General features: G+C 44.3%; 1 protein-coding gene and 1 pseudogene across 1 annotated transcript; one reads left to right on the top strand and one right to left on the bottom strand.

The window, feature by feature from the left end:
• Positions 1–20,905: 20,905 nt before the first annotated feature.
• Positions 20,906–21,494, bottom strand: LOC118631449 (annotated as a pseudogene).
• Positions 21,495–39,443: 17,949 nt separating this feature from the next.
• On the top strand, positions 39,444–55,352 carry GDF6 (growth differentiation factor 6). The gene is made up of 2 exons (XM_036264438.1): positions 39,444–39,867; positions 54,394–55,352. The coding sequence occupies exons 1-2, from the start codon at positions 39,444–39,446 to the stop codon at positions 55,350–55,352; spliced, it is 1,383 nt and encodes a 460-aa protein (XP_036120331.1).
• The last annotated feature ends 16,737 nt before the right edge of the window (positions 55,353–72,089 follow it).

Here is a 72,089-nt window from a genome sequence, read left to right as displayed (position 1 = left end):
ACTGAAAACTTTTGTAGTTCCTCTGCAAACCGATCTTGTTTAGGAATCTAGGACATAGACTTAAAGTTTAAAAGTAAAATTTGCAAAGCACAATGTGGTTGACCTGCATGTGTAGGGCACGGTCAGTACGCACTGTGGCCAGCATGTGCAACGGGGGAGACTTCATGTATCTTGTAACAGCAGTTCAGGGCTATTTTAGAGCAAACTGGTGAGTCTACTGTCAAAAATAAACCAAGAATTTACACAGGATCCTTTCCTCTTCTTGTCCATTCTAGGACCCAACCTCATCTCATCTGTCATGCCCAGAGCATCTCTGATGCTGGGGTTTCTGAGCCTTTTCTCCTATCGTTACATTTGGTCCCTTCAGCATCCACATCGATAATCCACTCAACACTCTGGCATCAATCCCTTGATTTCATAACTTTCAATGACCTTGTCCTGCAGCCCCTGTTAGCCACGGACTCCCATGGTCTTACCCAAAATCTTGTCATTATCAATAAGTGCACCACTTCCAGAATCTTGATTTCCAGCATCCAACATTCATTCCTTTGCTTAGCAGTCCCATATCAAAAACTCTTTATTCCCATCAGCACCTCCAAACCATTGGCCTTCCCACTTTTTCACTGCCCCTCACCATTGCCTCTTTCACCCCCCAAAAATCTTCATTCCTGTCTTAACCCAGCATGGAATCTGTAGTCCATTACTGTATCCTCCTCACATATGCCCTCAATGTCCTTACCTTTCTTTTGCTCCAAGATACTCACCTGTAAAATCCCCGGTGCTAATTAAACCCAGCTCCCTGCCTGCTCTGCTGTGCCTGCACATAAGCAGCCGACTCAGCGGGACACACACACACACACACACACACACACACACACACACACACCAGCATGCTGTCGTTTCCTCCTTTAAATGTGTGACTATAAACCTCAAGTAGGCCCCGGACCACCCGGTGATCTTACCGGCTTTCTCTCCTCAGTTTGCTCTTTCCTTCCCCAAGACAACGATTTCACATGTTCTCTTCTCTCCTAAAGCAACTATCCCACCCTCCCAGAGGCTCTCTGATCTCACATCACTGAGACAGAAAACAGAAGCAGTTAGAAGAGAATCACTTCATCCCTCCACCATTAGAACAACCTGTGCACGCGTCTGCCCACAGGCCCTGCCTGCCCTCCTGTTATAAAGGATACACTTGTCATTGCTTCTGTCTCCAACCTGAGGGGACCCCCTCCCCTGTCACTAGGTCCTACCACTGCTCACCGACCCGAGGGAAATGTTGCTGCCATTTCCTCCTAGCCCCTGTTCGTTGCTCCCTACTGCACGCCAGCATTCTGTGGGATCTTCCACGTTGTAAAAAAAGTCTTCCCTCTCCTGACCTCCTGCTCTGGATACTGCCCCATCTCTCTTTCTCCTCTTCAGCATTTTTTTTCCAAAGGAATGATTACACTCACTGCTTCTACTTCCTCATCTCCCACTCTTTTCTCAACCCTCTCTAATTGGGGTCTGCTACCATCATGCCTCTGAAATCCCGCTCAACAAGGGTGCGAATCACCTCCAAGCTGCCACGGAGGTCAATGCTCAATCTTCATCCTCTTCCTGTAGCATTTGTCCTGGTTGGTTATCCTTCCTTCTCAAAGCACTTGATTCACTTACCAGGGCACCCCCATCTTCCACTTGCTTCTTTCTTCCAATCTCTAAATGTTGCATCCCCCTAACCGCACTCTCCTATCTATCCACAACTCCCTCAGTGGTCTCAATAACCTGATCTAAAAAATAAAAACGGAACATTTATGCTGATGACAGCCCAAATTATAGCTCCGACGTTAACCTCTCTTTTGAACTGCGTATTAAAAATTCCAACTCCCTACTCTTCTCCATTTGAATGTCTCCAAGCCATCTCCAACTTACCATGTACACCACGCAGCCCTGCCCTCTGCTGCGCACCCCTCCCGCCACGTGTCCTCCCACCTCCTCAAGTAGTGCCACTGGTCACTTCGTGATAAAACAAAACACTAGGAATCATCCTTAACGTCTCCCTTTCCCTGGCACCTCTTATCTAAGTTACCAGCAAATTCTATCTGCTTTAAACTTTCTGTGTCTCAGTGTTCTCAGCTGCAAAACAAGAACATTACAATCTGCTTTATAGATGGGCCGTGGAGTTTAAGTGACATAAATGTGAGATATATATGCCTAGCATATAGCAACCACTTATAAACATCAGTCTCTCTTCTCTGTCCAATGTCGTGCCACAGTACTGCTGCCCATGCATCCAACCACATCCACTTGGCGTTTGAATCTTGTCACAGTCTGGCCCCTCCTTATCTCTCCACACTTCAGGATCAATAATTATATCTCTATGATTATTTATATTTTGCAAAGGTTTTTGACCTCTCTTATTGACTTCTGATTATTTTCATGTGGAATACGTATTATCATCTCAGGTTAGAAAACTGAGAGAGAAGCTATGTAAATTGCTAAAAATCATAAACCAGTTGATGTTAGAACTGGAAATTAAACAAAGAGCTTCCAGTAAGAGATGCCTGGCTTTTCCTACCAGGCCGTGCTGCTCCTCCAGCACAGAACATCATCAGCCCCAGGCCAGGATTCCCTTCTGATGTATCTGAAACCCACTCCATGCCTCTCCCCGCCATTTCTCCTATTAATCAGGTGCTCTCTCCTTTCTCTTCCTTCATAATTCTTTGGCGGAGTACTTCGGCGTACAATGGTCTCTCAGATGAATGTTTATTGTTTCACTAATTGACTCAGTCATTACTTCCTCTTTCATTCTCTCACTCATCAAGAATTGAGAGAGTACCAACTCCATGCAATGCTCTGCACTGAGGATGGATCGCAAAGATGAAAAGAACACAGACCTTAAGACTGAGGAGCTCAGTTTGGGACATGCATTCTCAGCAGGGCAATATCATACCTCAGCGGATGAAAATTGGTTCTTAAGGGCCAAAACATCTTTGTACAATGGTCTGTGGCTCTCTGAAGCTCAGTGCCATTGGGCAAAATCTTATTCCTTACTATTTATCTCTCATTGGAGTTTCTTTTGTATCACAGTACCACTGACATCGAGTTCCTGAAAAACACACAACATATGCAAAATTTTGTTTTTTTGTTACGTGCCCCTAGCGTGAACCGAACCCGGGACTCTCTGGTCCGCAGGCCAATGCTCCAAATGCTGAGCCAAACCGGCCAGGGCAACATATTCAAGATTAGTGCTACAGCCCAGATGGTGTGGCTCATTTGGATGAGTGTTGTCCCATGCACCAGGAGTCACCGGTTCGATTCCCAGTAGGGGCACATGCCTGGGTTTCTGGCTCCATCCCCAGTAGGGGGTGTGCAGGAAGCAGCCAAGATTCACCAATTAATGTTTCTATCCTCTCCTTTCCTCTCTCTGAAAATCAATAAAAACATATTTTTAAATAAGATGGTACAAAACTACGGTGACTAGATGGCTGTAACTGGAAGTCTTTCAGTTGACTGCATGATCTTGGAGTCCTGTCTCAGGACGTGGCTTCTGTGTACTTTTTGGCTAATATTAGCTACCTTGTGAATATTATTTGTGTTTGCTCCTCAGAGCTTTTGCCTTTGAGAATTAGATAAAAATAGTTAATTAATAAATAGTTAATAAAAGTATATTTATGGTTAAATTCTATGAAACTTATTCCACCAATAACTGTGTTGTGTTGAAAAAACACACAAATGTCTACAATATCAAATGAATAGCTAGCACTAAAGTATTTTGTCATACTGAATTAAAATAAACTTGGTTGCCAAAATTTATTTTTAAGAAATCAGTCCTCAATTATTTTACTTATGCTTGAAAAAAGTCTTGAATGATTTTTTTTAAATTTTGATCACACTGTTATTATATATTTAACTTTTTGATCTGCATATGTGATTTGATACATTACAATGTAAACGGCATTAAAAGTTATTCTAAAAGTGTAATGAGGTCAAATAGGGACTCAGTATTTGTTGAACGTGTAAGTGAATACATGAATAAATAATGGAGTCCAAGTTTGATTCTTGGTTTAAATGAAGCACCGCTTGAACTTTTTGTTTTTTCTTTCTTTAGGTACCTTTCTGCCTGATAGTGACAGTGAAGCACCCAAAGAGACAGACATCTCTTCCTCGCTTGTGCACACCCCTCCTTCCCTCTCTTGCTCTCGCACTTTGTACATTACAAACCGCTGATGTGGGCCAGGGCCCTGAGGTGACAAACCTTCAGAGGAGCCCCTCCCAAATCTTCCCCTCCCTCTGCCCTGCTCAGAATAAGTCTAATAAAATTTTCTGGGCATACAACCTTTGAAGGTGCTTTCTTTACCTGGTTGCAAAGGGAGAGACACCCATCCCTTGGTCACATACCACTGGGATGACTGTGGGCCTCTGGCCGGTTCCTGCCTACCAGGTCCTGTTGTCAGGTGTGAGTTACTGTGTACGTGAAGGTCTCGCCTGAGTGTGATGACAGTCTCCTCCAGGAAGGTCAAGCAAAACCTTTCTCCTGGAATGTATTACTCTAATCAGTTTCAGACATTGCCTTAGATATCCTCGAAGTTCACCAGGAACCATCCGAATGAGCACTCCCATGAGATTCAGGCCCAGGACACCAGAGCCCTTTGAAATTAAGCAGCCTACGAGTTTAGACGTTGCTATTACATATTTGTGGGGCTATCTAAAGTGCAATGTAATTTCTGTTGTGGGATGAGCTTGTGTTTGTCTATCATGTGAAATGGCAGGAAAGAAAACACACATCGATTTTGGCACATGTGTACTTTTTTATGGTCTCTAAAGAAATTCAAGAAATCAGAAACTCCATTTGCTATTGCCATATGGAATACAGTGCGAGAAAAATTTACCAGCCTGCAAACCTGCAGTTTCTGGTCTTAAATCTTATCAAGGAATTGTGTTTTCCTTCTTACAAATGGAAACCCCTGACCATTTAAATGGGGGGCTCACTTTTCCCTTGAATTGTAGTTCAATGCAGTGACCCCTTTCACCGGATTAGTTTATTTAAATTTCTCTAGCCCGGAATATTTTTTCTTGGCATCCAGATTTCTTTCAGGCAACTAAGTAGGTCAGGAGGAGAGATGTCAACCCGACTTAACTTTTGTGTGGATGACACGGAAAGTACAGCACACTAGTTCAAGGGCGAGCTTTGAAGTTAGGCGGACGTGGAAGGGAATCTTTTATGCTCTGCTTTACCAGTGATGTAGTTAGGACAAGTCATGGAGGAGGTGGTATTAAAGAGTGGTTAAGAAGAGAGCTCCTGGGTCTGACAGCTGCAGCTGAAGTCTTGGTTCTGCTACTTATTCTGTGACCTTGGGCAACTGACTTTACCTTTCTGAACCTCAGTTATTCTTCTGTAAACTAATGGTTACTTTGCTGGTTGGTTGTGAGGATTACGTGAAATAAAGTACATAAAGCTCTTAGCACGGTTTCTGGCACATGGTGAGAATGCAATACATGTAAGCTGCCATCATCCTCATCTTTATCCTCTGTAACACGAGTCACTGCGGTATTATTAAGATGACACAGTTAGTTACTGACGGAATAAAAAAAAAATTCGTTGTTGCCTCATTCCCAGCCAACTGATTTTTCTATTATGTCAAAATATGTAGCTTTGGGAGAAGATGGGGCAAGAAGTTAAATAAATAAGGGTGGAGATGATGATGATGATGCTAGTGATGACGGTGATCATTTGAACTACAGCTTTTTTAAAAACAGTGGTTCTCATCTTTGGTTACATATTAAAATCATCTGGGTAATTTCAGAAATATTGATGCCTGGATTTGACCCCAATGATTCTGATTTAAGTGGTTTGAGGTGCACCCTAGGGGATGGGAGTTTTAACTATATCCCCCTGGAAACTCTAATACTGTGTAGCAGGGTTGAGAACCGTTGGTTCAGAGGCACCTCTTGTGGCGTGCAAATCTTCAGTGAGAATGCTCAAGCCAAGACTGAGCTCCAGTGCTCCCATGGAGGGAGCCCACAGAGACGTTGTATTCCCTGGCTCCAAAGTTACCTGCTGGGTAAGACTGATAGGCTGTGAGCTCACTGCATCTTTCTGGGCATCGAGAGAGGAAACAGGCAGCTGGCTCCCTCCCCACTTGGGAACCACCAACCTTGTATTTTCTGTGGGTACCAATCCATCCTGCTGTCAAAGGCCAGCCCATCCACGTGTGGGCCTACACATATTTAAAAAGCACATTATCCTGGAGATAGTCATGGGAATCCCAAAATGGGTATGTATGCATGCATGTGTATGTATAAATGGGATCACTACAATCAATTTCAGATTCCCCTGTATTTATCTATATTCAACACACACAGATGAATATTGTACAGGAAGAGGACCATAGTCTTGAGAGAACCTGGAGGTTCTTCCAGACCACCAGGTGGTGCCATATTGCACATCTAGCTAATGGCCTTCTGTTTAAGAAGGTCAATCAAGTCCACTTCAGGATTCATGGTCATTATTTGTCAATATATGATTCCCTTTCTACCCAGAGGTGAGCAGAGGGGGTAGGGCCAGCCAGGCTTGAGCAGATCTCACAAAGCTGAGCTGATGTCTCAAAGTTGCCATGTGTCAAGCTGGAGAAAAGAGGCTCAGAATCATGTCCCTGAGGAGTAGGAAGTCAAAGCTGGGGAGCAAATCCAAGAAATGATGTCTGGAGCAGGAACGAAAGGTGTGGAATTCAAAAATGGTGTGACACCAGGGACAGAGGGTGAGCATTAGAACAGCTAGAGAAACAGAAGGGGTCTTAGAATAATTCTAGTGCACACGGGCCATTTGTAAGGGAAGCAGGGATCAGAGTAGAATGGACAATTATAATGATCTATGTATCTATTATAAATTATTTGCCTTTTGAAACCCTGGATACACCAGCTAGCTAAAGCTAGTGATATTTTCAAGCCACCAATATCCTTTCAAGCCTTTCTGGGATCTTGTCCATTGACACTTGGCCCTTCTAGAGTCTTTGCCAACCTTACTCTAGTTTCTACTTCTCAAGCCAAACCCATCTCCCTCCCTTCCAGGTGTACCGTCCTCTGATGAGCTACGCTCTCCCTTGCTGCATCAGGGCGCATGGCATGGGACTGCCATCTCCAGTCTGTGCCTTGGTCCCTCCGTCTTCTGTTAAATACCAAAAGTCAGTGACGTTTCCTGTTGAGAGGGACGGATAAACAAATGTATGCCAGAGTATGATTAAATTAGAAAAGTTTGCCCTGGCTGGTTTGGCTCAGCGGTTGGAGCGTTGGCCAACGCTCCGGAGAGACCCGGGTTCGGTTCCCGCTAAGGGCACGTACCTCGGTTGCAGTTTGTCCCCGGCCCTGGTTGGTCGTGTGGGTGGCAGCCGCTCGATGTGTCCCTTTCACATCGATGTTTCTCTCTCTCTCTCTCTCTCTCTCTCTCCCCCTCCCACTCTATCTGAACAAAATATCGAAAAATGTCCTCGGGTGAGGATAAAAAAAAAAAAAAGTTTAGTATGTTACTCTTCCCTTTAAGGATTTACATTTTTACAAGGAAGGATTTCATAGGGAAATGAATTTTTAAGTGGAATTGCAGTTGTCTGTCACTAGATCAGTGACAGATGATTAAAAATCCTTTCGTAAGAAAAGATATTTTTACATGGCTGGTGTGGCTGGTCGCTGGTTCGATTCCCAGTCAGGGCACATGCCCAGGTTGTGGGCCAAATTCCCAGTGGGGGGCATGCAGGAGGTGGCCAATTGATGTTCTCTCTCATCGATGTTTCTCTCTCTCTCTCCCTTCCTCTCTCTCTAAAATCAATAAAGAAATAAATATTTTCAAAAGGAAAGAAAAGAGATTTTTGAGAATTAAAAAATTATTGTGGCCACTCTCTATGCCTCTAAGACAAGAACTGTCCAAATCGAGTTCTGTTCCTCCTTTATGCAGGTCTACACAGAGTTCAGGGTGGGCGGAAGGAGTGAGGGATAGAGGAGAGGGCATATTACACAGAATCAGCAGCCTTGGTCTGAGCTCACACTCAGGCACCTACCACTGTGTGCTCCAGGCTGTCTACCTGACCTTGTGTCTTCATTTGAAAAATCAGTTCGGCCGGCATTTGTTGAACAACCACTGAGTTCACAGAGAGGCGCTAGCAAAGCTTAGGGATATCAGAACAGCATTTCCTAAAAAAGGAAAATGCCCCACCACAATGCTTTTCCAGATGTACAAGCAAAGGGTACTTGGAAGAGGAGTGGGAGAAATGTATTCACTCTGCAGGGGGGCGGTGGGCCGCTGTCACAGAGGCAAACTTTGTGCTGCTAGAACACAGCTGTTTAATGCCTAGCACTGGGCAGGGCTGCAGGGTGGTTCGGGGCTATGAGCTTTGGAGCTCTAGCGCTAGCTTGAACCCCAGCTCTGCCACTTACCAGCTGTGCAACAATGGGGACATTCTTTGAAAAAGGGGAATAATAATAGTATGGATCCCATGGGTGAGAAGTAAGATAGTACGAGTGAAAGGTCGGAGTTAGAACAGTGCCTGGTGCATAGAAAATGCCCGCCTTCATCTGTCATTGCTGAGTATATGCTAGCAAGGGGATTTCCAGGAAGAAAGTAGACCGGAGCAGAGCACCAAGCATAGCTTGCGGGAAGGCAGAGACAGGAAGAGAACGGTGTGCTGGGGACTAAAGGGTGTGACAGGAACGGAAACCTGGCGTGTGGGAGGGCAGGGGACACACCTGCAGAGGCGAGTGGGGACACGGATGGCCCGCAGGCGCTCTGAGCAGTGTGGTCCTTCTTCAGGGGACAGGGAAGCCGTTCACAGTGGTGAAAAGTTGGGAGGACTGTAGGACAACAAAGTCTCGGCAGCTTCCTGGAGGTTGAGAGGAAGGGAGATAGTAACTGCAACAGGAAGGTGGGAAGAGCAAATGAAATAATGCGTGTGGGGAAAAGCTCATTTTAATCTGTAAAGTGCAAAGTGAGTAAGAGTGGTTTGGAGGGATCCAGGCAGGGCTGGGAGCTCTCTCTGGTCTGGGAGAGCCTTGGGCACTAGCTGTTGCTTCCCTGGGAGGAAGTGGAGAGGGTGTGTAAGGCCCCCACCTCCCCCTGCCTGTGCCTGAGGCTCTGCAGGCCATAGGGGGGCAGACAAAAGTCATCCTGAAGGACTCCTCTCAACTCAGCTCACCTACCGGCCCTCCCACGATGCTTTTGGACAGGCAACATCTCACAGTATTTGAAAGTAGACTAAGGATAATAGCTTTAGAGGTTGGCTGAATTTGAATCTGTTTCTCCTAACTACTAGCTCTATGACCCAGGCATGTTAACTTAACTCCAACCTCCTCTGGCCTTAGTTTTTACATCCATAAAATGGGATTAACAATAATACCTACCACATAATATGACTCGGAGGATTAAATGAGTTACTATGTAGAAAGCACTAGAACGGTACCTGTCACACAGTTAGTGCTAAATAAGAAATGTGTTAACTTAAATAAGTAAAATGATAATAATTGTACCTACTTCAAAATTTATTGTGAAGGTTAAGTTAACCTAAGCAACACCCTGAAACCCAGGAGAAAAATGAGGGGGCAAGGTAAAGGGAAAAATGGGAAGAATATTTTCCCTGTTTCAATGAATCTACCTGAACATGGGCCTTGCCTGTTGCCTTTCTATTTGAAGTTTACCTTGGGTATGCTTAGTTGTTAATTATGTTTTATATTTATACATTCTCGCCTATACAACCAAAAATTTCTATCTCTGAAGAGATATTAGCCTCACTCTTTATCTGTCTGAAGGTGGTTGAGTTCACTTTGGCTCTGAGATTCTTTTTCTAAAAGTAATGTCACCAAGATGCTGCTGCTGACAAGACAGATTTCCATCAATGTTTCACACAAAGCCTTCTCACCTTTCACGCCTGACATTCATCTCCATTGCTTTGCAAGATAACTAACTGTAATTCTGTTTTTCGCTTCCCGGGGCTGCTTCTGGACTTGTAGAGAGAAGAGCCAGACATAGGGCTAGAACCTCAAGAGGGAAGAGGGGGTGAATATTTTGCAAAAGCGCAGAGAAGAAACCAGCAAATGGAAAACTGGCAAAATAGGACATCCCTGCCAAGGACATTTGTGCCCTTAGCCCTCTTCCATGCAGAACAGTGCAGCGCCCACAGCTGGGATCCCAGCTCTGTCTCTCGAGCTACAGGATCTGGGGCTACTTAACCTCTCTAACTCTTCCTCGTCTATAAAATGAGTACAACAACAACAACGTGTCATGGGTGTTTATAAGGATTCACGAGATAAAGACCTATAGAAGCCTGCCCATTCCTTTACTTTTCTAAATATTTCAGATGCTACACTATCAGAAAAAATGATTACTATTGTTCTTTTCAAAGAGGGGCTTAAGCTGAGCTAAATGAGGTGCTCTGACCTGGGCTTTCACCACAGACATCTATCTTAAGAATCATTTGCTGTTTGAATAACAGAGAGATGGCACATTACAGTCCCAGGGGCCACTGTGAGAAACCCCAGCATGAGAAATTCCTTTGATAATTCAACTCTTGGAAAAATGTTCACTTCCTTGGAGGGAGGTAGTGTGCATTTTTGTCTTCAAGAGGTGAGTAACAGACCGGGATTCCCCTTTCGCTGCAGCTGCCAGGAAGCTCGGGGCCAAATATTTAACTCCTACACAGCAGTTATAGAAGCTTTAATGGTCTTGTGTTTGCATTTTTCTTTTCTCTTAGTCTGTTCTTCATACTCTCTATTCTATATTCACCTTCACTATGATTAAGCTCTAGGAAAAGAAAACGTTTCACTAAGGAAAGGGCAGTCCAGTGGAGACTGGACAGACAGAACCACAGCATAATCATATCACAGGGACAACCCGGAGAGGAGTCTGCTGCCGGGGTCCCTGGACACAGGCCTCTGGCTGCAGGTGCAGTCCTGAGTTGGGGCCTCCGCTCTGAGTGGAGCAGTCCCGGGCAGACCCTCACAGCCAGAGCAGCGGAGCAAAGTGAGTGTCTGGCCTCCCAGGCATCCGTGGGAGAGACAGCCCTGACTCCCACTCAGACTCCAGTGATAAGGAATTCCTCAAACCCCGGAAAAGGTTCCGATATTAGACAACCCTCCACCCCCCAAGAAACTGTTCATTCGTTTATTTTTATTTGGGTGGTTTTTCTTATATACCTCAAAGCCTGTGTGGAATGAAGTGGGAAGTCGGTAAATACATATAACAGATGTGAATTGCTCCATGTCACACGGTGAAAAAAACCTTTCATTTCCTTATTTTTCTAAATAAAAACCTGCTCTGGGCTCCATTCTCCAACGATGACGAGACAGTCACTGTAAGCTAGTTATTATGGCTCCTTCCTCATTCTTTGGACTATCAATTTTCAGAAAAATTGGAGGGGGGCAGGATTCATTCTCTGGTGAGCGTTTCCCTATGGTTGCCATGGAGATGCCTCTTTTTCCAGCCACCTGGGCCCCCCCCTGTGGTGAGCAATCCCCCTAGCAGCACATACTCCCTCTGGGCCAAGCTCTGGTGTGCTGCATTCTAAGGAGAAAGTGGAAATACTTCAGCTACGTTAGGATGGGTAGCATCAGGTCCTGGTGGGAGGACGCAGGCTGCGCAGTGGGTTCTCCAGGCGCAGACAAGTGGGGGCCGGAATGCAGCGGGGCACCCCCACCTCGCTCTTCTCTCCGCAGCCATCCGCACCCCAGACCCAGTGCTGGCGTATTTAACCACCTGCCACCCAGGAGAGTGGGGCTCAATACAAATTCCCCTCCGCTTAGTCTCGGTTGGATCAGGAGGGAAATGCTGGGTGTAAGATGATGGGGCACTGTTCTCCCCAGTGGGTGGAGGACAGTGACGTTCTGTATTTTTAACATAAACGGAGACTGGTTTGACCAGACTCCTCACAGCCAGAAAACATTCCGGGATGATTTTGGTCTAGAGGCCGAGTTTCCACCCAAGCAGAAACAGGACGCTCAAGGCGTGTGGAGGCTGCCCCTCTCCTGGCGGCATTAGAAGGGCTCACTCTGCCGTCTGAACACCAGAGGGCGCCGTTAGCCTGGTTTCTGGACTCCCGCCGAGGCTCTGATCAAAAAGAACCTGACAGCGGGGACCGGGAAATAAAACCCAATATTTTAGATCCATTTTAGATCCAGTGGCTGGCTTTTTGCTGTAAATTAAGGTCACCCACAGTAAATAAAGAGTAGGCACTCCTTGTTTCTTTCTGCCCAATTTCAAGGTGAGTATGAATAAGTCTGGTTCGAACGTTTTCCAAGAAACCTAATTCCAGGCACAGGGGCAAATAATAGTGATCGCGGGCAGGAGAAGCACAGAAACTACGATGAAGGATGAGGGAGTCTTTTAAATAATTTCAGTGAGAAGCCTATCCGGGCTCTGCCCCTTCACACATCTCAAAACCAAGGGGCGGATCCTCTTCCTCACTCTCTTGGGCCACAGTTCCAGAGCCTCCTTTGCAAATAGCCCACCATAAGGACAAGTAACATCCAGCAGGGTCCTTGCGTTAAGAATTTCCCATCTTTTTGAACCTTACCTGATCCAGAGCAGGCTCATGGAGAAGACACTGGGTTAAGCAAATGAAAGCTGCAAAGGAGATCTCAGGGGGTGTAATCAAAGTTTTTGGCCCAAAGCTTTTTAGTTGTGTGCAAATAGATTGAACTTATAAATGCATCTCACAGGGCCACAGAAGCTGGTCTCAATAGGGCATTAACTTGGAAACACTGGTAGCAGTTATGGTTTTGAAAATAATAAATACACATTTTTAAAAAATTGTAATTCAGACTGTTTATTAATTTACCATCCAATTAATAACGTATTAAACACTGGCTTTGCCACTGTGTCCCGTAGGAAGATTAAATACTTGTAGCCCTTTGTGTTGAGGCTGTTCATCGTCTTGTGGGAGACGAACACGTGTGAAAGGGAATCACTCTACAGAGAGTGAGGACTGGACGTAGACAGTGCTCCTGGAACACAGGACGGGAACAACTCAGTATGGAGTTAAACCTGCCTTTCTCCTTCAATAGTGCTGTACCTAATCATGCGTTCGTTCATTCCACACACATTTACTGCATGGCTCTGGTACCAGGCACTGGGAGGCAGGGAGCACATTCCAAGAGTAGGAAAGTGCAAAGAATGTGTTATGAGGTCAGAATAGCCTGGGGCAATTGGGGCTCCAGAATTCTCAAAACTAACCAGCCAAGGCTCACTTGTAAGACAAGTCCCACCCTGAGGAGAAACTTCTGGGAGACTCTTCCTGCCCCATGGAGCTGACACTCCCTATTTTCCTTTTTCTCTTCTTGACAGTATGCATGGAACCAAATGGGCTTTATGTCTCCAGCAGAGCACAAAAATATTTTCTTTTTTAAAAAATTAATTTATTTTTGTTACAGATGTTTCTCCTTGTTTCCCCTTTGACACCCTCCTGCCCATCCCTCCCACCCTGTCCCCAGCTTTGTTGTCCATGTCCATCAGTTATGCGAACATGCATATAAGTTCTGTGGTTCATCTCTTCCCTGCACCCCCACCCCCTCTTCTGAAGGTTGTCAGTCTGTACCCTACTTCCACGTCTCTGGGTCTACCCTGTTCCTCAGACTGTTATACCCATTATATTCCACAAATAATTGAGATCATGTGATATTTGTCTTTCTCTGCTTGTCTTGTCTTGCTTAGGATAATACTCTCCAGGTCCCTCCATGTCGTCTCAAAGTATAAGAGATCTTTCTTACAGCTGCATAGTATTCCATTGTGTATATGTACTACAGCCTTTTTATCCATTCGTCTACTGATGGACATTTGGGCTGTTTCCAGATCTAGCTACTGGAAATAGTGCTGCTATAAATATGGGAGTACATATATTCTTTCTGATTGGTGTTTCAGGCTTCTTAGGGTATATTCCTAGAAGTGGGATCACTGGGTCAAATGGCAGTTCAATTTTTAATTTTATGAGGTAACACCATAGTGTTTTCCATAGTGGCTGCACCAGTCTGCATTCCCACCAGCAGTGTACTAGAGTCCCCTTTTCTCCACACCCTCGCCAGCACTTGTTGTTTGATGATTTTTTGATGGAGGCCATTCTGATAGGTGTGAGGTGATACCTCATTGTTGTTTTAATTTGCATCTCTCTGATGATTAGTGATGTTGAGCATTTCTTCATATGTCTCTTGGCCATTTGTATGTCCTGTTTGGAGAGGTGTCTATTTAGTTCCTCTGCCCAATTTTTAATTGGATTCTTTGTATTCCTTTTATTGAGTTGTATGAGCACTCTATATATTTTGGAAATTGACCCATTATCTGATGTATCATTGGCAATGATGCTCTCCCATACAGTGGGTTGCCTTTCCATTTTGGTGGTTGTTTCTTTTGTTGTGCAGAAACTTTTGAGTTTGAAATAGTCCCATGTGTTGTTGTTGTTTTTGTTTGTTTCTGTTGCCTTACATAATGTATCAGTGAGCCCTGGCCGGTTTGGCTCAGCGGTTAGAGCGTCGGCCTGCGGTCCTGAGAGACCCGGGTTCGGTTCCCGCTAGGGGCGCGTACCTCGGTTGCAGTTTGTCCCCGGCCCTGGTCGGTTGTGCGGGTGGCAGCCACTCGATGTGTCCCTTTCACATCGATGTTTCTCTCTCTCTCTCTCTCTGTTCCTCTCTCTCCCTCCCACTCTACCTGAGCAAAAAATGGAAAAATGTCCTCGGGTGAGGATAAACAAAACAAAACAAAAAACATAATGTATCAGTGAAAATTCTGCTGCATATGATGTCAAAATTTTGTTGCCTAGCCTAAATTTTCTTCTAGGATTTTTATGGATTCCCGAGTCACATTTAAGTCTTTTATCCATTTTTAGTTTATTCTTGTGTATGGCGTAAGTTGATGGTCTAGTTTTATTTTTTTGCATGTAGCTGTCCAATTTTCCCAACACTATGTATTAAAGAGGCTGTCTTTACTCTATTGTATGCTCTTGCCACCTTTGTCAAATATTAATTGAGCATAATGTCTTGGTTCAATTTCCGGGTTCTCTGTTCTGTTCCACTGGTCTATATGCCTGTTATTGTGCCAGTACCAGTCTGTTTCGATTACAGTAGCTTTGTAGTATAACCTGATATCTGGTATTGTGATCCCACTTACTTTGTCCTTCTTTTTCAAGATTGCTGTGGCTATTTGGGATCTTTTTTAGTTTCATATGAACTTTTGAAGTATTTGTTCTAGTTCTGTGAAATATGTCGTTGGTATTTTGATGGGGATTGCATTGAATCTATAGATTGCTTTGGGTAATATGGACATTTTAATAATGTTAATTCTTCCAATCCATGAACAGGGTATGTGCTTCCACTTTTTTTATATCTTCCTCTATTTCTTTTTTCAATGTCCTGACGTTTTCTATAAACAGGTTCTTTACTGCTTTGGTTAAGTTTATTCTTAAGTATCTTAATTTTTTTTAGCCACAATGGTAAATGGAATTGCTTTTTTAGTTTCTCCTTCTGTGAGTTCATCTTTGGTGTATAATGCCATCGATTTCTTGATGTTAACTTTGTATCCTGCTACTTTGCCAAATTCATTTAGTAAGTCTAGTAGATTTTTAATGGAGTCCTTAGGGTTTTCTATGTATAATATCATGTCATCTGTGAATAATGACAGTTTAAGTTTTTCCTTTCCAATTTGAATCCCTTTTATTTTTCCTTCATGTCTGATTGCTGTGGCTAAGACTTTCAGTACTATAAATAAGAGTGGTAAAAGTGGGCATTTCTGTTTTGTTTCTGTTCTTAAGGGAAATGCTTTTAGTTTTTGCACATTGAGTATGATGTTGGCTGTAGGTCTTTCATATATGGCCTTTATTATGTCGAGATATGATCCCTCTATTCCTACATTGCTGAGCATTTTTATCAGAAATGGGTGCTGGATTTTGTCAAATGCTTTTTCAGTGTCTATTGATATGATCATGTAGTTTTTATTTTTTATTTTGTTTATGTGGTGTATCACATTTATTGATTTGTGAATATTGTACCAGCCTTGCATCCCTGGGATGAATCCTACTTGGTCATGGTGGATAATTTTTTTGATGTAATGCTGGATTCTATTTGCTAGTATTTTGTTCAGAATCTGGCGTCTATGTTCATCTATGTAGTTTTCTTTCTTTGTAGTGTCTTTTTCTGGTTTTGGAATTAGAATTATGCTGGCCTCATAAAACAACTTTGGAAGTCTTCCTTCTTCTTGAATTTTTTGAAATAGTTTGAGGAGAATGGGTGTTTGTTCTTCTTTGAATGTTCGGTAAAACTCCCCCGTGAAGCCATCCAAGCCTGGGCTTTTGTTTTCTGGGAGGGTCTTGATTACCTCTACAATTTCTTTGGTGTTATTGATTTGTTCAAGTTTTCTATCTCTTCTCAGTCCAGTTTTGGGAGACTATGTGTTTCTAGAAATTTGTCCATTTTGCTTAGATTGTCGAATTTGTTGCCATATAATTGTTCATAGTATTTGTTAACAATCCTTTGTATCTCTGTGGTGTCAGTTGTTACTTCTCCTCTTTCATTTCTGATTTTGTGTATTTGGGTTCTCTCTTTTTGTTTCTTGGTGAGTCTAGCTAAGGGTCCATCAATCTTGTTTATCCTTTCGAAAGCCCAGCTCTTTGCTTCATTGATTCTTTGAGTTGTTTTTTTTTGTTTTGTTTTTTGGTCTCTATGTCATTTATTTCTGATTTGATCTTTACTATTTCCTTCCTTCTACTTGCTCTAGGGTTTTCTTTTTGTTTGCTTTCTAGTTCTTTAAGTTGTGAGGTTAGTCTATTAGAAATTTTTCTTGTTTCTTGAGGTAGGCCTGTAGTGCTATGAACTTCCCTCTCAGAACTGCTTTTGCTGCATGCTATAGATTTTGTGTTGTTGTGTGTTCCTTTTCATTGATTTCCAAGAACTTTGGTTTTTAATTTCTTCCTTGATCTCCTGGGTAATCCATTCATTGTTCAATAACATGCTATTTAGCCTCCATGTGTTTAAATGCATGTTCTTGTTGCAATTGATTTCTAGTGTCATGCCATTGTGATCTGAGAAAATGCTTGATATGATTTCAATCTTCTTGAACTTGTAGAGACTTAGTTTGTGTCCCAACATGTGGTCTATCTTTGAGAATGTCCCATGTGCACTTGAGAAGAATGTGAATTCTGTAGTTTTGGGGTGTAATTCTCTGTAGATATCTATTAAATCCATTTGATCTAGTGCTTCATTTAGTCTCTGTTTCCTTGTTATTATTATTATTTTTTATCCTCACCCAAGGACATTTTTTCATTTTCTGTTCAGATAGAGTGAGAGGGAGAGAGAGAGAGAGAAACATCGATGTGAAAGGGGCACATCGAGTGGTTGCCACCCGCACGACCGAACCAGGGCCAGGGACAGACTGCAAGCTAGGTACGTGCCCTTAGCGGGAACCAAACTCGTGTCTCTATGGACCGCAGGCTGATGCTCTAACTACTGAGCTAACTGGCCAGGGCTGTTTCCCTGTTAATTTTTTGTGTCGAGGATCTATCCAGTAATGTCAGCAGGGTGTTAAAGTCCCCTGCTAGGATTATATTGCTGTTGATTTCTCCTTTGAAGTCCTCCAGAAAATTTTAAATATATTTTGGTGCTCCTATATTGTGTGCATATATGTTAACCAAGGTTATATCTTCCTGTTGGATAGATCCTTTCAATATTATGTAGTGACTTTCTTTGTCTCTAGTTATGGCCATTTTGAAATCTATTTTTTATCAGATATGAGTATTGCTACCCCAGTTTTTTTATTTCTATTTGCTTGGAAGATTTTTTTCCATCCCTTCACTTTCAACCTATGTGAGTCTTTTGTTGTGAGGTGGGTCTCTTGTAAACAACATATAGATGAGTCATGCTTTCTTATTCAATCAGTTCCTCTTTGTCTTTTTATGGGAGCATTCAATCCATTTACATTTAAGGTGGTTATTGATAGGTATGTATTTATTGCCATTTTTGTTTAGTTTGGTTCTATTTTTCTTCCTATTTCTTCTACTAATTACAGCAGTCCTTTTAACATTTCATGCACTGCTGGTTTGGTGCTAATGTATTCCCTTAGACTTTTTTTTTGTCAGGAAAGCTCTTTATTTGACTTTCTATTTTGAATGATAGCCTTGCTGGATAGCGTAGTCTTGGCTTCAGATCCTTGTTTTTCATGACCTTGACTGCTTCATGCCATTTCCTTTGGGCCTGTAGTGTTTCTGTTGAGAAGTCAGCTGATAGCTTTATGGGGTTTCCTTTGTAGGTAAACTGTTGCTTATTTCATGCTGCCTTTAGGATTCTCTCTTTGTCTTTAATTTTTGGCATTTTAATTACTATGTGTCTTGATGTGGGTTTGTTTGGGTTCTTCTTACTTGGGGCTTTCTGTGCTTCTTGAACTTGAATGCCTTCTTCCTTCACCAAATTAGGAAAGTTTTCTGTCACTATTTCTTCAAATATATTCTCTAACCCTTGCTCATTTTCTTCTTTGGGGACTCCTATGATGCAAATGTTATTCCGTTTCCAGTTGTCCCACAGTTCTCTTAAGCTGTCTTCCTGTTTTTTAATTGTTTTTTCCTTTTGGTTTTCTGATTGGTTGATTTTTTTCTACCCTGTCTTCTAATTCACTGATCCAGTCCTCAGCTTCATCTACTCCACTGTTTAGTCCTTCCAATATGTTCTTCATTTCTGCTATGTCATTCTTCATTTCCACTTGGTTGTTTTTCAATGCTGCTATATCTTTACTCATGCTGTTGAGCTTCCTCTAGATCATGGTTCTGAACTCTACCTGTAATAATTTGCTTAACTGCATTTCATTGATCTCATCTTCGGTAGAGGTCTCTTGTTCTTTCATTTAGGATTTGTTTTTTGTTTCAGCATTTTGGCTATCTCAGTGGGGAAAACAAATTTCCCCATGGGTTTTGGAGTTCTGCTGTTTGTGGCTCCTCTACTGGGTTTGGATGAGCATGGGAGGACCCACATCCAACACCACTGTCAAGTCTAACCTTCCTGGGTAGATTTGCAAGCCCAGGAATGGTTCAGTTATCCTGTAGCTTTTTGCCTGGAGGCTATTAGTTTCAGTTATTTGAAGAGTCTTGGGTTCTCAGTTGAATAAAAAACTCCCTCAGGTGTTCAATGTAAGAGGATTTCCCAAGGGTGGGGCAGATGCTGGTTGTTAATGAGCCTCAATTTGCATTTCTTTGGCCCACCTGGATGGGGATGAATCTCTGAGGGAGGGGCCACTGCCTCTCCCCAGAGCACTGGGAAGGAGTAACATGGCCACTGTCCTGCATGGCCGAAACTCAGCAAAAGCTCTGAGCACCCTCTAAATCTCGAGTGTTCCCGCACAGTTCCAGTCCAGTTTGTCTTCCCTCTGCTGGAGCCCAAGGTGAGTGGCTGTGGCTAATTTAGCACTCTGTCCTGGCCCTCTATGCTGTGGAGCCAGCTTGGGATTTTAACCCCAAGGTTTCTGCTCACAGCTAAAACCGCTGCTGTCTGTTGGCTCTCTGCCTCCCTCTCTTGCTTCTGCAATCCTACCAGGATAGATTCAGTGACCCTGGTTATATGGTCCTCGCAAGCTGCTCTTCTGTTGCTTTTTCCTGATGATTTGTCTTTATTTTAGGTATAATTCCAATTTGGTCCTGGGAGATGGTCCGTGTAGCTTCCATTCACTCTGCTGCCATTTTAGAATCTCACAAACATATTTTCTTCCTACAGGTCAATTAGCCATGGGGAAATTGAGAAAAGAGGAAATGAATCCAGAAAAGTCAAGTGAAAGTTTCAGAAATCCAGCTTGAATAATACTAAATTGAAATTGGGATTTATTGAAATGATTCTTGGCATGACTTACAGAATCGAAAGAGCATCTGACCATGCTAGCTTTAGGATTAGAACTGGGGACATCAGTGACTGGAAGGAACTTCTGTATTAGGCATGATTCTTGGTTGCAAGTGACAAAAACCCAACTGAAACTAGCTTAGGCCAAAAAAGGACCCGAAAGGATCATAGATGGAAGGAACTGGAAGGAACTAGAGACTCCATGCCATCTTTCTTTCTTCTCCTTTCACCTTAGCCTTTCTGTGATATGGTCTCCATTCTTTCTTATGAACTTCCAGTTTTCTCTAAGAGAGCTTGAACCAAGATTGCTGATGGTTCTCTGCTGAAATCATTTCAACTTAGCCTGTAGAGTGAAAAAGGGTCATCTTCCCAAACTCCATTTAGAAAAAACAATCTTGGTGAAGGGTCCTGATTGGCTGAGCATCTGTCTTTCTCCAACGGTGAACCAATCACAGAGGCTGGGAGAGGGCAGCTAGAGTACCATGACTGGACTGGCCCAGCTGGGGACTGGGCCCCCTCCTTGTGATTGGGGTAAGGAGTTGTTGGAGTGGAGAATCAAAGATTTCCCAAAAAAATGTTCTTTCCAGAAGTAGGGGTAAAGGGTACTGGGTCAATAAACAAACAAACAAACAAACCAGAGGTCTGCTACTAAGAAATAGGTTGGGGAAGAAATTCATAAAATTTTTAGTTTTATTAAGTGTTAGACACGTATTATATCTCACACATGTTGACATTTGTATTTGAACCCCAAATTTACTTTATTAAGAATTTATTCTCCGCCCTGGCCAGTTTGGCTCAGCGGTTAGAGCGTCGGCCTGCGGTCCGGAGAGACCCGGGTTCGGTTCCTGCTAAGGGCACATACTTCGGTTGCAGTTTGTCCCCGGCCCTGGTTGGTCATGCGGGTGGCAGCCACTCGATGTGTCCCTTCACGTCGATGTTTCTCTCTCTCTCTCCCTCCCATTCTATCTGTACAAAAAATGGAAAAATATCCTCGGGTGAGGATAAAAAAAAAAAAGAAAAAGAAAAAAAGAATTTATTCTCCAAAGTTCTAATGTGGGCTTTAGTTGCTCCTCCAGAAAGAACAACAATGAAGACTTTAATGGGGAACTCTATTTACAAATACATGTTTGTTTTTTAAACCCAGTATGATAAGTAGGAATTTAATTTTAACTAGCACTGTTCCCTTGATGTCAGGGATAAAGTCACACTCCATGCTGTGCAGTCTCATTGGTGCAGTAATACGCCAAGGTGGCCCCTGGCCTGAGAGTCCATGTCCCTGGGTCTATAATTTTTGTATAACTCCCAATTTTAGGGTGGACATGTTCACAGTCTCAAACTTCTTGGCTTCTTCTGCAGCTTTAGCTGACCAAGCTCCTGTCACCACATAGTTGGCACACCTTCCTGCTTTCAGTGCAATCAGGTTTAAGGGACAGTACTGAACTGGCCAGACCCACCTCCTTGCATAAAAATCACTCTGTAATTGTCTGAAACAACTAGCAATTCCCACACAAGATTCTCTGTGTTGCTAAAAATCTTAGTGAAATCTGATTACCTGTGGCTCATTTCAAGAACACTAATTCCAATGTCTTTGTAGTCTAATCATTCTTTTTTTATCTTTAAGAATATCGAGCCTGGCAGCTTGGCAGGTAGTGCTGGAAATTGACCACTTTCCTCGGGGTGTCCATGATGCTGCTGGCCAGGTGGTGAGTCAGCCAGAAAGAACTGGAAACGTGGGCTGCAGAGTGTCTGTTAATTTTTTGTTTCTTTTACCTTCTTCTTCTTAAAGAAGACCCTTTAACATTTCATGTAATACTGGTTTGGTGGTGATGAACTCCTTTAGATTTTTCTTGTCTGGGAAGCTCTTTATGTGACTGTCAATTCTAAATGATAGCTTTGCTGGGTAGAGTAATCTTGGTTGTAGGTCTTTGCTTTTCATCACTTTGAATATTTCTGGCCAATCCCTTCTGGCCTGCGAAGTTTCTGTTGAGAAATCAACTGACAGCCTATGGGAACTCCCTTTTAGGTAACTAACTGCTTTTATCTTGCTGCTTTTCAGATTCTCTCTTTGCCTTTAACCTTTGGCATTTTAATTATGATGTGTCTTGGTGTGAGCCCCTTTAGATTCATCTTGTTTAGGACTCTCTGCACTGCCTGGACTTCTATGTCTATTTCTTTCACCAGATAAAGAATGTTTCCTGTCATTATTTTTTTTCAAATAGGTTTTCTATTTCTTTTTTTTTTAATCTTTATTTTGAATGTAGAATGTATTACAGATGTTCCACATTTTTCCCCCATTGACCCCCTCCTCCCCACTCCTGCCTCCCTCCCGCCTTTTCCCACACTATTGTCTGTGTCCATTGGTTATGCATATAAGTTCTTTGGTTTATTTCTTCCCACCACCCCAACCCCTTTCCCTTTGAGGTTTGTCAGTCTAGCAATGAATTTGTACTTCTTAATCCCTTCACCTTTTTCACCCATTCCCCCAACCCCCCTCCCATCTGCCAACCAACAAAATGTTCTCTGTATCTATGAGAATGTTTCTGTTTTACTTGTTCATTTTATTTGTAGATTCCATTGTTGATAGATATGTATTCATTGCCATTTTGTTTGTTCATATATTTTATCTTTTTCTTCAAAAAGACCCTTCATCATTTCATATAATAACAGTTTGGTGGTGATGAGCTCCTTTAACTTTTTCTTGTTTGGGAAACTCTTTATATAGCCATAGATTCTATAGGACAGCTTTGCAGGATAGAGTAATCTTGGTTGTAGGTTCTTGCTTTTCATCACTCTGAATATTTCTTGGCATTCCCTCTTGGGGTTCATCTTGTTTGGGACTCTCTGTGCTTCCTGGACTTGTATGTCTGTTTCCTTCACCAAGTTAGAAAAGTTTTCCGCCATTATTGTTTCAAACAAGTTTTCAATTTCTTGTTCTCGCTCTCCTCCTTCTGGCACCCCCAAGATGCGAATGTTGGCATGCTTGAAGTTGACCCAGAGGCTCCTTACAGTATCCTCATTTTTTTTGGATTCTTTTTTCTTTTTGCTGTTGTGATTGGGCATTTCTTGCTTCCTTATATTCCAAATCGATGGTTTGCTTCTTGGATTTACGTACTCTACTATTGAAGCTGTGTAAATTATTCTTTATTTCAGTTAATGCCTCCTTCAATTCTGACTGTGCATCCATCATTTCTGATTGGTCCTTTTTTATGCTCTTGAGGCCCTCACTAAGTTCACTGAGGTTCTCACTGAGTTCATTGAGCATCCTTATAAGCAGTATTTTGGACTCAGCATCTGTTAGGTTGCTTATCTCCATTTTGCTTAGTTCTTTTCTTGGGATTTTGTTCTGTTCTTTCATTTGGGACCTGTTTCTTTGTCTCCTCATTTTGGCTGCCTCCCTGTGTTTGTTTCTGTGTATTACTTAATGAGTGGTATGAGGCTAGCTGAGACCAGATGCTGCTTCTTTGAAAGAATTTAGGAAAAATCTGAAGCAGGATCCAAGACAGGCCAATCCTACGGTGAAGCACGTGGCAACAGCTTGGGTGGGTCTGAAAGTTGGGTGGGTCTGAAAGTTGGGTGGGTCTGAAAGTTGGGTGGGTCAGGGCGGGGCCTCAGGGAATCACCAGGGCAGGGCCACCAGTGTGAGCCAGGTTGCTGGAGTCCCAGATATGGCAGCTGTCTGCCACCCCAGGGAAGGGCTCACCAAAGGAACAAAGGCCTCTGACAGCACTTATGTCCCGGAGAAAGCCCCCTCTCCAGCCCTCACTCCAGCGCCAAACGGCTCAGTTCTTCCCTGTATGTCTCTGGTGCCCCCTGAGCTGCCTCCCCTCCAAGCTTAGATGGAGAGAGTCCGATAAGTTCTTGTGCAGGCCCTTTAAGGAGCTGCCTGGGGCTCCAGCCACTTTAGCCTCCCTGAGCCTCATCCTGCTGGTTTTTCCAGCCAGAAGTTATGGGGATTCTCTTCCTGGCACTGGAACCCTGAGCGGGGCACCTGGTGTGGGACAGGTACCCCTCAGTCCTCAGGAAGGACCTTTCCAGCCAAGGTATCCTCCTGATTTTTATCCGCCGCACATGGGTGAGGGACCAGCCATCTCGCCGCAGGCCCTAGCACCTCCGCCCCTGTGCCCCTGCGCCCCTGCGCCCCTCCTACCAGTCTGGATGTGGCTGCTTCTTTAATTCCATAGTTGTAGGACTTCCATTCAGCTTGATTTCAGGCAGTTTTGAATGATGGTTGTTCTGTAGTTTAGTTGTAACTTTGATGTGGTTGTGGGAGAACACGATACCGCGTTTACCTACACCGACATCTTCACCAGAAGTCTCGGTTTTCTATTTCTTTTTCCCTCTCTTCTCCTTCTGGCACCTGTATGATGTGAATGTTGGTATGCTTGAAGTTGTCACAGATTCTCCTTATACCATCTTTATATTTTTTTATTCTTTTTCTTTTTGCTGTTCTGATTGGGTATTTTTTTGTTTCCTCATATTCCAAATCTCTGATTTGGTTCTTGGTGTCCTCTACTCCACTGTTGATTCCCTATGAATTATTCTTCATTTCAGTGAGTGTATCCTTTATTTCTGACTGGTCCTTTTAATGTTGCTGATGTTCTCACTAAGTCCCTTGAAATTCTCACTAAGTTCCTTGAGCATTCTTATAACCATTGTTTTGAACTCTGTATCTGATAGTTTGCTTGCTTCAATTTTATTTAATTCTTTCATGTGTGATATGTTTCTTTGTGTGTGCATTTTGGCTGCTTTCCTGTGTTTGTTTTTATGTACTGGTAGAGCTGCTACAAATTTCTGGCTTGGTAGAGTGGCCGTGTGTGGTAGGTTTCCTATAGAGCCCAGTGGTTCAGCTTCCCTAGTTACCTGAGCTGGGTACTACAGGTTCACCCCTGTGTGGGCCATGTGCACTGTCCTGTTGTAGTTGAGCCTTGATAATTGTTGGCGTCACTGGGAGGGATTGACCTCCAGGCCAATTGGCTCTGAGAGCCAGATGCAACTACAGTCAAAGAGCTGCCTGGTAGAAGCCAATCCTATGGAGCAGGACTTGCTTCAGTGGGGCTTTGGTGCTCACTGAGCCCGTTCCTTGACTGTTGCTTGTGGAGGTGGTAGAGTTGTAATTGGGCATAGTCTGAAGCTAACCATCGGGTGCACTGGTTCTGGGGCCTCCTGGGAGGTGCAAAGTCAGCCACTGCATGTGCCCTGCCTGGGGCCACCTGGCACAAGAAGCAAAGCGATCTGCAGGTGGCTGCCTCTGCTGTTGGGCTTGGAGGTGCCCAGGGGAGACCAAGCTGTGAATCAAAGTGGGCAGCCACTTGTGTCAGGCCTGGGCATGCTGAGGCCAGCTGCTGCTTATTTGAGAAATTTCAGGAAAATATGAACCATGAGCCAAGACAGGCCATTCATATGGAAAAGCCACTGAAAACAGCTTGGATGAGCCTGCAAGCTGAGTGGGGCAGGGTCTCAGGAAAACACCAGGGTGGGGGGAACAATGTGACCAGGTTGATGGAGACTCAGATATGGTGCCTGACTGTCAGCTCTGTGGTGGGGAGGGCTCAGCAAAGGAACAATGGCCTCTGCCAGCACTTTTGTCTGGGAGAAATCTGCCTCCCCAGCTCTTGCCCTGTTGCCAGAGAAAGTAGTTCCTCCCTGTATATCCCTGGTTCCTTTCAAGCTACTGCCCCAGCATTGGGGCTCAGGGAGTGAGTTAGAGTAAATCTATGGACAGGCCCTTTAAGAGGAACTGCCTGGGACTCCAGAAGCCTCTGTGTCACTCAGCCACAACACATGCTGATTTTTACAGCCTGAAGGTAGTGGTACTTTTTTTTCCTGCACTGGAATCCTGGGCCGAAGGGCCTGGTGTAGAGCTGGGACCCCTCACTCCTCGGGGGGACCTCCACAGCCAAGATAGCCCTCCCAATTACCTCACGTGGATGTGAGACTAGCCTCTTCCATGTCTCCTCCCCTCCTACCAGTCTTGCTGTGGCTTCTTCTTTAATTCTCTAGTGGTAGGACTTCCATTCAGCCAGATTTCTGGTGGTTCTGAATGATGGTTGTTCTGTAGTTTAAGTGTAATTTTGATGTGTTTGTGGGAGGAGGGTAGTACCATTTTAACCTACACCACCAACTTGACCCCTATCACAACTCTTCCTTTCTGATGAACTGAAATGGTCTCAACTAAAGTGAGTGACAGGAAGGATCCCAAAAAGCCTTGAAGAGAATTCAAATGATGAAAATGTGTGTGTCCTGTGTATATTTGAGTCTGGGAGTCAGTCCTGACCTTCACACTCTGTTAGAATAAGATTTTCAATATGGAATCTAAAGTATTCCCTATAGGGACTTTTAATACCATGTTATAATAACACAACTATTGTGTGGAAAAAACCTGCTACTACATGTTAGATCCTCTCCTATGGGTGACATGTAATTTAATAGAGAACAAGCTTGAAACCAAGTCTCCTAATTCTTACTCTAACATATCAGGACAACTCAAGAACAGGTGACAAGACACTGGGGGTCTATGTTGTGTTCTGCTTAGGTTATATGTCTATGTGGGCTGGAGCACATCATCCGTCCAATTCTTTCTTTTTGCCTTGGAGGAATCAGGCCAGATGAAATGAACATTCAACTGAATGAGCTAAAGGCTTACAGACTCGAGGGATAACAGAGATTTCTTTCTTACAGCTGCATAGTATTCCATGGAGGGACCTGGAAAGTATTATGCTAAGTGAAATAAGCCAGTCAGAGAAAGACAAGTATCACTTATTTGTGGAATATGGTGAACAAAATAAGCTCATGAACAAAATAGAACTAAGACATTGAAGTAGGGTTCAGACTGACAAACTTCAGAGGAGGGGTGGGAGGAAGGAAGAGATAAACCAAAGAACTTATGCATATAAGCATAATCCGTGGACATAGACAACAATGCTGGGGCCAGGGGGTGGGCAGGAAGGGGAGGAGAGTGTCAGTGGGGGAAAAAGGAACAACACCTGTAACAAAATTGGATGAATGAATGAATTAATAAATAAATTATTTAAGAAAAATGGATTACAGAAATTAATAAATAAATAAAGGCATACAGACTCACCTAAAGCTATTGGTTTTGGACTTTTCCTTTAGCCAAGGGGTAGTTACCTATTTGCTTTACAATTATCTTCACGCTGGAAGTATTGCTAGGCTGGCAGTGTACTGGCTAGTATGTATTAAGAACAACAACCCTGGCTGGGTGGCTCAGTTAGTCAGAGCATTATCCCACACACCAAAAAAGGTTGCAGGTTCAGTTCCTGGTCAGGGCACATACCTAGGTTGTGGGTTTGATCCCTGGTTAGGGCATGTACAGGAGGCAACAGGTAAATGTTTCTCTCTCACATCAGTGTTGCTCTCCCTCCCCTCCTCTCTCTCTAAATCAAGAAAACATATCCTTGGATGAGGATGTATAAAAAAGAACAACAAAACGCTACATTGAGGAGCCCTGGAAGTCTGAACACATATTCCACTGCTCAGAAAATTCCTTCAACATTGTTGGTTTGTACAGATTCTAAATGTCACATGTTTCAAAGATTTGTTTCTGAGTCAAGAAGTTTATTAAATATTCCTAATAGTGAGAAGAGAAAAATGCTGTTGGAAACAAATTTTCTCAAAATATAGATTGTTTCTGCTTTTAAAGATTGGGTAACATGTTTCAGATCAGAATAAGGATGCTTTACCTAAGAATTTAGAGTGATTCAAAGAAAAAATAAGCTTTAAATTTCAAGGCGTTTACAGGCTTGTCTATATAATGAATGGAAGCTGCCATCATGGGTGACTCTCAGTTTTTTGCATTTTAATGCGTCTTATGTCTTTTGAGCAACTAGTGAGGGAACAAACAGGAGCTGACTTGATTTATATAATAAAGGAGTGATATTTTGAGATTCTCAGTATAATCTAAGGAGACGGGGGTGGTGAGGAAACATGGCAGAAGCCAGGGGAATGAGGAGTAGAGATGGCCCGAGAGGTCTCAGAGGTGGGCCCCAATGAGAACTGTTTAGGACCAAAGACATCTAATGTTGTCTTTTAAGTCATCTTCTGGGCCGTGTGACAGTCTAGCTTCTCTGTACCTTCATCAGCAGCCTGCCAAACACGGCCTCTTTGTGTGCTGTGGAGAACCAGAGGTCAAAGGGATGATAATACACCCAAGGCAAGATGGCAAGAAGAGACAGTCATAGGAGGACAGAGGAAGGTAAGAATTCAGCATCAACAGGACATTGCAATAAGAAGGAACTGGGATAAATGTACTCTTCCCAGAATCCCTAGAAATATCAGGAACAAGAAAGACGGTGTTTTCCGACCTTATGTGAGATACAGGTTTCATTATAAAGTTAGGTATTAAAGAAAACATAAAACATGTCCCTGTAAGGCAACAAGGTTCATTAGCATCCCGATAGTGGCCCTTTAGTTATACACTACTATCTCTCAGGCACTCTGCTAGGGTTTCCCCACAGGCTATTTATTTATTTATATCTTCACCCAAGGATATTTTTCTATTTATCTTCAGATAGAGTGGGAGGGAGAGAGAAAAGAGAGAAAAACATCAATGTGAGAGAGACACCTCGAGTGGTTGCCTCCTGCATGGCCGAACAGCAGCCGAGGTACATGTCCTTGGCCAGAATCGAACCCGAGACTCATTTGTCTGAGGGCTGATGCTCTATCAGTGAGCCAAACCAGCCAGGGCATCCCTACAGGCTTTTTAAAAGTTAATTTGCTTACAGATGTTCAATTCCCTGGTTCTAAATCATGTTAGTGTACCCTGAAGATAAATAGCATGGATTTTTTCTAACAAATTTCAAAAGCAGTGTTTTGATGGGAGTGAGGGAGAGGGTGAGGAATAGCCAAGGTGAGTTTGCTGTCTATATGTATTTGAGTTTTACAAGAGAGTTTTGAATGAAGTAGTCACATTCAACAGTTGCTGTAAATATCTTTCAGTGCTTTGTGGGGGAGAATGGCAGCCTGAATTAATTGGCCTCAGTTATTGGTTTTATTTCATCACCAGCATGTAAGAAAGATAACCACAGGACTGTAGACATTATAGAGTAATGAGGGCAATTTGTTAAAGGTAAACCTAACTGGCAGAGTGTTAGAGATTTTGTAAACGTTTTGTCCATCTGCACATTTTGCAGACTTTTTTTTTTTAGGCCACTGCTAGGGCCTCGTGGAAACTGAACCCGGGACTCTCTGGTCCGCAGGTTGATGCTCCAACCGCTGAGCCAAACTGGCCAGGGCTGCAGACAACTTTTAAGGAAACATCAAGGTGCTTAACGGGCTTCCTTGGGTGAGCTTTGCCTTGGGAGACACTACTCCAGCTTTTAATCCTTCTTTCATTTGAGCTGATGTCTTTAATATTTTTTTCTCAGCCATCAGTCATGTGGCCAATGCCACCTGTCCTGGTGGAAATGTGGGGGCTATTGTCAGGGCTGTGGGCCTGGCTGGCTCGTCAAATGGTTTTTTGAACAGCAGTGATGCCCAGCTCCCACATAGAGTCCCACTGCTCTCTCATTCCTCTTTTCTCTTGGTTCTTTTGTTGGAACCACCAATACTGTTGAAGTAGGTGAGCACCCAGTCAAAGGGATTAATATAAGAGGTCTTTGCTGATAGAACCATTTATTCCAAAGAAATTTGGAAGTGGTGTTCCTCAGTGATTTCCTATTTTCTAGCTATATGCCATGCTAATAAGTACTAGAGAATCTTTCTAAAGGAGGGTGTTGCTTTTGCTTTTTTGAAAATGTGAAGCACATTTCTTAGAATTGTATGCAGGCAACCCATAACACACACACACACACACACACACACACACACACACACACACACTCTTCAAAGAAAAGTTTTCCCAGAACATATTTGTGCTATGCACAAGGCATTCTGATATATTCCATTCCATTCCATTCCATTCTTTCAATTAAAAAACTGCTGGCCATTACTCATTACTCTGATGTCATAACCCACTAACAAGTCACAATCCACAATTTGTAAAACACTGTCAAGCATTTGGCATTGGATCACAATGTTAAAATTGTCCATTTATTTTTAATCCTGTGTGCCTGGAGAGTGATTAGAAGACATTAATAGACATCTCTGCTCTCTGATCAATCCTTTTTCTGATCTATTTAATCATCCTTTAAAAACTCACTGTGAACTTCACGAAGGGGCAGTCACCCTTTTCTTACCTCATTGAATGGGAGTCAGGGGGACATGGTTTTTCAACACAGCTCTTGTCCTAGCTCTGCCACTAACCATGAGACCCTGTGTAGGACCCAACTCAACCTCATTTGTCTCCTCTGTAAAATAATAATCCTGTTAAGAGGGAAAATGTTCCCTTGTGTCCGTCACTATTCTAAGTGTTTTACATGCATTAATTTGCTTAATTTGTACTGCAAACCTGTGAGTTAGATGCTATGTTGACCCCCACATCACAGCTGAAGAACTCAAGGCCAGGAAAGATTATGCCATGTGCCAAGGCTGTCAACCTGTACTGGTGGAGCCAGAATGTGTTTCCAGACAGCTCGTACTGTTATTCCACACAGCCTATTTTGGGCCCCTTAAACTGAGTGATCTCCTAGGCCTTTTCAGATCTGACTCTATAATTCTCCCTGTTATGTGGTTGGGAGTTTCTCAAAGTGAATCTTACCAAGTTGTCCTCACTGTGGTTCTTTGGGAAAGTACTGTGATGTATGGCCTCAGAGAATGATTACTTCTATGAAGCAATCCCCAAGCAATGGAAGGGGTGTGTGTGTGTGTGTAGGTGATCAGAGAAGATGAAAGGCAGGAAAGCTGATAAAATAACCCATGGAGGTTCTAAAATTATCCTTCATATCCACATATACCCTCCCCCTCTTCTTGCAAGACATGAAGAGCTGTGGTAGAGGTCAGCAGCATCAAATGCATCAATTAAAGTTTAGAACGGGTGTAGAGAGGATAAGAACAGGTGTAGAGAGGACACAGGTGGGCCAGCCAGTCTTCTAGATGGGGTACATTCATGCAATGCAGGAGGTAGGTGGTGACAAAGCACAGGCAGGTTCCGAAGGCTCCAGGCTCCAAGTGCAGCACAACTGCCAGGCATGTGCTCAGGATCATGGAAGACCATGCTGGGAGAGACTGTAGCAGGCCTTGATGCTTGGGGAAGCCAAATGCCTGTGAAGAGAATTTTAGTATTATAATTTCAGGGATTGTTGTTTTACAGGCCAAAGGTGATCACCTTGGGAAGTTGGGCATTATCTATTATTGCTAAAATATAAGCTAATTCTAAGAGAGGGTCAAACAATGGCAGCCATGTTAACCTTCAAAACACAATATAGCAAGGGAATCATAGTGTTGGCTTCACGTGATCATAAAAATGCACTATACAGGGAAGAAATTGGTATTTATTTGCTGCTATGTTTAAACAAATGTCAAATAATAAAATCTCTATGGGGGAGATAGGGTTCCCCCCTCCTTTCAGGGCCACTGTGAGAAATAAATCTATCAAGGGACACAGTTAAATAAGAGAAAAAGTAGGTTAGTTTCAAGTAGTAGGGTTTTGTTTTGTTTTTAAGGAAAAACATAACATTCAATTCATCTGGATCTTAAATTAGGATTAGTATGAAAGGAAAGTTTTAAAATGTGATTCAGTCCCAAATGCTAGCTAGTTCAAAGAGAGAAATAGAAGGAGTGATGGAATGAAGAGAAAAAGAAAAGGCAGGGAGAAAGAGGAGGTGGGGAAATGGAAAGAGAGAGGATAATGAACCAAGAGTGGGGACAATGAGAACCACAAACCCACCTGGAACTGCTTAGGCCACACAGCACAGGGATGACTCACAGAAGGAGCTTCTAGGGGAAGAGGCTGTGATCAAAAAGTCTCAAGGTCTGGCAGGTGTGGCTGACTAGTTGAGCATCGACCCATGGCATGCACCAAGAGGTCGCTGGTTCGATTCCCAGTCAGGGCACATGCCCAGGTTGTGGGCCCGATCCTCAGTGGGGGGCATGCAGGAGGCGGCCAATCGATGTTCTCGCTCATCCATGCTTCTATCTCTCTCTAAAAATTAATAAAGAAAAAAAATTTTTTTTTAAAGTTTCAAGGAGGCAGGCACATAGAAATAACTGAAACAAATTAAATAATCTTATTTAACAATAAAAAAAACAAAAACAAACAATAAGAAGAGGAATTGAGGATGGCGCACCTGGTATAGTTGAAGAGGTGAAGAAGAGTTTTTTCTTAATCCCCGAAGGATTAGTACATATTTTCCACTTGGCATATATGCAGATAGATATAAATTTACCCTCTGTTATTCTTATTAACAGAGTCTGTGCAAAGGAATTAAAAAGCCAAAATTTTCAACAAAGCTGTTTAGAAAGTTCTGTGTTTAAGCGTATTAATTTACAAATGGCTATTTCTTAAATTGCCCTATTAAATCTTTGGACTTCTTATTGCAGTAAAATATGCACAACATAAGATTGACCATTTTAGCCATTTTCAAGTGTACAGTTCAGTGGCATTAAGGACAGTAACGTTGTTGTGCAACCATCACCAACGTCAAAGTCCAGAACACTGAACTGAAACTTTGTACCCATTAAACTGAAACTTTGTACCCATTAAACACTGACTCCTCATTCCCTCTCCTGCCAGTCTCTGGCAACCACTGTTCTACCTTCTGTCTCTACTTTGTTTTTAAGACAAATTCATTATAACGTGTAAGTGGGGAATTTCATAATCTTAGCATTTGAGAAGTAGCCTTGGACAGAAGGCTTTCTGAAGAAAGGTAGGGCTTACACTGAATTTTCAAACTCTTAAATCTCATATTTATCAGTTTCAATATGAAATGTCCAATGTCAACCATTTCTCAGATCTAAAGTGTTCATTAAATTAATTCCAAGTGAACAAACAATAAATATGTCTTTATTTTTAGTGATTCCTAGGAACAAACACATCAAAGTATTTTTAAGTACGTGAAATAAAACAGTTACATCAATAATTTCTATTTGACTGGAATATAATGAAGTCTCATGCCTTAAATATTACCACGAAATATATGAAATGGTTTCTGAAATGATTTACCACTTTTGATGGAGCACTTAATTGTTCTCTGTGATTTCTTGTATAAGAAAACCTGGCATATTAACCAGTAGACAAGAGAGCAATAAACAACAGATACTGCAGTCCTTTGGCTAATACTGTTTGGAGTTCAGAAGCAAAAATAGATTATGATAAATTGATAATAAACGTGACATTCTCAGTCCTTGTAAATAAGCCCTAAATTCAAGAACCTCTATTTTCCCAGAGCCCCAGTAAATACACTTTTAACAGAGATCTCATGTAAAGTAGCCATATGCTTATAATTATCCAAATATTGTAGATCCCCTGTGTGAAATTTCACATCTTTATTGCTTCTATTTTAATGTTTACAAAGTTGGTAGTAATTTTTAAAACCAAATGTGATCCTAAACAAGAAAGACAATTTCCTATGTGATTGTAATTTTCTATGCAAGATTTGGCAAGGATCAAATCATTCTTAGAACCTTAATCATTACTCTTATAAGCATCCTATGTGCTCATTTGAGAAGGCACTTTGTCTGCTCAATTTAAGTATCCCAATACCTATTAGCAAACTGCAATGTGTTTTTAATCTAGAATGTTTGGACAGACATAAAACATGTTGAATCATTACAGAAGAAAAGTGTTGCCACAAATTCGCAGTGAAATCCAGTGAAAGCTCACTATGACAAACAAATTTAGCCTCTTCAGAGAAGTTACTTAATAAAGAGAAATTCTTAAGAGCATATGAAAGTTAGTGAAATTGAACTTTTAAATGTCATTCCAGAGCAAAAGTATAAAGATTGAGAACTGCTAAGATTAACAGAGAATTATTTGATATTTTAAAAATCCAAATGGTTGAGTAACTAATGATAACCATACTTACTAATATCTGTAATAAGAATGTTTGTATGGCTAGCACATGACAGAGCTGGGATCCAAGTCTTCGGCTCCAAGGCCCTCCTCTTCTGTTTAACATCCATAGTTTCTAGGATGTCTATTGTCAGATTCATTCTGATGCAGTTTCTGTCTCCCTTTCAGGTTCTAAACAGGCCCAACCCTACTGATATTTAGAGATCTGACCAGATTAGCCACGTCTGGCCTGGCATGACTGTAAGCAATTAAATACACCTGGTTTGCATGGGGAATGAAAATTATTTGCTCATTAGGAATGAGAATCATTAATTTGATAATAAAGTTGCATACTGTGTATTTCCTTTATAGCTTTCTCTTAAAAATAAAAGCATTTCTTGAAGTTCTTGGCAGGTAACTTGCCCCTATTTCATGGTGTGGATCAGTGGTTCCAAAACCTCAGCATGCTTCTCAACAGCACTCCCTAACCAGCTTCTTAAAGTATAAATTAATGGACCTGGGGCCCTGAGTCTTCGGTGGGGCCTGAGAATTTGCATTTCTAACAAGTTTCCAAGTGATGTTGATGCTGCTGATCCAGGGGCCACCCTTTCAACCACTGGAGGTGGCAAACTACCACCACTGGTTGGACAGCTCTGTGCCCTGTGTGTAACCAAACAAAGGAGAGCAGTGATTGGATGGATTTGATACCCCCAGTGGGCCCTTGTGCTCCTTTCAATATCCAGAACTGGATCCAATTACCTTCCCATTTCAGTGCTCTCATACTGGGGCAGGCATGGGACTGACAATCTCCAGGTCACACCAAGTTCAGCTGATAGAGTGGGGAAGCTGAGGCCCAGAGAGGTTATGACTATTATATCATCAGGTATAACTCTTCATTCCATTTCATTTAGCTTGTCTGTAAATCATTCTGTGAAGGAATGGGAGTGCCTGAACGAACAAAGGAAATGGAACAATCAGCCTCAATATAAATTGGGGACAGCAGGAGGAATCACAAGGCTGATAGCTCCCAGTCTAAGTTGTGAAGGAGACATTTTTACCTTACGCGTACCCTTCCCTAAGAGGCTCGTTACATTTTCTCTGCCTTTCCAAAGCAAACCATGTTCACCTTTCTTTCTGATACTCAGGACTCCATATGTTTTTCACCCTTGACCCCCTTTGAGGAACATGGCTCAGGACTTGAAGCCAATGGCTTTCATTTTTTCCCGTGTTGAGGGGCCTTTTCTGCAGACAAAATTTTATGGCAATGTCAGAAATGTAAGAGCAGAGCTGCTCAGGTGGGAGCAGTTGTGGGCAACATAAGGCCCTCTTGGCTGGTGTCCTCACTCCTCTTGTTGGAAGCTTGGGAAGCGCTAAGAAACAGAATTTTCAACCCACTGCCCTAGTCATTTTTTGCCATTACCCTTCTTTTCATCAAGACCCACAAGTCTTAAGTCTCATTTCTCTTGAACAACATAGGTGACAGCTATCTAATCCTATCAAACTATTATTTTATCAATTTATTCAGAATAGTATAATGGTGGTAATAAAATATGAATGGGGATCCTACTGACAATGTTAGCATTTTAACTGGGATATCATGAAGATAGTACCTCAAAGTAAAAAATTACCTTATCTGTGCAAATTTTGGGTTCTAGAATGTCTTCCTAGGATATATTTCCAGAGCCTTTAAAGTTACTTCAACTGTGGATAGGGACCATGCTTAAAAGTCAAATCTCCTCAGTCACTTTTGTAAAAGTTGCCTTTCCAGTAACACTTCGATGAAAATTGCATAATAAAAAAGATAATTTTCTTTCTTTATTTAAGAGAATCTTCTCTTCTTGAGTTAATATAAAATAATGATTTAAATACAAAAGAGCACAAATTTCAGATAGTAGCAGGGACATTCTATTGGTTTTAGTCCTATGTCCCTGGGCAGGCACAGCTTTCATTTATAGATGCTTGGTTGCCAAATGCTGCACACACCTTATATGTGACTCTAATTTCTTAAAATCATATTAATAGTTGTCACTTTTCCTTGCCCATCCTGCAACCTCCTATAAATAGTCCCATGTTCATCGCGGTTTGGTTCTCCATGGATAATTCCATGAGTGTCCACAGGGGGGCAGGACATACCAGACTGCAAGGTTGTCTGTATTTCCTTCTATTTGAGGGGGGAAAACCTAATTACAAAAAGTATGACCTGGTCAAGGGACTAAAGGTGCCTTCTCACTTCAGCTCAAAAACATCTTGCCACTTTTCATATTCTTCATAGATAAAGGTGCTGAAGAAATTATGAGAGAATCTAAAGACTGAAAACTTAAATTCTATAGCATTATTTCAAGTTCTCCAAATGTGAGATCCAAAAGCAGACTTTGATTTGTAGTGTGCTCTTTACTCTTCATATCTTTATTTTTATAACACACACACACACACACACACACACACACACACACACACACACACACACCCCAAAGGCCCTGGCATGCCTGTTAACATTGGGGTGGAGTTTTATTTGAAAAGGAGGAAGAGAAAGGCTTTGTGCATTACTGTGGATCATTGTCACTATATTTGAAAAATATAGAGGAGAAGAGTTGGATTAGAAGTCAGAAATACTTGCCTCCTAGTTCTTGGTAGATTTCTGACAGCTTGTGACCTTAAGTCCCTCCATTGAGTTTGTTCCTCTCTTTGCTCACCTATGAAATCAGTGCTACAACCCTTTCTGGCAAAGAGCAACCAGCACCTTCCTTGCACAGACAGACCAGAGGCTGGTAGCAACGAAGGAGGGGAATCCTTAAGCTAAGGAGACTGACCACGTCCTGTGTGATCACTGTCCTGTTGTCATTTATGCACACATGACTCCATCTAGTGTGTGAGAGAACCTAAATCAGAGCAAATAGGCTCATCACTTTGTTTCCTGTTTACTGAAAACTTGAAACAGATAATAGTTGCTGTGAGCAAAATGAAAAGAGAATACAGACACCTGCAGTTGCCGGCAGGAAACATTTTATTGAACGGAGAGTCTGAAACCATGAACCATCATTAACCAGGCTACATACTGGTAGAAATTAAAATACTGATAATATAAACCATAAGTGTTTATTGCCCCGAAGGAAGAGGTGGAGAGAGACCACAAGTAAAGGGCCTCTATTAGATGACACTCAGGCAGATGGACATAGCGAGGTGCACAATAGGCTAGACAAGACTCATGCATGCATCCCAGACTGACAGGTAGGCAGAAGGGAACTACGTGCCTGCAAGTGAGAAATAAGGGGTTTTAGTCTGTGGATTTGCAGAGGTGGCATGGGTAGGCCATAGCAGGGTGGTGAAGACCTGCAGAGAGGGGCAGAGGACACAGAGGATAGATGTTGAAGGAAACGAGCTTGGCAGTAATACAAAACCAAAAAACCAACAACAAACAAGGATGAGCAGACATGCTTTGGCCATAATGTTAAGTTACAAAGGAAGACTACAATACAGCTTCTATCTTTGCATTACAATAATATGAAAATGGTGTGTATATAAAAAAAATTAAGAAGGAGTGGAAGGGAACACATAAAAGAAAAACTATTTGATTTGTTGTAATGGCAAAATTATCTGAGAAACAATTTTTTTATTCAGCTCTATTTCATTTTATACTCTTAATTTAGTAAATAATACACTATTTTAAAACACAGAGAGAGGAAGGAAGAAAAGGTTATAGTAAAGCACCTTGGACTCTAAAATCTCTGAAGTTAAAACTCATGAAACCAAAACTAGGATGGGGCCAGAAGGGGCATCCATGGAGATCCAGAGGAGAGTAGTGTGACCTTGGGCCTCAGATTCTCTATGTGTAAAATAGAGGTAACATGTACTTACCTCATAAGATTGTTTTGAAGATTAAATGAAATAATATATGGAAAGGGCTTGCAACCTGCTCAATTCACAAATTCTCCTTTTTGCCATTACCTGAGGGAGGTGAGTACTCAGGGCAGAATAGAGCAGGAAAGCAAAACTTCCCCCACCCTGGCAGTTACCTGAGTGGTCCCTGCAGGGGCAGTAAAAGAAATGTAAAAGCAAAAGAGAGAAAAGGGAAGAAAGTGAGAGGGATTGAGGTAGAGAGGATGGGAACACACACAGAGTAATGTAGGAAAAAATGGTCTGAAATCAAATAAAACCATAAAGGAAAGAAAACAGCAAGAATGAAATCAAGATACTAGGCCAGTGACGAATTCTTGTGTCCTGGAATGGGAAGAACCCTGAGTTTGAGGTCTGAGCCCTGGGTTCTGTCCCTGGCAGCATGTCCTCTTGGCTAAGTGTCCCTGGAAAAGTCATTTATCCTCTCTTAATTTCATTTGTTAAAAATCCGTGAAAGTGAAAATAGTAAGGCCAACCTCACAGAGCTGTTGGGGCATTAAGGGAGAGCATTTTATGGTTAGGGGCTGAGCACCCAATAAACGTACAGATAAACTCCCGTCCTTAGCGCCGGGCACTGGGCAATAGCTGTGGGAGAGAAATTCTCCTCCTTGATTTGCAGCGTCAGGCCCAGAAAGGAGCGGAGTAGTGGGCGGGAAGACAGGCCGGGAGAATCTGGGGACAGATAAAGGAAACTCATGATGAGGCGAGGCTGGGCTGAAGAGAAACAGATTGGGGAAGAGCTGCAAAGGGAGGGTCCGCGGACAGGGAGGTGGACGCCGGGGCGGGAGAGAGTGGGAAGGCAGAGAGCGCTGGGAGGGCAGAGAGAAGAGAAGCAGGCTGGGGAAAGAGGGGTTGGAATGCAGAAAGCACTTGGGGAAGGAGGAAATACTGAAAGCGGAGGGAAAGAAGAGAGGGGAGATGGGGATGCAGTGGTCGCGGTGGACAGACCGCCAGAGGGAAGAGGACCCGGGGAGCAGACAGAGAAAAGAAGCGACTAAAGCCAGAGCCAGAAGAGTGTGGGGACTTCGAGAAGAGGGGCTTCGGCCTGGAGGAGCGCGCAGCAGTTTTAGCGTCTATCCAGACTCTAAAAAGTGACCTTTGCCTGACCTTGAGGGTCGGAAACAGACGCCCTGTCTTTGTGGAGAGCTGCACCACACCGAGAGAAAGGGGCTGTTCAGGGCTGGGCCTCCCCTGGCCCAGAGCTGGGCCCTGAAGGGAGCGACAGCTGGCCTGGAGGCTGCGGCAGAGGGAAGAAGGTACCACCGCCGGAGCTGCCGCCCAGTACCACTGCACCGAGCTGTCTCTGGGGGGCGCCGCTGCCGCTTCTCTCCTCCCGGGCCGAAAGCTCCCAGGAAAGTGGAGGCGGCTGGCGAGGACCGAGACTCCGAGCGGTGCTGCGGAGGGACCGAGCTTCAGACAGTGCTAGGGAGACCCTGGCACTGCGGATGCCCCTGGATTCCTCGCTGTGGGGCGGCCGATGCCGCCTTCTGCCCAGCGCCCCTGGCCCGCTCTGCTCACACCGCGGGGCAATCCCGAGCGCGTCCCGCGGGGGCGCTGCATCTCCCTTCCACACCCGCACACTGCGGACCCTCTCCCCCACACCTCCTACACGCACCACCCGGCCTCTCCTCCCACCCTCCGTCCCCCTCCGCCCCCCTCCCCTCCCTCACCCTCTTCTCCCCTCCCGGCTAGGGGCGGGAGGGGGCGTGGCAGGGCCGGGGTTTGTGTGGCCGGGACCCGGCTCCTCGCACTCCGAGTCCGCCCCAGGAGCCGGGCCCCGGCCGCTGTCCAGCCATTCCGTGCCTCTCGCGCCCTGCGCTGCCGTCTCTTGGGAAGACGCTGCCACTCGCTCACCATGGATATTCCCAGGGTTCTGCTCTCGGCCGTCTTCCTCATCAGTTTCCTGTGGGATTTGCCTGGTTTCCAGCAGGCTTCCATCTCATCCTCTTCGTCCTCTGCCGATCTGGGCTCCGCCAAGGGAATGCGAAGCCGCAAGGAAGGGAAGATGCCGCGGACGCCGCAGGAGAGTGCCACTCCACGGGCGTCCCCGGAGCTCCACGAGCCACAACCGCGGGCGCAGGAGGAGCCCCAGCGGCCGCCGCCGCCGCAGCCCCAGGCACAGGAGCCTCCGGGCAGGGGCCCACGCGTGGTGCCCCACGAGTACATGCTGTCAATCTACAGGACTTACTCCATAGCGGAGAAACTGGGAGTAAATGCCAGTTTTTTCCAGTCTTCCAAGTCGGCTAATACGATCACTAGCTTTGTAGACAGGGGACTAGGTAAGTGGCAAAGAAGACGCCAGACTTCTTTCTCCGGGAGCTCCGGAGCCAGGGAGCTGCTCCAGCTCTGGCCGGAGGCTGCATTTGTAAATTTCCTTCCGGCTCTGGACACCTTTCTTTTCTTAAATTGTTTTTTTATTTTTATTTTTCAAAAGTCCGAGTAAGTTTCTTGATGCGGCTGCAGATTTAATTACAGTTTGCAATCCTCCCTTCCTCTTTCCTTTCTTTCTCCCTTCCTTCCTTCTTCGTCTGGTCTTTTGCGGAAAGCAGCGTGGTGGCTGCCTCTCTGGTGGCTGGTGGAGGAAGCGTGCAGGGCGGGAGGTGGCGGGCCAATGACCCGGGCCGGAGAGGGGTCGTGGCAGATGCTGACGGAACCATGCCACCGGCTCCCGGGTTTTGCAGGGTGCGCGTTCCAAGGCTTGAACTACCTTGGGACCAATCGGTCCCGGGGGCAAGAGTGAGCGTTGGAATGCCACGAGCTTCTGTCGGCTCCAGGAAAGCCGGCAGATGCGAGTCCCGTGGTCGGAGGAGCGAGTCGGCGAGCGGCATCTGGCAGTGCCCTCTCCCTGCGGCTGCACGGGTGCTGAGCTCATCCCGGTTCTGAATGTAGGGATCGTCACCCGGGCAGGAGCCCTGCTCCTTCGTGGTGTGTGTGTGTGTTTGCTTCCGCAAAGCGCCTTCCCCGCTCCAAGTCGTTTCTGCAGAGGCAGCAATTGGCAGGGCGGGCTGGGGGCAGGGACAGGGCAGCTCAATTTGGGGTTTGTTGGTACAGTACTTAATCCACATGGGTGCATGGGCGAGCTCATCCACCTTTCTCATCCAGCCAATGCTCCTCTCTTGCGCTCCTACCAGGGCCGCAGTCACTTGCCCTCTTTGCGGGCACGGGCGCCTGCCTTGGTGTCTGCAGAAACCCTTGAGCCCCCTTCTCGCTGCAGGTGTTGGACTGCAGCATGGGGAATGCCTTCCAGAAAACCTCGAGCTCCCCCCGGTCCCAGAAATTAGAGAGGGATCTACAGGCGCCAGAACTCAGCTCCTAAAGAAGAAAGACAATAATGTGGATGGAGACTAGAAAGGAAGGGAGAAAAAAAGAAAGGAAGGGGGAAAGGAGAGGAGGGGAAGGAGAAGAAAGGAGGTAAAAGAGATTTAGGTTATCTGCTCTGACGTCCTGCCCAGATTTAGCTCCGCGCGGTGACCCTTCCCCGCCTCCCACTGCTGGGAAGTGAAAGTGGGGTCACCCCGGAACCCGCGAAAGTTCAGGCGGAGAGGGCTGCTCTGCCGGGCTGCCTTGGGTACCCGCATGTCCTCCAGACTTTTCAGAGCTTCCCGAGCTCCAGCCCTCAGACTCCTCCCTTGCAGACGTCTTCCTTACGGGCAAGGGTCCTGCCCTGGCGAGATTCGTCGCTGCCTCTGGAGGTCAGCGAGGTTCATGAGCTGCTGAAAGGTCCGGGCGGCACATTAACGCTGGGTATTATGAGGTGATTTTAGTACTTAAAAAAGTCACCTTTGTAAATACACGTGGCTTCTTCGTAGTGTTGGAACTGGGTCCCCCGCCACCATACTACCAGCGCAGCTTGCCAACTTCCCCCTCCACTCCAAACCCTGTTTCTTTCTCCCTCCTTCCTAATCTGTTTATCCTCCGCCTTTTCTACTAACGTAGCCGAAGGAGAGCCTAAGGAGCTCAGAGAAAATTGCTCAAGAGGCCTTTCCCCAGGGGAAGAAATCCCGGAGGCCCAGGCTGGCGGGCGGTTGGGCGCGCATTTTCTTTCCCACTAAGGGAAGTTTCAAGACTCTCCGCCCCTCCCCCAAACAGGCACCCCCTCGCACGTTCGCTGCGCGCAGCGAGTTTGGCACAGGACCAAGGGACTCTGCAGGCGGTTTGGAGGTGTCTACCAAAGCCTGTGGCCTTCAGGCAAGTGTAAGGAGGCTCTGGGGGCTTCAGGTCCGGGTCAGACACCGGCTCGCTTCACCTTTGCTTACGCTGCAGCCTCTCCCCGGGCACCGAGCTGGACGCCCCTGGGCTCCGGAGGTAGGGAAGGGCCTGGCTGCGTGCCCAGGCTGAGGGTTGGGGGACTCTGTTTCTGAGCCAAGGTCTCCAGGCTAGCTGGACCGAGATCCAGACGTCCGGCTTCAGCTCTGGAATGCCGTAGAGAGATGCGGTCCCCAGCCGAAGGAGATGCGGCTTGACCACCTGGACTGCAGTTTCAAATGCGCGGTCTCCTCCACGCCCTCGGGTTCCCAGAACACACGAAGAAAGGCAGTTAATTGATTGGGAAGGCTATGCAGCTCGTCGCACCCGCGCGGGGGCAAAGGAGTGCGGGGCGAAGGCTGGAGGGGGGACGCAAGGGAGGGGTATGTTGTAGGCTACAGCCCCAGCTTGATAAAGGGAAAGCCTCACTTTCCCTCTCACTGATTTTGATTTGATGTGTCACCTGCGGTGACCTCGGGTAGGACCTTCCGGGGCTTGCTTAGCATCGGGCCCCTGATTGGAGTGTTTCAACTCAGCGATCTAATTGAGGGTTTATGTCATAACACATCAAACGGTGTCTAGTCTCCCGTGATGGAAGGGACCCGCCAGCCGCGCATCCCCGGCCCCTAGAGAGGACTTCCGCCCCTCTCGTGTGGGGACTCTCAACCGCGCCAAACCCTCCAACATCCCCTCCCCCAACCCGTGGACGGCAGGGCGAGAGGAAAGAACAGCGGCCAGCCAAGAGGCCAGCCAAGAGCTAGGCCAGCCGCACTAACTTGTTGCCTTGCCTCGAGGATGTTACAATCGCCATCGAATGTGGCAGACTCGGCTGCGAGGAGCTGGGGTCGCCCAGGGGGAGGAGCAAAGAAAATGGCAGGAATCCCGAAGCCGGTTTGCAAAGCATGAACTACTTACTCATGTGCAGTATTTGTAAAAAGCTTTGCTCGCCCGGGAATCCGGAACCCCAAAAGTTCCACCTGAAGCTTTCAATTAAGAGTGGAAGAGCAGGGATAAACTCTTTCCAGAGTGAATGAAGGACGTTTTAGGTCTATTAAGATAGCAGGATCTGTTCTACCTCACCGCTGCCGCCCTCGCCCCACCCTCAAGAACTTCTTGCAGGTTACAAAAAAAAATTAGTATGTTCCTCCTTTAGATTTGTTAACCAAACATCCACAGGTAATAATAGTAACCAAGATATACTGAGCATTTACTGTGTACCAAGCACTATGCTAAAATCTGTTACATGAGTTATTTATTTAATTCTAACAACAATCTCCAGGAGCCTGCTACAATTACTGTTTTACAGGTGAATTAAGGAAGACAGAGAGGTTGAACAAGTTGCTCAAAGTCACACAGCTAATGAGAGGTGAAGCTCATATCTGGTTCTAGATGTATATGCTTGCCTGTGGTACTATATAGATAGAGTAAGGGGTGAGGAGGTTTTTAAAAGATTGTGGCAAGAAGCAAAACAATGGACAGATACCCTTCCTCCTCAAATATTCCTCTGTAGTCTCTTAAGACCTAGTTAGTAGTTGGAGTGGAACTTTGGATTTAAGGGTCTGCCTTGTTTCCTCTTTATACACCTTGTGAAGGGCACAAACTATGTTATCCCTGATATTTTAAATGCCTTTATAGTGTTCTTTTAAATAATTTTGAATCTATAAAGATGAGAAAGTGTGTGCATGTGTGTGTTAGTACAGTCATAGGACCAGAATGGACCAGGCTGGATATAGAGAAATTACGATTAGTACAAGATATAACTCATTAAAAGCCTGGACCCTGAACCCCGGGGCCTGGGAAAGTCAGACAATTAGTACTTCTATGAATTCAACATGGCTGAGAGATAGAGTGGGGAGGGAGAGAGAAACAAAACCGGACTTTCAGTTTATGTAGTGAGAAGTGCCACAGAATTCCAACAAGGGGGACAAAAAAAAAAAAAAAAATATCCCAAGGATGAGGATACCAAAATGAGCCTAAGATTATCGCTGCGACTTAGGTTTCCAGATGATTTGGAAATAAGAATACTCTTTAAAAGTATTTTTTGCTTGTTGTGACAATAGCGCTCTCAGAAAGGAGTCAGTAGGGAACAGATAAAAACCAAAACGAGATCGGAACATCCTTGAAGAACTTGACACCCTAGACATGAATCTCCGGAGAGTTTTCGGTTGATTGTTTGTTGGCTTCTTGGTTTACCTTCTGGGTCGTGATTATCAAGGGGCAGGGCAGGACAATGGTGGGGTAGCCGGGCTGAAGGGAGGGCATTCTAAGGGCCATAGAGTTCCTTCCTTCACAATTGAAGTTCCTCTGGTACAACATGTTTATGCAAAACAGCGAATTTCTGGGCGAACCTGTGTCGCAGAGCGGTTTTGTAATCTACGCTGCAGCGCTTTTGCCCGGACCCTGTTGTCGTTGGCAAACGGAAAATGAAATATAAGCGGGGAAGTATTTTAATGGGGACGGAGGGAATTCACAACTGTTAATTATTTGGTGACCTTGTATTCGATTTGTTTGAGTCCCTTATAAAAACACTAATGCAGACCAGACGGCCAAGCGAGGAAGCCGGCAGAAGGTTCCAATCTAGGCTTTATTTTCCCGGAAAGAGGGAACAGCCTTGGAAAAGGATTGCTGAGCGTCCAAGTGTGCGTGTGTGCGTGTGCCCGCGCCCGCGTGAACGCCTGCTCGGGGTTTACTTTACCCAGAGGTTCAGACCCACCTCCAGCCAGGTGATCTGGAAAGTCCTGGCAAAAGCCCGAGAGTAAGGGAAGGAAGCCTTAAACCACAAATTTGTTCTGCACTTCTGGTTGCAATGATTAAAACACTAAGGCCACAAACCAACCCCTAAGTCATTGGTTTGTTGTTAAATATCAGTTATTCTCACCCGCATCCCTAAGGCCTTAAGGGCTGCTTTGCAGGAGCCTTACAAAGTCCGCCTTAGCAGGAAGCTAGGAATACCTAGAGTTACCTGCAGCAAGAGTGCAAGTTGGCGCTGGAATTCTGGGCGAGATTCCTGAACAGGAGAGGCTAATCTGAGGACAACGAGAGTTCTCCCCACTGCGGGCGGCTCTCTGGCCCTGGGAGTTTGCGCCCTAGAGTTGCTGGTGAGGGCAGGGATAAAAAAACATGCTCAAACATCCTTGTCATTTCTGCACATTTTAAGACAAAAATTACCTAAGCTAGAGACCACGACAGGCCTTATGAACCCTTTTCCCAGAAAACCAAACCAAGACATGACATGAAAACTCCCCTTTAGGACCGTAGAGGATACCTGTCCTCAGGCCCTGGGGGAACATGGGGGCGTTGCATTGACAGGGACCCTAGCGCACCCCCTTTTTAACCAGCTGAAATTCTCCGGGTTCTGGCACACCTCCTGGAAATTGGCGCTGTCTTGCTGGAGCGGCGTGGGAGAGGGAGAAGGGAGCCGGACGGACAGATGAGGGAAAGATGGTATGGTAGACACAGGGCAGAATGAGACCTTGTATTTCCCTCTAGGATGTAAGAGCATCAAACGACCTAGAGGAAATCAACAATGATTCTGGAGCTTTAAGTACAGTGAAGGGCATTAGTTCAACAATCCCTCCCGTGTTGAATAACCCCACGCACCGGTGCACTCTGGACCCGGAGAAGGGATCTGAGCCGAGGCTGCGAGGTGTGGAAAGCGGAATTTGGATCCACCAGGCCATTTCGTTGCCTGGCTTCTACTGCTTCTCTCCCCTCTTTATAAAGCCCTAGCTGTTTATTTTTTAAGTTCAATGTTGGTTAAATGGTATCTCATGTTTACAGGAATTAAACAGGTCCTCTTCGGCCTAACGGGTTCCAAGGTTGCTGTTTTCTGCCTTCCGGGTCAGTCCATTAGTGATGCTGGGGGTCGAGGTTTGGGTGCGCTTTGGGTGAGGGGATGTAGGCGCTTGGAGGAGGCTGGCGGCTCGCAGCGCGGGTCTGAATTCCCGGAGCTGCGCGTCGCGGAGCCAGTGGCCTGGGAGCCTGGGGGCGGGGCACGGTTTAGAAGTCCGATAGTGGGCGTGTGGGAGAAGAGAGAGGCGGACTTTTGGCCCACGCTGGCTGGGTTTAGCTTCTGGAACCCAGCCGAAAGCCGGAGCAGGGGCAGCGCAGAGTGCTGGCTTTGGGGTGGTGGTGGTGATGGTTTACACATTCCTTCCTAAATAACATAAGAACCAAAGAGAATCCCCGCGCCTACTTTACAAATCTGGCTTCAAGGCAAGCTGGTCCAGCCCCTGCCTCATATCCCAGTCGACTGCCGCTTCCACACCACGTGGGGACAATTTTGAACGAAGCTAGACTCTGGCACATTGCTGCCACCACGAATTTCATTTTGCTACGGCGTTATTTAGGAAGTCCCCCAAAGTGGAGCGGAGTTGAGCGATCGCTTCTTCAGAAGCTGCGCCCGGCCTAGCATTTGGAAGGACACTTCAGAGAGTTTTCTCCTGCGCAGAACCCTTAGGAGTAGAGGGTCCAGTATCTTACCTACCACGCACCAATTTGAACCCCTCCCCCCACCTGCAACCTCTGATCTGGTCAGAGAGGGAAACCGCAGGAGGTTGGAGCCTTTTCTTCTTTTGACCTTGGAGCTCGCAAGTCAAAAGTCCCGATCCTGCCAATGCTGTGGTATTCTCTTCCTCCCAGTCTTTTCCTTCTTCCTCCCACCAATACCCCTCCCCGCCCCTGCCTTTGGCCCCCTGGGCTCCGGGGAGGCCCTAGTAGTCGACAGTGCGAGGAGCGCAGCCCCTGGCAAATCAACTCGTCGGGGCGCTGCATGCGCAGCCCCAGGGGAAGGACCTCAACCTTCGAGGACACCAGAGATGAAGGGGTGGGAGCGCAGGCTGCATTCGGGAAGTGGAAAGGTGGGGAGAATGAGTAGCCTGTGGGGACAGTACCGAGCTTCTGTTTGGGTTTCGTCTAAAGTGATATCAAATTAAGATTTGAGCTGCTATGGTTGGGAGGTGAGGGTGAGAGAGACAGCGGTGAAAAGAGACGTCTTGTGAAGTGTCAGGATCTTGATATCGCGTTTCAGGCTCTTGGGTCCTTCTCAGAACGCACGGCCACAAGGGTTTGCACCAGGTTCATGGAAATTACTTTTTACAAGAATCCATTTCATTCTAGATAGGCAAAAAAAAAAAAAAAGTCTCCCTGATGCACTTTCGGACTCCTTCTGGGCATGTCCAGTGCCCTGTGCTCAGGAGACAGGGCTGGCCAGTGTCTCCCGCCAAACACTGTGGTTGGAGGCTGAGGAGTCGACAGCCTGCAGAGTTGTATTTTCCATCGGGTGGAAGTCAGGTGCCCCTTCTCTCCTTTTCCCAACCTCACACGTTTGCTGGGGCACCTTACTTTGCTAACACTGCGATTTCTCTGCAGGATCCAAGCAGGCCACCAGATCTGCTTAACCTGTGGGGTTTACAAGGCCCAGGCTGGTCCTGGAAGGAGTGCTGGGTCCAGAGGTTTGGTGAGAGGGTGGGTAAACCTCTCTGAGACTGTGGAGGACTCGCCTTAGGCTTTGAAAGGAGGAAGAAGCTGAGAAATCAGGGCAGTCTGTTGGGGGAAATACTGGGGAAGCTGAGAGATCCAGAGAGGAGTTGGGCTGATGAGTGTGTGTAGCTAGGAGGCGCACACCCTTTTAGATCAAGCAACCAGAACTTGAGGATGACTCCTAAGGCTGGCTTGGTGGCACTGCAGTCCAAGGGGTCATTCATTGCTACAACCCCCTCTCCCCTCCAGCAAGTGCCTGGTTTTTGCCAAGGGAAGAAGATGGAGAACATTGCCTCTGCCCCCACCCCAGACTGGTTCTATGGACAGAGCATACCTTACAAAAGGGTACTAAAGGGGGAAGTAGGAGGTGGGACAAGGAGACTCATCCCCAGGCCTCTCAGGAATGCCACCACTCAGCCAGGAAGCCAATAGGGTTAACATATGGGCTGGCACTAATCCTGATCCCACGGCGAAGGTACCTGTAAGGAGGTTCAGGCTGGAGGTCATCTGTTCACTTGGCACAATGGGAAGAAACCATAGTGGTGGATATGGCATGGAGAGGCTTAAAAGGATCAAGGTGATGGGGGTGAGGCCTTGCCCTTCTCTGGAACTTAGATGAACAGGAACTGGAAGCCTCTGCTTCTTTCTTTATCTAGCACCTTACTTCACTCACTTCTGGAAATTCTATGGAGATAACTGAACTGCACCTCCTTAAATAAGGCCAAGAGGAGACCAAGTGCATGCATCTTCCCCTACTTGGATGCAGGTAGCTGTAGTAATACTGGCTGCATTCATTGGGTACTCTGTGTATCATACACTGCCCTGGGTGCCTTGACTCTGACCTTTACAATGACTCCGAAGAGTAGGGAAGGTTCTCTTATTTCACAGTTAAGGCATATGAGACTGGGAGAGATTTGTGATTCAGTCCACTTAGGTCACCAGCCAGTTACTCACAGGTCAGGGTTCAGATCTATGTCTCCTAGACTCTAGATTCCTGTGCTCATTCCATGTTGTCAGTAGTAACTAACATTTTCACATATCAGATATCTTTCCTATTCCTTATCTTATTTTCCATCTCTTCTTTAGTGACTGTGAGCTGCTGTTATTAGCCTCATTTTGTAGATGAGAAATTAAATTTCCTGGTGAATTTTTGGTCACAAGTCAAATTGTTGGCATCCCTTCAGTTCTGCTGAGTAGAAAGTGAGTGACTCTTGGAGACCAGGGATTGATCCCTCCCTCTGGGCATGGCAGCAAGAACCTCCTCAGGGATTCTACCAGGCATAGAGAGCAAGGGCTGGGATATTCAGGGTGGTAGCACAGATACTGGAGCCAGGCCTCGTACTTTCTAGGGCAAGTTACTTTAAAGTTTGTTGGAGTTTTCTGATCCACAATGTGGGCATACTGGTGATATTTTTTCCCATAGGTGGTTTTGAGGCTTAAATGAGTTTGTAAGTTAAGAATTTAGATTATGCCCAGCACACAGTAAGTGCTACACCAGTGTTCGCTATTATGATTTCTATGTTGGGTGGTCAAGCAAGAGCACCCTGGAGAGGCTGAATTGTGTGGATGGCCCTCTGAATCTAAGCCTCTGTGAGGATGCTCTTAGCAAGCTCAGCGGTTTGCAAGCCTCAGATCGCAACAGAGGCCCGACTCAGGACAGGAAGAAGAGGGATGCCCTGAAGACCACTGTGTCCGGAGAGGTTAATGGTTGGAGCACCCAGAGAGACATCTTTTATACAGGACTTAATGGGAAAGGGAACTTGCGGAAGGTAGAGGACTGGTGGTTCAGTTTTCTCACTCAGTACACCCGATTCTATTTCCGACTTGGGAACTGTGGCATCTCAGGGCAGTGCTAAAGCTGAGGGACCTAAGGAAGAAGTGACTCCAAACCCAGCCTTGAATTCCTTGCTTAGAAAAAAATCCTTGTGGAATCCAGCCCACCTTGTGTTGATGGCATTGGTGATGAGTACGCGTCCCATGTCCTCCCTCCCTTTTTGCGCCTAGGCCCTATGGGAACCTTCATAGAGGGGCATGGCCACAGGACTCAATGTGGGGGTTGGAACTAAGACCTTCAGATACCATCCCTTTCTAGCTGCAACATAGTGGACAAGTGAAGACACCTCCTGGAGCCCCAGTTTCCTCATCTATAAATGAGTACAGCTATAGCATGGACCTCAGACACTCCAGGTGAGGATTCAGGGACAGATGCCACCAAAGCCCTTAGCACGTGCCTAGCACGAAGGTGATGCCCCATAAACTTCACTGCTGCTTGCTGGCTCACAATGAGGGGTGAGGGAGAGGCTTAGCTGCGAAGACTCCAGGAGTTATAAAGATGGTAATTATCCCTCTCCTCCTTCACTTAGAGGAGTTGGGGTGGGAAAGCAGGGTCTGCGCGTTCGGAGTGCACAGGCCTGGCCCGGTGGCTGGAGAAGGCGGGTGGGGGCAGATCAGACACCTGGGCAGAAGCGGTCAGGGTCACCGTCAGCAGGACTTCTGGGGAGGAGGGTTGGGGGAGCAGCGTCTTGGTCGGGAGAGCTGGAGCCGAAGGCACACCCTCGGGGCGCCAGTGAAAGAAAATCTAACTAGGACTCTCAAAGGGACCTCAGGCTGTATACTTCTCTCAGAGATGTCTTGGAAAAAATGCAGTGCGGGCCCTTTCTGCCCGAAACCAAAATAAGTGGCAGGTTTTCGGAAACCCTCTACAGGGTGGTCCAGGGGAGCCTCCGGCAGCAGGAGGAGCCCGGGTGGGCGGGCGAGTGAGGCACGTCTCCCGCCCCTGTGTCCCTCAGGCCACATCCAGGGGCTCAGATTCCCAGGGGTCTGGTCTTCGGCGCCTTGGGCATCCTTTCCTTTTCTATCTAGTGTTGGTTTGCTTCTCTAGTTTCTCTCAGCCAAGTACTGTGACCCTGCACAGATGCCTTTACCGTCTTAGCCAGTTTCTTCACTTAAAATGAGTGTGATTGTCCCTACCTTGCAAGTGATCAGTTCTTCCTTTTCTGTTTACTTATTTGCTTTCCTTTTTTATTTTCTATAAATTGCACCCCAGATATGCATGTTCGAAGTGTTCTCTGTCTTTTACCAACTTGCTCTTAACTCTAAAAGGCTGACGTATTTACCAAGAATTTTCTTCAAATATGCAGGTGGTTTGTTCCTTCTCCTCTCCTCACCCTGTCTTCCTCTACCACCCACCAGGGAAAGTTGATAAGCACAAGTCCAGCAACTGTAACTTGAAAGGTCTACGTGTCTAATACTCAACAAACACCTAGTTAACTGGGGTCTGAGCCAAGCTGTAACAAACCAGGTTGATGCAAATTAAAAGCAAAAATTTAAACAAAAAATCCCATGATGTATTACTGATCAATTTTATTTAAAGGCCTAAAGCAAATGCTTCACTTTCAAGATGTGAGAAAGTGCCACAGACAGATTTTGAAATGAAAAGTGCAATGTTTCTTGTCAAGGGCATGGGTGAGAGGGTCATTTGATAACATCAGCCCTCATTTATATAGAGCTTGATGGGAAAGGAGGCTTTGTGAAAAAGAGTGTGAAGAGCCAGCTTCCTACCCATAGGTGGCCATGGCAGCAAAGCCGGGCCTTGTGATGACCAGTCACCGGTCAGTAGGCAAAGTATCTGCAGGGTCACAGCAGCAGATGGGCAGTGGTGTGTGCACCCCCCAGGTCAGATGCTTGCTCTAGGCTGTTTCTGTGATGCATGGCTCTAGTGCAGGTCCAGACAGGTGGGGAATGCGGTCTGCAGGGGAGATGCACAGAGCAGCCACCTTCTTGGACCCTCTGTTTAGGAGTTAGAGCTTCTGGAGACCCAGTGAGAGAATGTGTGGCTGAAAGAGTAAAAAGAAATTGAGGGTGGCTGGTGCAGGGTCAGGGGTAGGCAGGAAGGAGCTGGACAAGAAGGTGATTTGGTTCTGGAGTACCACCTCCAATGCTGCCCTGGGCCCCGTGCTTTGGAGAGCCCTATTTTATCCATTTCCAATGGTACCCTTCCTAAATGGTGGTGACTCTGAAGAGCCAAGGAACATATTCCTCTAGATTAGTTGTTCTAATGTGGGATCCCAACCAGCAGAATCAGCATCATCTGGGAACTTACTAAAAATTCAAATTCTGGGCCCTACCACAAACCTCTGGGATCCAAGAGAATTTACATTTTTAACATCCCGTGTGATAACCGAAGATGTAGGTGGAGGGTCTTCAGCAGACAACAGATTTAGTGGTGTTCTTATTTATTTATTTTTGATTTAGTGGTTTTGACAACTACTATTCTACTGTGGTACTCAAGCCACAGAGTTCTTGCCCAAAGAGCCCTGAATCTATCTGCAGGGCCTTGTGAGCTTCCCTATCAGACCTGTGATCCTCATAACAGTGTATCACAGCTCCGGTGTGTGCACCTGTAGCCTGGGAGCTTGGACCTCTGGGTGAAGGTGTCCACTCGCATGCTGGTGATGCCCATCAAACCCTGGAATAGAACTGGTATGGGAGGGGAAGGAGCAGGATACAGGCTGAAGCTCTCATTTACACCCTTTCCCAAGCCCTGGAAAGAGTGAGTGCCCAAGGCTGCAGAATCAATATAGCCCTTTCTCTACAGATACTTTCCTCTGTTCTGACCACTCCTGAGGACTAGAGAAATGTGACTTAGCTGTGCAGAATAGCCATTGATTAGTCCACACTTAAAAAAGAAAAAAAAAAAAGAATGCAAACACAAGCAGGCTGATCTCTCCATGTGGACTAATCAATGGCTATTCTGCACCTCATGTTGTGGTAATCCCCAACCATAAAATTATTTTTGTTGCTACTTCATAACTGTCATTTTGCTACTGTTATGAATCGTCATTGGAAATATGTGTTTCTAATGGTCTTAGGCGACCCCTGTGAAAGGGTCGTTCGACCCCCAAAGGGCTTATGACCTACAGGTTGAAAACCACTGATGTAAGCAGACATAGGTTTTATCTTAGCAAGCTCTGAAAATACAGTTTGGATTATATTACATCCCTTATGCCCTGGCAACTATTGGTTGCTTTTAGATTCTTGTACCTGGACTACAATGGGGGAGGCAATTGGTTAATTGGGCTTAGGGGCTAAATGTTTCTACTTGGGAATTAAATAGACCTAGGCTTGGATTTCAACCTCACCACTTGTACTAGCTCTCAGACTTTGGTAATTAATTTATCCAAGCCCTGAGTTTCCCATCTGTAAAATGGGAGCAATAGGGGTACCTACTTTACAGGACTGTTCTGTGCTGTGGATAAAATAAGGATGAAAAAAATGTCAGCCCTCGCAACATTTAGCTGCTGCAGAAAGTGCCATAGGTTTGTCCCTCTCACTACATCCTTGGTTTGGGGAGAAATATGAGAGGCAGGAAAGTGAAGCCTAAGGCCATAGGTCCAGAAATCTGGGTGGTGGCTGAGTATTGTCAGGCATAGGTTTCTCTAAAGGAGGAGAAGAAAGTGCGTTGAATTCCCACTGATTTTAATGTAACCCTGGTAGGTTTGAAGGTCTTGGCTTCTATAAATCAACTGCCTCCAGCAGCTTTTCCCTTTTCACCTCTCTAACCCTCCCCACAGCTCCCTCTCAGGTTGGGACTTGTGTGTCAGAGCCAGGCAGCCAGCCCTGCGGTCAGCCGGTCAGCTGAGTGGGGACTGGGTGTGGCTCAGGCTCCAGATCTAGTGCGCTGGGGCTACATCTGGACTGGCAGTGAGGGTCGGACCTGGGAACCAGTGACACTTTTACTATTGAAATTGACCCAAACTTTACTGGCTTCTGGGGAAAGCTGGGGGCTTTGGGGATTTTTGTATTTGCTGGGTTGTAAATATTTTATGAGAAGGCAGCCCAGAAAAATCTGGTTAGCTTTCTGCCTTGCACATTGAAGTGGGGTTGGCTTTATAGACAAATGTGTCAAAAAAAGAAGTCCAGTTTTGTCTTCATCCCAAATAATTCGCTTTGGATTTTAAAAGCCCATTACTCCCCCCACTCTCCACATGCCCTACATTTTTATTTCTCACCTGCAACCAAAAGATTTATCTTCAGGATTAGTTGAAAAGCATGAAGATTTCAGGTTGTGTGGGTGGAGGAGGGGAGAATGTCACTGTGCATGTGTGTTTGTGACTGAGATTTTTTTCCTTCCAGAAGTGTCTATTTCTTATTGGATTCAGGATAGATGCCTAGTGCGTGGGTTTCTTCGTTTGTCCCCCATCCCCATCCCCACCCCTACCCCAGAAAATGAAAAAAGACTTCTGAAAACCTCATTCCTCTTTTGTTTGTTTTCAAATGGTGGATTTAAAAGAGAAAAAGAAATCATGTAACTCTTTATTCTATCTGCTTTGTGTTGGGTCAAATGCTTCAGCAGAACTGCCTGATGGGCAGCAGCTTCCCCACTAGACCACCAGTGGGTCTAAACTAGGACTGCATCTTTAAATCATCTCGGAGCTTTAAAAAAAAATGCATTCCCCCTCCAGCAAAACCCCTATACCCAGGTCCCTGTCCGCAGATACTGATTCACTTGCCTGAAGCAAGCCCAGGCAGCTGGTAATTTTTAGGTTCTTTAGATGATTATAACGGCAGGCAGATTGAGAATGGCTATTCTAGAAGTTTCTCACTTATTGCCCTGCATGTGCACTACTAGGTCAGGCACGGTTCTAAGTGCTGGACTTGACATGGTACTAGCTCCCATGGGCTGGAGGAGGGGGTCTGGGAGGTGACATTTAACTGAGACGTGAATGATGACAACAAGCCAGCTCCGAGGAAATCTGGGGGAAGTGCGGCCCAAGTTCGCAACCACAAAGGGCACATTAGTGGTTACTTGCAAGCTCCCGGGGGAAAACGCGGGAGGCCGCTGCGTCAGCTACTCCAGCAGCCACCGACTTCCGCCCTGGGAGTCCCGGGTTGACCGGGAGGAGGGGGCCTGCCTGGTGCTCCTGCCTTAGCCAGGGTGGTCAGGCCTGGGGCTGGCCAAACTGGACTCCCGGCCTGCCTGCCCTGCTCCCCGCCCTTTCCTCCCGGGGGCAGCCGCAGAGCACCGGGCTGATCTCCTCCTTAAGTGAAACTGACTGTAATTATTTTTTATCTCGCAGACGATCTCTCGCACACTGCTCTCCGGAGACAGAAGTATTTGTTTGATGTGTCCACGCTCTCAGACAAAGAAGAGCTGGTGGGCGCGGAGCTGCGGCTCTTTCGCCAGGCGCCCGCATCGCCCTGGGGGCCGCCCGCCGGGCCGCTCCATGTGCAGCTTTTCCCCTGCCTGTCGCCCCTGCTGCTGGACGCGCGGACCCTGGACCCGCAGGGGGCGCCCCAGGCCGGCTGGGAAGTCTTCGACGTGTGGCAGGGCCTGCGCCACCAGCCCTGGAAGCAGCTGTGCTTGGAGCTGCGGGTCTCGTGGGACGAGCCAGACGCTGGAGAGGCCGAGGCGCGCGCGCCAGGGTCCCAGCAGCCGCCCCCGGACCTGCGGAGTCTGGGCTTCGGCCGGAGAACGCGGCCCCCCCAGGAACGTGCCCTGCTAGTCGTGTTCACGAGATCCCAGCGCAAGAACCTGTTCGCCGAAATGCGCGAGCAGCTGGACTCGGCCGAGGCAGCTGGCCCCGGAGCGGGCGCCGAAGGGTCGTGGCCGCCGCCGTCGGGCGCCCCGGACGCCGGGCCTTGGCTGCCCTCACCCGGCCGCCGGCGGCGGCGCACGGCCTTCGCCAGCCGCCACGGCAAGCGGCACGGCAAGAAGTCGAGGCTGCGCTGCAGCAAGAAGCCCCTCCACGTCAACTTCAAAGAGCTGGGGTGGGACGACTGGATTATCGCACCCCTGGAGTACGAGGCCTACCACTGCGAAGGCGTGTGCGACTTCCCGCTGCGCTCGCACCTGGAGCCCACCAACCACGCTATTATCCAGACGCTGATGAACTCCATGGACCCCGGCTCCACCCCGCCCAGTTGCTGCGTGCCCACCAAATTGACTCCCATCAGCATCCTGTACATCGACGCGGGCAATAACGTGGTCTACAAGCAGTACGAAGACATGGTGGTGGAGTCATGCGGCTGCAGGTAGCGGCGCCTTTCCTGCCGCCGTGGCCCGTGACCGCAGGGGAGGCCTGACTGCAGCGAGTCAGAAGAGGAGCTGGCCTTGGAGGCAGAGGGTGGGGGAACAGCCTGGACAAGCAGCCGGATGGGAGAGGAGGGAGCTCAGCCTTCCCAGAACCTTTCATCTGCCAGCCCAGAGGGAGATACGGATTTTCACACCTTGCCTGGCCACCCTGGGAAAACAAGCCAAGGAGGATTTCTTTAGTTTTTACCTTTATTATTGTGGCTTTGGATTTACTTGTGTGTCTCTTAGGTTTTGGTAGGAGGTGGGGGAGGGGAGACACATACCTGTTTCTCAACTGCTTTGTGGATTGAAAATAATAATAGTTTAAAAAGAGAAACAGTGTGGTAGGAAGGATCACTTTTGACCACATCTTGGTTTGAATGTTTTCTACCTGGGTAAAGAAGGTGGGTCTTTATGGTCATGTCACAGCTAATCCTTGTGACCAAGCAGAAAGTGTTCAAATAGAGGAATTGGAACCTGAAAAGGAAAGCCAAGAAAGCCCTTAACTTTTCAAGATAATAGAGAGAGGTGGGCTGGGCCCAAGTGGGTCTTTTTCCCTTGTATACCCAGCTCTGCTCTGGTCTCTCCCAAGATAGGGAACTGGCAACCAGCATCTCACTCTAGGGGGCTCAGGTCACACTGCCTTTATAGTTGCTTTTTCTGGTGGGGGAAAGGGGAGCTGGTATGGATGGAATGACAGGAATGAATCCAAATGGAACCCCCTGAGGATAATGAGAAACCACAAGGCCTGCCTCTGACGCCTGACACTAAGGTGCATTAGCCCTGGCAGGAGGTAACCTAGGAAAAGCCCCTCCTGATGTCAGTTCCTAATTGATTTCTTCAAACAGAATTTGCCAAAATTCAGACATTTGCTTTTATGAGGAAGACAATTTCCCAGTTAAACAAACAAACAACAACAACAACAACAGGAAAGGGTAGGGGTGAGGAACTACATAGCTAAGGTAAGAGGTGCAGAGGGAAAATGCCCCCAGAAATAGAAGGGTCAGGCCCCACAGGAGGATGGGGAGAAGGGAAAGGCCAGGAGCAGAGAAGAGAAGGATGAAAGGGGATGCAAGTCCCTGTCTCCCAAGTTTCTTTAAAATCTGTGTTTCTTCCTCTCTCTCTGACATTCCTGAAAGATTACCAGCCAGCAATAGCCCAGGGCTCCCCCAAAGAATTGTTTCAGATTGTAATTACCAGTTAGGCAATGTTTTTAAAACTTTGTAATGAGAAACTGTGAAAAGAGCAAAGTGTTACATTGAGCTTGGGGTGGGAGATGGAGCCCTGGCAGTGAGGGAGGAGGCAGGGGTGGAATTCATTTTCAGGAAGGAAGCAGGAGAGAGCACAGAGCAATTGAAATACCCACTCCCAGATTGTCAAAAACATGAACTTCCCCTCAGCCTGCACCAGTATTATTTTCAAATATTACCCATAAGTAGGCCCTTTGAAAAGTTCACTTCCTCTTCATCTTTGACCATAAAATGGTTTAAACAAGGGAATTTGTACCAGTCATTACAAAAAAGTTTTGTTTTTCCAAAATGGTTTTGCTCTCTCTTGATCTAAACCTGTTGCTTGTTTGGTTCAGAGGATTACAATATGTAATAGAAAGGGTGAGAATAATAAAATGCTAATATAAAATGCTGAGTTTAAAAAAAAAAAGACTTGGCCAGGAGAAATAATTTAAAATGCACATTTGCTTTGGATGCACTGTTGTTCTGTTAAAGGCTGTATATATTTGTTTATTTAAGGTGACTGAAAGTGCAAAGAGGAAACGGACAGCATGCAATTCATCTTAATGTACAAAACATTATATGCACTCAAATGTTATAATTTCTAATATTTTTAAAGTTTATATTCGAGTTGTACAAAGTTAAGCATTAATCAGATATTTCATTCTTTCTTAATGTTATCATTTTCTTAAATATTATTACAAAAATTTAAGTCTGTCTAATGGAGAGTTTTTTTTTGTTTTTTTAAACTGTCTACCTCACTATAATACAAGTATTTACAACACTAAATTTACCAGAGGTCAATTAATACTCAAAACATTTTTTACAGTATACTTTTCCTGGATGATACTCAATCTAATACTGTATTATTAAACTCATTTCCCCTCTTAAAAACTCAGCCTGGTTTATATAGATCTACTTAGAAAAAAAAAATTTCTCAAGGAATTATTGTCAGTGGTATTTTGTTCCAGTATGAGACTGAATGTCTGAAAAGACACTTTTTCTTCATAACTCCTCCATAACTCTCTTTTCATGAAAATTTCATTCACCAAATCCCTCTCAGCTATTAGATCCGTGTTTATAGGCCTTTGCCCTATTTCAGCATCTCAAGAGCCTAAATAGGAATTGGATTATTTCTTTTTTTTTTTTTTTTTAATGTTGAAAAAAGAAAGCTGTAAATTAGCTAGGCCAACCAAGATGTCGGTAATTACTATTTACATTCATGGCCTATTGGAAACAGAAGATATGAAATGTTTTTCTGTTTGCTCACTTGCTGTAAATCAAGGAACCCAAGTGCAAATGTAACTCTGAGTACTCACTACATGGTAGAACTAATATCGCACCTGCATTATCTCATTTAAACCCCTCAGAAATTCCATGAGGTAGACATTACAATAATTCCTATTTTACAGATGAAGAAACAGGTGCAGAGTTTAAGTGATCGGCCATGATTATTCACCCGGGAATTAGCGGTTATAATTTAAATCTAGTTCTTCATACCCTAGAGCCCAAGGAGTTAACCTCTATATAATTGTGCCCACAAATCATCTATCTGCTCTCTAATTGGTCTCTAAATGTCAGTGTGGGAAATTTGCAATTAGCTACAATGACTGGGGGCAGCCAGCTGGTGGAGGAGAAGTTGCCACAGTGGCCACCAGTATTGCCTGTGGTTTTGGAATACATGAACTGTGGCTGCTGAGATAGTTGGGTATGGATTACCAAACCCAGTGAGTTCTTAGCTTCAGGCTTGCCTTGAGAAAGCTATAGTTTAGTTCATTGATGGATTTCTGTAGATTCTCTACAGTTTTCTGAAATTACCTTGGGTGTGGTTTTCATGTTTTGATTATCAAAGTAACAGTCAAATGACAAATAGGTCCTGTTTCAATAGACTAGTTGTAAGTGGCCTGTTTATACGAAAAACATTTTCCTATGGAAACAATGTTCATCTGTGTTTCCAGATCATTTTGCAAAAGCTTTATTTGACGCAAATGAAACATTTTAACACTGCAATTTGACTTCTGGATTTGGGGAAGGGATAATCCCTTGGAAAACAAAAAAAAGAGGTCTTTCAGTTTCCTGGGTAGAGCTGTTTTTGAAATAGCTGAAAATTCTTTGCATTTTTCCATCACTCTTTGTATACCACTCACCCAGTTCTAACCTCCCAACTGCCCAGAAGACTCCCAGCCCTGCATCTTACTATGTCCCCAATCTAGAGATTTCCCCTTTTTGTACAAATGCTTCCATCTCTGAAGTTATTTTCTTCTCTCCTTCCAGCAGCAAGTTTATTCCTTAACTCAGATGTTAGGAGAAGCACAATTGAATTGAATTACATGAAACATCACTTAGCTCCTCAATCTTGCTTAACTCAGATTACTTGTGAGTGATGTGAAAAAATGTAGACAATATAAGAGAAGACTGAAAACTCAAACTACACCAGATTTTGAGAATTGTACGTGAGCTAGGTATTGATGATACGAGGATGAAGGGCTACACTCGTCAATGTGATTGTTTGGTGTCCCTTAGGGACATTTTGTGCATTGAAGAGAGTAGCTAACTTCTTTTAACATTAATATCCAATGTATTAAAGTCAAGGATTTAATAGATTAGTTTTTTTTTTTCTAAAGCTCTTAAGTTTAATGAATATAGACCCCATAAAGACATTATTTTGTTCTTGTTTTATTTACTGCTATATTCCTCTGCACTATAGTGCCCAACACATAGCAAACACTCAGTAAATACATTGAATAAATAAATTTAGAAATATTATTTTACTATAAGTCTAGTAATTTCAACAAGTATTTCCAAGGGAGCCTTTGATTTATGTCTCTTCAACTCAAGTTGAATGGATCAATCTTCCTTAATCAATCAATTCTGGTTACAAATGTAGTTAATAAACTTCCTTTAAATATTGTGCATTGCTTTTATCAGTATAATGTATTTATTTTTCTTTTTAAAGCCCTTTAAATTTTTCTAACAGCAAAAAGCTTTCCATATACTTTAACCACTCCAAGTAGAGCTAATAAATTACACTTCTAAATATGATGTTGCTTAAGTTCTATTAAGCATTCCAATACCATTTATACTTTTGACTTAACATCAGAAATTTAAACTTAATTACTCAATTGCCCATTTATTTTAATGTCAGAAGACTAACCTGTTAGATACCTTCATAAACTACATTTAAAAATTTTTTGCAAACACTTAAATGCCAAATATATAGATTGTCTCAATGATTTAAAAAACTATATTTGAACAAAATACAAAAGTGTTAATTATTTAGATTTGATTTAATTAATCGTTGTACTCTATTCCACAGTTTCTTTGGGTTAAAAACACTAATCCACTATTGAAAAATTATAGTGTCACCAGTAAGTTAGGAAAAAATTTCAGCAGACCATGGCTGCAAATCCATCAAGGCTTTGTCTCAGAAAGGAGAAGGACTTTTTCTGGAACATTGACCAACATGTCAACTACATTCAATAGTCACTGTAATGACAGAAACCCCAAATCCATGTCTCTCATGAGTTGGTCTCTCCTTGGTTCAAGATAGTCCATTAACTAATTTTTCCTTCTGATTTGAGTAAATTGAATTCCACACTCCCCATTAAGATTGTAGCTAACCTTTTTCACTGATTAATTGGATTTCATATTTACTTAATGATCTTAAGACTTTCTTTGTTTTCAACTTTGGCTCTAAAATTAATTTACTGACACTTTATTGGATTATTCTGCCCTTACATAATCCTTCCACACTGCTTCCAGCTTTATCATTAAACTCTGCTAATCAGAATCCTGTACTTTTTCTATATTCTTTTTGTCTGAAAGAGCCATAACTCTTACAGATATTTAAAGACATCTAATGTGATTCCAAGATGGCTGCAGTGTAGCTGGAATCTCCATCCACTTGCTCCCAGCCCCTGACAGGACTTGCAGCTAAACTGCAGATCAATCAATGTGAAAAACCAGTTGAAGTGTCACTGATCAGAAATAGTATAATCAGGAGCATGGAGGAAGACAGGAAACTGGTAGGAGAGGTGAAGATGCAGAGAGGGTGACCCCTCACACAAGTGTGGTAGTTGGGAAGCTGGAGGAATATTGGGGCTGTTTAGCTCCCGCGCCCTGGGAATGTGGGGTCTCAGCCCTATACAGGGATCCCCAGTCCAGAGCAACAGAGATGGGAAGGGGATTCTGCAGAGCACTGGGCGATGAGAATTAGTAGGGATTCTGTCCACTTGGGAGACTTGGACCACCATCCCAGGGAAGGAGCACTCTTATTGTTACACCACCAGTGTGGGAAGTTTGCTCTGGTCTGTGAAAGCTCGAGAGGCCACAGAGCTGTGCTGGGGTCTGGCAGAAGGGTCTGCTCTGTACACCTAGCAGTGACTTTGAGGGGTCCTCTATTCTCTGGAAGAACTTTGGGCAGACAGCTAGTCAGTGACAAAACTGTGTGGCTTGGGAAAGAGGATCAGCTTGCCCACCTGGAGAGCACAGGCAGCACCCCTACCCCCACCCGCTGAACTACTCAGTTTGCCCCATTCTGCTGTGTTTGGTGGCACAGGGGGATGGAGCAGGGCTGGGAATTTTGGCCCACCTTGCTCCGTTTGACAGCATGGGGTAGCCCGATGGCCTGATAGGAGCGTCGGTGGAGCTGGGGTTTCGGCTTGCCCTGCTATGGCCTGCCGTGCAGAGAGAGATTAGTGTGCTGAGCTTGGTTTGGTGGCATGGGAGTGCCAGGGTGCCATGAAGAGCTGGGTTTTTCGAACTGTGTTTCCTGGGGTGGAGGTGGGGCTTCTGTCCAGGAGATAGGCAAGTTCTGGGGCTATGAGGCTGCATTTCGGGGAAGCAGATCTGAGCTCCCCTGCAAGGTCAGCACGTGCAGGCCTGGGAAAAGTGCTCGCCTCCCCTCCTACAAATTGCAGGCACCACTCCCAACAGGAGATTATTAGAATCAACCCTGCCAAATCCAGCATAGCCCTGCTGAGCACAGTTCTGTGGGGGAATAGAGAGCAGCTCAGAGTAGGGACATTCAATGTGTGAGAAGTGCAGCAGATAGGAACATAGGTATAAAGAAAAAAAATGGCAATGAATAAGTACCTATCAATAATAAACTTAAATGTAAGTGGATTAAATGCTTAAATCAAAAGGCAGAGGGTAGTTCAATGAATAGAAAACATGACCCATATATATGCTGTCTACAAGAGACACACCTCAGAACAAAAAAGACTCACACAGCCTGAGAGTGAAGGGATAGAAAAACTATCTTCATGCAAATGAAAATGAAAAGAAAGCTGGGGTAGCAGTACTTCTATCTGACAAAATAGACTTCAAAACAAAGGCAAAAGCAAGAGACAAAGGAGGCCACTACATAATACTAACAGGATCGATCCAATAACAGAGTATAACTGTGGTAAACATATATGCATCCAATAGAGGAATATATATATATATATATATATATATATATATATATATATATATATATATATATAAAATCTTGGTGGACATTAAGGGAGAGATCGACAGCAATACAGTCATGGTAGAGGAATTTACTACCCCACTGACATCACTGGATAGATTTTCCAGAAAAAAAATCAACAAGGAAACAGCAACCCTAGATGACACACTAGATCAGATGGATTTAATAGATATTTACAGAACATTTCATTCCAAAGCAGTAGAATATACATTCTTCTCAAGTACATATGGAACATTCTCAAAGGTAGACCACATGTTAGGACAAAAAAATAAGTCTTAATAAATTCATGAAGAGTGAAATCATATCAAGCATATTCTCGGATCACAATGGCATGAAACTAGAAGTCAATTACAATTAAAAAAAAAAAAAAACCTAAAAAACATTTAAACACATGGAGGCTAAATAGCATGTTATTAAACAATGGATGGGTTACCACTGAGATCAAGGAAGAAATAAAAAAATCACCTGGAACAAATTCACATGAACACACAACAACCCATAATCTATGGGACACAGCAAAAGCAGTCCTGAGAGGGAAGTTCACTGCATTATAGGCCTACTCCAAGAAACAAAAGAAATATCAAATAAACAAATTAACCCTACACCTAAAAGAACTAGAAAAAGAACCACAAGAAAAGCCCTGAGTAAGTAGAAAAAAGGAGATAGTAAAGATCAGATTAGAAATAAATAACATAGACAGTATAACAAACAAACAACAACAAAAACAATACAAAAGATCAATGAAACCAAGAGCTTGTTCTTTGCAACAATAAACAAGATTGCTGAACCTTTAGCCAGACTCATCAAGAAACAGAGAGGACTCAAAGAAATAAATTAGAAAAGAAAAGGTGAAATAATAACTGACAGCACAAAAATGCAAAGGTTTGTTTGAAAATACTATGAACAACTATATGCCAACAAAATGGACAACCTGGGTGAACCAGACAAATTCCTAGAAATATACAAAATTCTAAACCTCAATTAGAAAGAATCAGAAAACCTGAATATGTTGATAACAAAATTAAAGAAGTAATTTAAAAAACTCCCAGCAAACAAAAGTGCTGGACCGAACAGCTTTACAGGAAAATTTTACCAAACATATAAAGAAGAATTATCATTTACCCTTGTTGAACTATTCTAAAAAACTCAAGAGGAGGAAAGACTTCCAAGTTCTTTTTATGAAGCCAGCATTTTCCTAATTCCAAAACCAGATAAAGTTACTACAAAGAAAGAAAATCAAGGCCAATATTCCTGATGAACACAGATGCTAAAATTCTCAACAAAATATTAGCAAATCAGATCCAGCAATACATTGAAAAGATCACACAGCATGGCCAAGTGAGATTTATTCTAGGGATGCAAGGTTGGTACAATATACACAAATCAATAACTGTGATACATCACATAAGCAAAATGAAAGATAAACACCACACGATCAGCCCTGGCCGGTTTGGCTCAGCGGTTAGAGCATCCACCTGCGGTCCGGAGAGACCCGGGTTCGGTTCCCGCTAATCGGTTGCAGTTTGTCCACGGCCCTGGTTGGTCGTGTGGGTGGCAGCCACTCGATGTGTCCCTTTCACATTGATGTTTCCCTCTCTCTCTCTTCCTCTCTCTCCCTCCCACTCTATCTGTGCAAAAAATGGAAAAATGTCCTCGGGTGAGGATAAAAAAAAAAAGAAACCACACGATCATACAATAGATGCAGAAAAAGCATTTGCTAAAATCCAGCACCCATTTATGATAAAAACTCTCAGCAAAGTGGGAATAGAGGGATCATACCTCAACATAATAAAGGCCATATATATCAAACCTACAACCAACATTATACTAAACGGTCAAAGACTAAAAGTGTTTCCCTTAAGATCAGGAACAAGACAGGGATGTCCACGTTCACTACTCTCACTCAGCACAGTACTGGAAGTTCCAGCCACAGCGATCAGACAAAAAGAAGAAAGAAAAGACATTCAATTTGGAAAGGAGGAAGTGAAACTAATTATTTGCAGATGACATGATATTGTACATAGAAAACCCTAAACACTCCACCAAAAAACTATTAAATTAATAAATGAATTTGACAAATCAGCAGGACACAAAATTAATATCCAGAAATCGGTGGCATATTTATACACCAATAATGAACTACCAGAAAGAGAAACTAAGAAAACAATCCCATTTACTATTGAAATGAAAAAAACAAACAAAAGAAAAGAAAAAAATAAGCTACCTAGGAATAAACTTTTTTTTTATTCTCACCAGAGGACATTTTTTGCATTTATCTTCAGATAGAGCGGGAGGGAGAGAGGGGGGAAGAGAGAGAGAAACATCGATGTGAGAGAGACACATCAACTGGTTGCCACTCACACAACCCCAACTGGGGCCAGGGACAAACTGCAATCAAGGTACATGCAGTACCTTAGCGGGAACCGATCCCGGGACTCTCTGGTCTGCAGGCCGACGCTCTAACTGCTAAGCCATACTGGCCAGGGCCCTAGGAATAAACTTAACCAAGGAGGTGAAAGACCTACACTTGGAAAACTACAGAACACTGAAAAAAAAAAAAAAAACCTAGAGAGAGATACAAGCAAGTGAAAGAATATACAGTGCTCATGGGTTAGAAGAATTAACATCATTAAAGTGCCCATAAGCAATTTGTAGATTCAATGCAATTCATATTAAAATACCAATGGCATATTTCTCAGATCTAGAACAAATATTTAAAAAAATTATATGGAACCAAAAAAACCCTGAATAGCCTCAGCAATCTTGAGAAAGTAGAACAAAGTTGGAGGGATCACAATACTGGATACTAAACTATATTACAAAGCCAATGTAATAAAAACAGCCTGATGCTGGCACAGGAACAGCGATATAGATCAGTGGAACAGAACAGAGAGCCCAGAAATCAACCCACATCTGTATGGTCAGTTAATACTTGATAAAGGACACAAGAGCATACAGTGCAGTAAAAATAGTTTCTTCAATAAATGGTGTTGGGAAAATTGGAGAAGTACCTGCAAAAAAATAAAATAAAATAAAATGAGACCACCAAATTATACCAAGAATAAATTCAAAATGGATAAGGTACTTAAATGTAAGTTATAAAACCATAAAAACCCCGGAAACAAACATAGGCAGTAAAATCTTAGACATCTCTCATAGCAATATTTTTGCTGATGTATTTCCTAGGGCAAGGGAAACAAAGAAGAAAAATAAGCAAATAAGACTACATCAAGTTAAAAAGCTTCTGTACAGCAAAAAAAAAAACCATCAACAGAATGAAAAGGGAACCCACTGTATGAGAGAACATGTTCGCCAATGATACATCTGATAAGGGATTAACCTCCAAAATAAAGAACTTATCTAACTCAATACCAGGAAGACAAACAATCCAAATAAAAAATGGGCAAAGGACCTGAACAGACATTTCTCCAAAGAGGACATACAAATGGTCAACAGACATAAGAAAAAATGTTCAATGTCACTAATCATCAGAGAGATACAAATGAAAACTTCAATGAGATATTACCTCTCACCTGCCAAAATGGATACCGTCAATAAATCTACAAACAAATACTGGTGAGGATGTGGAGTAACAGGAACCCTGGTGTATTGTTGGTGGAAATGCAGACTGGTGCAGCCACTGTGGAAAACTGTATGGAGCCTCCTCAAAACTTAACAATAGAATTATCTTTTGACCCAGCAATCCCACTTCTGAAATACTAGTCAGAAAGAATATGTGTACCATAGCCTATGTTCAAGTGCCCGTCAGCAGATGAGTGGATATAAAAGCTGTGGTACATTTACACAATGGAATACTATGTGGCTGTGAAAAAGAAGGAATTCTTACCCTTTGTGATGGCATGGATGGACCTGGAGATTATGATGCTAAATGAAATATGCCAGTCAGGGAAAGACAAGTACCATACGATCTCACTTATATGTGGAATCTGATGAAAAAAGTAAACTGACAAAATAGAACAAGAGCCTTGATACATGGAACAGACTGATGTCAGAGGGGAGAGGTTTTGGAGGCATCAGGTAAAAGAAGATGAAGAGATTAATCAAAGAACATATTTGCATAGCCCAGGACACAAACAATAAATTGATAAAGGCCAAGGCAGGGCAGGGGCTCAGTGGTGGTTGGCAAAGGGATGGAAATGGGGGACATATGTAATAGCTTCAACAACAACAACAATGATAGAACAGACATCTAATATAAACGGCATATACCTTGTTCCATATCTAGTTTTATGGTCAAAATACTAAAGTTGTGTTAATAGAAACACAGTCTCTATGCTTCAGGAGTTCACAGGAATATTCTTGTTGTTACTATTATCTTATTAGGTAATCATTACAAAAATTTCAGTTATTACTCCGCTTTACAGATGAGAAAAGTGAGGCTTCGAGAGGTTCAGTCACTTGCTGGGGAGGAGCAAGTGCTCATGCTCATCTGCTCAGCTGTTAGCTATTTAGGAAATTCCCACTGTCTGTCAGGCACTGTTTGAGGCCCCGAGAAACTACAAATAGTAGCAGAGATAAAGGAAGTTCCAAAATTGAGCTAAGCCTCCAAGACTTAAAGGCAAGCTACTCCTTCTAAGTTCTGCTTTTTATGACTTATTCCTTTCCTTTGAAAACCATGAAATTTCTGAAAGCTTAAATCCCCCTCTTCCATAACTACCAAGGAAGCAAGGAGAATAGCGTTAGGATTGAAGGTTGGGGAAAAAGGTCAACATTTGCAGCCCTGGGTTCTCTGTGCCATTTGGATGTTCAACATTACAAAGGGTGTAACACTAACCTTTCCAAGAAGCTCAAACTTATTAGGAATAAAATGTGTTTGGTCTAAAAATATAATTTAATAGTACTTATTCTATATTAATGTCATGTGTAACGGGAGGCAGAATTCATCAGATGTTACTGAGAATGATCACATGATTGGAAATTAGAACCTCTTGATGCAACTTTGTTTTTGAAAATTTGTATTTATATATTCTTTTCCCTCTGTTGATAGCTCTTAATCATGATAATTACTCAATAGCAGGAATGTGAAATGTTAGTATGCTCTCTCTCCTCAAAACAGTTAGAAAAACAGTATCTTGAGTGCAGGGAATCTTACAAGTTTAACAGGATCATTTACTCTTGACCAAGGACAATGGCTGAATGGTGTACATTCATGATGCAGAGATTTGGCTATCCACAGCTGCATGTGTGATTGACCCTCTTTGGAAGAGAGAATCTTGTGTCTCTATCCAAAAGACCTGATGATTTACTTGGGAAAACCCAGTGCCTTATATCTGCTAGTTGTGCCCTAAACTTAAAAAACAAAAAATTCTTCATTTGATCCCTACTTTTTCTTTTGTAAATTCTGGGAAATGATGGTTTCCAATTTGCTGAAAGAAAGGAACACTTGAACTGTTACATGTCTTCACTCCTTCCCTTTTATTTATTTTTTATTTTTTAAAATCTTTATTGTTGAATGTAGAATGTATTACAGATGTTCCACATTTTTCCCCCATTGACCCCCTCCTCCCTACTCCTGCCCCCCTCCTTCCTTTTCCCACACTATTGTCTGTGTCCATTGGTTATGCATGTAAGTTCTTTGGTTTATTTCTTCCCACCCCCCAACCCCTTTCCCTTTGAGGTTTGTCAGTCTAGCAATGAATTTGTATTTCTTAATCCCTTCACCTTTTTCACCTGTTCTCCCAACCCCCTCCCATCTGGCAACCAACAAAATGTTCTCTGTATCTATGAGAATGTTTCTGATCTACCTGTTCATTTTGTTTGTAGATTCCATTGTTGATAGATATGTATTCATTGCCATTTTGTTTGTTCATATTGTTTATATATTTTGTCATTTTCTTCAAAAAGACCTTTCATCATTTCATATAATAACGGTTTGGTGGTGATGAACTCCTTTAACTTTTTCTTGTCTGGGAAAGTCTTTATATGGTCATCGATTCTAAATGACAGCTTTGCAGGATAGAGAAATCTTGGTTGTAGGTTCTTGCTTTTCATCACTCTGAATATTTCTTGCCACTCCCTTCAGGCCTGCAAAGTTTCTTTTGAGAAATCAGCTGACAGCCTTATGGGAACTCCCTTGTAGGTAACTAGCTGCCTTTCTCTTGCTGTTTTTAAGATTCTCTCTTTGTCTTGAACCTTTTGCATTTTGATGATGATGTGTCTTGGTGTGGGCCTCTTGGGGTTCATCTTGTTTGGGACTCTCTGTGCTTCCTGGACTTGTATGTCTGTTTCCTTCACCAAGTTAGGAAAGTTTTCTACCATTATTGTTTCAAACAGGTTTTCAATTTCTTGTTCTCGCTCTTCTCCTTCTGGCACCCCCAAGATGCAAATGTTGGCACGCTTGAAGTTGTCCCAGAGGCTCCTTACACTATCCTCATTTTTTTTGGATTCTTTTTTCTTTTTGCTGTTCTATTTGGGCATTTTTTGCTTCCTTATATTCCAAATCGATGGTTTGCTTCTTGGATTTATGTACTCTAGTATTGAAGCTGTGTAAATTATTCTTTATTTCAGTTAATGCCTCCTTCAATTCTGACTGGTCCTTTTTTATGCTCTTGAGGCCCTCACTAAGTTCACTGAGGTTCTCACTGAGGTCATTGAGTATCCTTATAAGCAGTATTTTGGACTCAGCATCTGTTAGGTTGCTTATCTCCATTTCGCTTAGTTCTTTTATTGGGGTTTTGTTCTGTTCTTTCATTTGAGACCTGTTTCTTTGTCTCCTCATTTTGGCTGCCTCTCTGTGTTTGTTTCTGTGTATTACGTAATGAGCAGTATGGGGCTAGTTGAGACCAGATGATGCTTGTTTGAAAGAATTTAAGAAAAACCTGAAGCAGGATCCAAGACAGGCCAATCCTATGGTGAAGCAAGTGGCAACAGCTTGGGTGGGTCTGAAAGTTGGGCGGGGCGGGGCCTCAGGGAGTCACCAGGGTGGGGCTACCAGTGTGAGCCAGGTTGCTGGAGTCCCAGATATGGCAGCTGTCTGCCACCCCAAGGAAGGGCTCACCAAAGGAACAAAGGTCTCTGACAGCACTTCTGTCCCAGAGAAAGCTCCCTCTCCAGCCATCGCTCCAGTGCCAAACAGCTCAGTTCTTCCCTGTATGTCTCTGGCGCCCCTCGAGCTGCCTCCCCTCCAAGCTTAGAGGGAGAGAGTCCGATAAGTCTGTGCGCGGGCCCTTTAAGGAGCTGCCTGGGGCTCCAGCCACTTCGGCCTCCATGAGCCTCAGTTCCCGCTGGTTTTTCCAGCCAGAAGTTATGGGGATTCTCTTCCTGGCACTGGAACCCTGAGCGGGGCACCTGGTGTGGGACGGGGACCCCTCAGTCCTCAGGAAGGACCTTCCCAGCCAAGGTAGCCTCCTGATTTTTATCCGCCACACGTGGATGTGGGACGAGCCTCTTGCGCCTCTGCCCCTCCTACCAGTCTGGATGTGGCTGCTGCTTTAATCCCGTAGTGGTAGGACTTCCATTCAGCTTGATTTCAGGTGGTTTTGAATGATGGTTGTTCTGTAGTTTAGTTGTAACTTTGATGTGGTTGTGGGAGGACACGATACAGCCTTTACCTACGCCGCCATCTTGACCGGAAGTCTCCACTCCTTCCCTTTTAAATTAATATAGTCATCTACATTGGGGAATATTTACTTGTCCACTTTGAGATAGTCTTAAAAGTCTCAGAGGTTCAGTTTAACTTTTTTAAATACTCACTTGAGGATATTTTTCTATTGATTTTCAGATAGAATGGTTGGAAGGGAAGGAGGGAGAGAGAGAAACATCAGTGTGAGAGAGACACATCGATTGGTTGCCTCCCGCATGACCCCAACAAGGTCTGGGATAGAACCACAACCGAGGTACATGCCCTTGACCTGAATCAAACCCTCGACTCTTTGGTCCAGGGGCCAACGCTTTAACCACTGAGCCAAACTGAAGAGGGCCAGTTTAACTTTTAAATTTCCTTTATATTCGGTTTTATACCTAAAATCTCTGGTAAGTTGAGCAAACCATGAAATAATTAGTTTCTGAGTTATATATTATTTTTGTCATTACTAGTGGTTAATGTTTACTGGAAAGTGACAGCATTCAACTCATCTTAGAATATTTAAAGTTATTCAAGGCTCTTGGTTAGAGGGCTCATTTCACAGCTCACTTTAAAATTGCTGGCCAGAGTGAATGGACCACATTTATTCTGTAAGAATGATTGGTTTCAGATTAAACAAAACCGTATGTGTTCATTCCAGATTTCAACTTTTACTAAAACCTGACTATTGATATTTGTTCAGAACAAGTTGCCGTTGAGCAAGAACCTCTGCCATTGCAGGGAACATGTTGTTTTCCCAAATAAGAAGATAACCGTATCATTGAAAAACAATATTTTATATTCTAAGCTTTATTGGTATTGATTGGAAAATGGCTTTTTCGCCAGGACATTGGTAGGTATTGCTGCTTAGTTGGCAGTGAGAGTACCCCTGATTAGACTGTGGGCCAGCACAGTGGTTGAAGAAGAGCCCTCTGAGGCATGGTCTAAACAGCTACTATATGTATCTTAGAATTTCTCCAGATTATCCCAAATCTGTGAATTTCAGCCATTTGTGTAGCGGTGGGGTGCAGGTATAGGCAGATCTAGCTTCTTCACATTAGTGTCTCTCAGTTTCTTGGTGTGACCCAGGCTGTGGGAGGTCACCCTATGATCATGCTTCCTGGGTGTGTGCAGGTCCACCCTTGTTTTCTAGCAAGAAAGTAGCCGGCAACGTGTGTCTTCCCAGCAAGTTCAGCGTTTGATGAAGAGGTTCATTAGGACAGGCACTGCTCACTCTTGCTGGGATGTTGGTAGATTTTGTAGTTGATGGTAAGATTCGACTCTCTGCTAGTTATATGAGGTTATAGATAATGATGATGGTAATGTTGGTTACATGTCAGTCATTTTAACCATTAGAAATTAGAGATACATTTTTTTTTTTATCCTCACCTGAGGACATTTTTTGTTCAGATAGGGTGGGAGGGAGAGAGAGAAAGAGAGAGAAAGAGAGAGAAACATCCATGTGAAAAGGACACATCGAGTGGCTGCCACCCACACAACCCAACCAGGGCCAGGGACAACTGCAACTGAGGTAAATACCCTTAGCGGGAACTGAATCTGGGTCTCTCTGGACCACAGGCCAACGCTCTAACCACTGAGCGAAACTGGCCAGGGCTAGAGATACATTTTTGACAGTAATAGATGGTTATATCACTTAGGCCGTTGTTCAGATTTATTTAACAGAAACCCTCAGGTGAGCAGTATCTTTTTTTTTTTTTTTTAATCCTCACCCGAGGACTTTTTTCCATTTTTTGTACAGATAGAGTGGGAGGGAGAGAGAGGAAGAGAGAGAGAGGGAAACATCGATGTGAAAGGGACACATCAAGTGGCTGCCACCCACACGACCAACCAGGGCCGGGGACAAACTGCAACCGAGGTAGTACCCTTAGCGGAAACCGAACCCGGGTCTCTCCAGACCGCAGGCGGACGCTCCAACCGCTGAGCCAAACCGGCCAGGGCTGGTGAGCAGTATCTTCAATAAGAAAAGTTTTATTTTCAGATAAGAAAGAAAAAGTTTTGTTCTCACATAAAAAGAATGTTTTATTTAACAGAAACCCTCAGGATAAGAGTAGCTTAAATAAGAAAAGTGTTTTCATATTAAAACATTTTCACTGATAAGGAATTTAGGGCTTAATGAGGGTTTTACAATGTCTGCAGAGCCTGAGAGTCCTTCTGTCTTTCTGCTCCGCCATTCTAGTTCATTCAAAGTTACCTCATAGCCCAAGTTGGCAGCCGGAGTTCAGACATTGTATCCAAGGTGGAGGAAGGAGAAAGGAAACCAAAAAGTCCAAAAAGAGCTCTTCCCAGCAGGACCAGCTTCCTTTAAACAGCCTTCCCAGAAGTCTCAAACAACATTTCTCTTTATTTTTTCTCACTCCTGGGTTCAAGGAAAATTAGAAAACGTAGTCTTACTC

The sequence above is a fragment of the Molossus molossus genome, unplaced genomic scaffold (genome assembly GCF_014108415.1).
Source record: "Molossus molossus isolate mMolMol1 unplaced genomic scaffold, mMolMol1.p scaffold_m16_p_16, whole genome shotgun sequence".
NCBI classification, from domain to species: Eukaryota; Metazoa; Chordata; class Mammalia; order Chiroptera; family Molossidae; genus Molossus; species Molossus molossus.
This window is presented reverse-complemented; position numbering and strand designations above follow the sequence as displayed.

Coding starts and splice junctions, on each gene's coding strand:
- GDF6 (XM_036264438.1), top strand. CDS start 39,444: ATGGATATTCCCAGGGTTCTGCTCTCGGCCGTCTTCCTCATCAGTTTC. Junction 39,868..54,393: donor CTTTGTAGACAGGGGACTAG/GTAAGTGGCAAA, acceptor TTTATCTCGCAG/ACGATCTCTCGCACACTGCT.